Genomic DNA, 72,089 nt, shown 5'->3' with positions numbered 1-72,089 from the left:
GCTTTTCTAGTTTTTAAAATAGAATGTTTATCTCTTCTTTGTCAAAACAACTTGATATATCTATATGCGGTGGTCAAACTTTGCATCATTTATTAGTGACTATTGGTCATGGTTACACTCTTCGTTTTGGCTTGTTCTCATAGATGTCATGCGAACATCCAACTACGTTTGTGTGCCAATTTCAACTTTAACTCATGATATTCAGAGGAGTTGTCTCTTGCACTCTTATATATATATATTTCATTTTCATACTGCGTTGTTCTTGGAAACCCACCTTCGTTTTAACTTGCTCCTACGGGTGTCATACGAACATCCAACTACGAGCAGGCTCCTTTCACAACGAAACTCTTATCAGGTTGGGACTATTTTTTAGGTTTTCCCTTGCGCTGACATTGGAGTTTGGCATAAAAATTCTTCTCTTTTTTTTTTTTTTTTTTAAATGAATGCATTTTCTTAATGATTGCATATTCTTGATCTTATCTGCTCAGACCTTCCCCACCCCCAAATTTAAAGATGCGCAAGGTCCTCATTGCATTGTTTGGATAGACTAGACAAACACTTAGAATAAAAATTCAAAAAGAAGGTTTGAGCAGAACTTTGAAAGATAAAAGGTAAAGTACTACTAAACTAAGAATTAACTAAGTGTTAGTCAGAATTTACAAAGTATGGGAAATGTTTCTAAGTATAAACATATATTACATCATGGCAGCGCAATGAATAACGAAAAAATAAAAGATTAAGAATATTGAAAATATTGACAAAGGATGATAAAGAAAAAGGGTACAAGCAAAAAAGAGTGAATATATACTCAATTGAATTGAATATTAACAAAGTATACAAATAAGTATAAATTAACGCAATACAAAAATTGTTGCCTATACAAAGAATCAAAGTACTTTCCTTAACTTAGAAAAATAATGAAGTGAAATTATCTTTTGAATCTGATTCATACGGGTGCACGATTAAAAGTTAACACCGTGCTTCCATTAACGCAAATAAATTTTTGCTGAGGATGGGAAACAACACATGCATCCCTGCAACACACCTCTTAACTAAACACATTTCTGGAGGATCGAGTGTACGGTATTGCTACCAGCGCATCACTACCTCAACATAGTGCATTTAGCTAAGAACGGGCAAAGGATAAACACGCGCGCAACACACCCCTCGGCTCAACACAGTTGAGTTGGGTGAACACAAAGCGTATCTTATTGGTTCAAGATATGTCCATTATCGCCTTGCATACTGGTTGTTGATTGTTTCATTTATTTATTTTTTCATCAACGCAAGTTGCTATGACTTGCGACAATAAATTTTTCTTCATTTCTCATTCATTCACCAATTAAGAACTAACGCATTAATTACAGAAAAGTTAAAAGAATTAAAGAAGGTACAGAAATAAATGCAAGGGAAATAAATGAAGAATAAATTCATAAATTCATGAAATGAATTAAATGAAGAAGTAAAGACAAAATTCAGGAATTCAATAAGACAGAAATTTAAAGAAAGCATTTAAACATAGATGTGAGATATGGACCGGAAGATGCGTTTCTTTGAATGAGCGCAATCCACATCTCTGCAGGCGGTCCGGCTTCCTGCCCAATGTCCAAGGGACATTACTCCTTTCCTAGTCTCATCCCGCAATGTATACGGGAAGAAAGTTGATCTACTTCTTTCGAGAATCACACCAGTTATGGGGAATGCGTTGCACCTTGCATTCTTTGCAACCATAGTTCTTGAAGTTCCGATGCTTAATCTGGTCCGGATGTGCTCCTACGCAAAAAATACACCTAATCTCTGGGTCAGCTTAGAATTTCTGGATTGCTCCAGTACTCATAAGCCGTCATATTTCTCTTCACGATAAACAGCCAGTACAAAGAGATCTATCCTGTAAAATACCACAAACATATTCAAACAATAAACTGTTAACCAATCCCCGGCAACGGCGCCATAAACTTGTTGTGACATAAACTATACAATGACGTAAGCAAGGTTCAAGTCCATGTCTCCGTTACCAGTTCCCCGGCAACAACGCGATAAACTTGATGACATAATTTTTAATCTAAGCTACAAATCCATGCCATAAACTTGTAACGCAAATTTTATGCAATGATATGCGATACTACTTCTAGATATACGTTATTAATGAATGTTCTTTTAGTATGTTGTGTGTTGTCACAAGTTTCCTTGCATTGAAACCAAGTATAATTTCACCGCAAGTTTCTCGGTGTGATCCGAGGTCGAACATAGGGACTGTTTGAGGTTATTGCGTTATGTTTGTGATACATGCGACCAGGGGTTTTTCAATTTATAAAAGAGTTTTGGGTACAAGTAATTAAACATGCGATAAAGTAAAGTAAAGCGGTAAAGATGCGATAATAAGATAAATTGCGATAAAGTAAACCTAAGCTAAGATGATACAAGATACAGGTTTCATGATATAAGATACCGAGGTCAAGGCTGGTTGTAAAGATTATATAAAGGTCATGTAATGCGGTGGCAAGTCTTATGCGCGGAGCAGAAAGAGAAAAGATAACTAATATAAATAGCGCAAGTTTCTTAATTGCACTAAAGATATAAGTATTGTTCTGTTTATCCCTTGGCATACACCTCTCAGTGATCGGTCGCGTTCCCACATCTCTGTTGTGAAATAGGGAAGAACGTAATGAACGCAAGGTTACTTCCATCTCTAGAAGTACTACTCGCTTTAGTCAATGCATTCTTCTAACCTTCTTTTGACAGATCAGAATGGCATCTTCACTTCTACTCTCACAGGTGAAGATGACATCTAGCATGCCTTAGCTAAACGCATTTATCTCTTTAGCACAGATTAAGTTACTCGTTTAATCCAGATTAATTACTAAGGTATTAAGAAAACTTCATGGAGAAAACGATTAATGGAAGAACGGAAATAGATAGAAGAGTGGAAATGAAAGTGATCAAGACATTCAATAAAACTATTTAGCGTCTGATACATGATTTGTGAATGAAAAGAAAAGAGAATGAAATCAATTGATGAAATAGAGTTAGAAATGAATACAAATAAGCGTCAACGTCTTGGCGCCAATCTGGATGGAGATTTGCTTGCCGATGTGGATGGAGTGAACGGATGGATGAGCTTCCCTCTCAGGCTTTCTCAACCGGTAGCAGGGATCTAAGCACAGAGCTTCACGGTGGGGATTTGGCAGAATTGCACTAAGACTCACCTCTCGGCCTTAACTCTTCTCTTCTCGGATTTCTTCCGATCAGTTCTCAACTCAGCCTCTCTCTCAATAATCTAGCATTAATTAGCCCTCGTATCAAGTATATTCGTATCAAGTATATATGGGGGTATTTATAGGTGAAAAGCTTTGACTCTCTCTTGTGGGCCCCACTTATTGTTATGGAAATTCCGAAGATGGAGGAATAAATATTCTTTCTGTTATGCAATCAGACTGTCAAATACGTACAACAGTTAATTGTACACATGTCACAATCCTCCGCGTTTGCATTGCTCAGCTGCATCTTTCGATCGGGTGCTCGCATGCAGTGTTGTTTTTATTACCGCATGCGGTTGAAATTTAGCTCGGGATCGACTGTCGCATTGCACCGTCATTGCGTTGGTCGTCTCTTCACTGTGGTTTGACGGGTGCAATGTGATGGAGATACGTTATTCAATTTTTCGTTGAGCCTTGATCACAAGCGGTGACTTGGTTTCCTGCAAAACAGAATAGAAATATCTTCTTCTACCATCTTGATGATGTTAGTGGGTGTAATTGCGATAATTCATAAGTATTGTATTTTTGAGCTAATTTTCATACAATCGACGCATATTTACTCTCTTTTAGCCACAATATCTGAATAAGCACTACAAGAAATTTGGGCTTTAATGTTAGTTGGAAAAAGTGAAACCAGATGTATAATGTCAATTTTTTAAAAAAGGAAAAAATAGATCTTTAATGTCAGTTTTAAACCGACATTGTAGCCTGGCTACAATATCGGTTTAAAACCAAAATTAAAGATCTAAATTTATTTTTTTCTTACTTTATTAAAAAATATATCTTTCATTTTAACCAAACCTTCTCTCTCTTTTCACCCTCTCTTACAAAACCCTCTCTTCTCCTTGGCCATTCGAAACCCCAAAGTTTTCGTTGTTCCGATCGTTGTCGTCACCGGCGTTGTTAGGGTCTCTGTCGTCGTTGGTGGTTGGTCTCTGTCATCCGATCGTTGTTGTGGCCATTGTTCGATCGTTTCCGTGGGCGTTGACATGGGTCTCTGTCGTCTTCAACAACGTTGTCCAGTCGTTTTCGTGGTCTCTATCATCGAAATTGATTGGATCTATAAATTTGGGTCACCGGCGTTGGTGGATCGTCATCGGTGTAGTGGAGTTCGTCGTTCATTACAGAAGAAGTACGACATTAGTTGGATATGTAGATTTGGATCTGCAGATTTGGTTGGATCTATAGATTTGGATTGTTAAGAAGTAAAACATATCGTCACCGGGGTTCTACATTGGTTGGATCTGTAGATTTGGAGTATGCCGGCGTTCGATCTACTCGTGGGTCTTCCGATCCGGTTTTTCTTCTGTTGTAACTTGGCTTTTCGTTAGGTTGTTATCATTCATTTTAAGAATTACATTGCTAAGAATTGGTCCCCCGTTGACCCAGGTAATAGATATGTTTGTTGAATTGTTATTGGAATCATTGGCTAGTTTTGGTGGCTTAATTGTTCTTGTTGAAATGATGTAGATGAACAACAGAAGATTTCTGAGGGTGATAAAGATGCAGTCTGAAAGAACATTCTTCCATTCTTGTCACAGGTGCCATCTTTGTTAAGGTAAGTGTCTGTTGTCTATTTATGTATGATGTAAAATAGCGGTTGAAGACTACCTTTTTGAATATTTTGGGTATAATAGGAGATTGGGAAACTCATTGTTCTATGAACAATCTTTTTAAATTTGGTAACTTCCAAAAATAATTGACTATGACATGTGTGGATCTAAATTCTTTCTGTTGCTTCAACATCGTGCATATGTAGGGTACAGCTTTGGGAGTGCTTAAAGTATATCATTCATGTTGATTATCCGGAGTAATGGTCGTGTCTTCTTGATTAAGTGAAAGAAAATTTACAAGCTCCAAACGTTTATGGGGCTTTATTTGTGTTGTGAATTCTCACAAGAAAATATGAGAGAGTATATTATGTTTTTTAGTTGTGCGCTTTTTCGATCCAGTCGTCTACTTGTCTGATCTACTCATGGGTCTTCCAATTTGATTTTTCTTCTATGTAGTTTGAATTTTCTTTAGTTATGAAGCAGTAGCAATGTGAATAAGTTGAAATTTAAACAGACAATAGGTTCATTACAGATAGAGATATCTATCTTTCCATTTTCCTATGCTCTGTTGCTATCTTTAAAGTCATTCTTCTTTCTTTTAGGATAATTTCTCTTAAAGTGGCCTTCTTTATGATAGTGATAACACTTAATCACCGATTTTTTCCTATGAAATCTCTGCCCCTTTATAAACTTTTCTTTTTGAAATGATTATTCTTCCCCTTTGAAAATAAGGTCTCATCATTTCCAGAACTTTTAGATTCTGCCTTGAATTCCAGCTATTTACATCTGATGGTTGCATTTACTGCATCATGGAGATATTATCCCTTCCATACTTAAGTGCCATTTTTACATCTTTATAAGTATTTCGTAATTAATTAAGAAGAATGGTTGCTTCACTTTCTTTGCCTAGTTTCTCCTCTGTTTGATTTATTTCTGATGTTAGTCTTCTACAGTCATCTAGGTTCTCATCCATTGTTTTGCAGTATTCATCTTGCATGAGAACAACCTTTCCCTCAAGAAAATTTTATTTGACACATCCTTTTTCTCATATAAAGCTTCTAATTTATTCAAAACTTCATATGTTGTGCATTCATCAATTACTTGCCTTAGTATGTTGTCAGTTACACAATAATAGAGTTCTTCTATAGGCTATTTCTTCAATATTTTGTTTCTCTACTTGAATTAGGATTGTAGGTAATGTCTTAGGATCTTCTAATCCTTTTAAGGTCTTTTGATATGTCAATATCAGTTTAATCTTCTTTGACCACAATTTAAAATCATTATTTTCAGTGAACTTTTCAATTGTGTACTTCTCTACTGCCATTGATAAGTTCTTTTCCAAGTTTTGATACCAAATTGTAAAGAGAAAACAACTACACATGTCTCGCTGTAAAAGGTAATACAACAATTGAATATGATTGTCTTTCTTCTTTACTCTTCTGATGAACATGCAAATTCTCTCTAAAATTCTCTGTTCTTTCTATTCACTCACAAAAAATCAATGGAGACAAAATTTGAGTAAAGAACTAGATGAAGATTAAGGAAAGTAGAAGAGAAACACCTGATTTATAGTGGTTCGGTTTATTTATTCCTACATTCACTCCAGAAAACAGCCATTGACATCTTTATTCAAGATCAAAATCAAGAAGCAAACATTACAAAGCACAATCAGGTTCGATTCTTCACAAAGACTTCTTTTCCCTCTTACAGCCCTAATTACAAAGCTCAAATCTTTTGCATTGATTTAAACAATCAATAGGTTCATTACAGAAGAAGTACTCAATAGGTTCCTTTGAATTACTAAGCAAAATAGCTCCCATACAAGCACTTTCCCTTCTAAAAGTTGGTCCGTTCATTGACTATTGCCTTACTAGCAAATCTCTACTGAAATACAACTACACTTTTGGTGCATTCGTAAGTCGTTATTCCGATATCTCTCTTTTTTTTTAACCTTGTATTCATTTCGCTTTTACTTCCGAAGTTCAATCTATCCTTAATGAATGTTGCAGTGTTTCGTATTACTAGTTGTGTTCTGCAACATCAGTCAATAGTTGGGCAGTTGAAATTGAGAAAAAAGCATCATTCTAATATTCGATTTAAATTATTTGATCATTCGATAAGCATCACTACAAGAATTTTTCCTTGAATGTACTATTTATGCACATTCCCAATAAACACGGTTAGTTGAATATGAATTCTGATAACATTTTCACTTTTAATCCTTTGTCTTAAACCTTTTTTGTTTATGTATTTTTTAGGTGTTTGGAATGGGTGGGGAGGATATGGATTTCTTGCAATAGCAAGGGATTCAGGTGAAAATTGTTCCTGGTAAGTGTATTTTTGAATGCTTGCAGTTTTAAGCACAGTTTCTAAGTGTTTTCAAGTGACTCTAATGATATGAAAATTCCTGTTTGAGAAGTTATAGTGTGCTTATTTCTCTTTGGACCATATTGGATTAGAATGTGACACCCGTTTATGACTTATGGGTACTATTTATTTGTAGTTTAAAATTGATTCAAGGTGCTTGAGTTTGTGGGTTGCCCTATGGTAGTTTATGAGTTATCCATATTATGATATTAATGTGAAAGAGGCTTTGAATCGACTCCCCAGGGAGGTTGTTGATGCGGGCAATCAGCATTTGAAGCGGGCCATGGACCTTTCCATGAAACATCAGTACCTTCCTAATGATCTTCAAGTTTTTTCCTACTATAGATGTTTATCTCTTCCTTAGATCGCCCAATGACTAATACCTTAGTTTGGTAGTTTATGCTTTAACTTCAGGGAGCTTCAATTTCAACTCTACTTGATGTCAACCTATCTTATTCCGCCAAATTTCATCCGATGTCTTGCTAGACTGTTGGTATATAGCTTCTTTAGCATTTTCCCTTTGAACTTTAGGGTAAATGACTTCGTTTAGTAATTAAACAATCTCATTTAGTATTGATCTTTGTTGATATTTATCTTTATTAAACTGGAGAAAGCTGAATAAATGAAGCTAAAGGTAATTTTTTTTCCCGCTTTGGGTATGTTTTGCAGGTGAGGAAGGAGAGAGCAGAACGTGAGGCATTGGGATAAATTCAGAAAATGCTTATAGTTATATTGAAGAAGGAGCTAGTCATGCCATTGTTACTTCAATAAGTTCTTTCCTTTTATCTATTTATGTATTCAACAATGGACAAATAGATCTTACAAGGCTTAAAGATCTTGTTCACATTGTTGGGAGACAGAGGCTTGTGTTGTATCTTAGTTGTAGAAAAAAGGTACTTCTTTTTGTGTTATTGTTGCTGAGTTTAGAAGCTGTCATGATTGATTAACATCCTAAGTTATGGTTAACCCTTTAGATGTAAAAAGTCATCCAAAGTCATCTGCATTGAAACGAACAAAACATCTTGCAGCTTGGGGCTTCACTAACATTTGTCTATGCTCATGCATTGATTAACATTTAGTTTCGATTTAGGAAGGTAAAATGCAATTGTGACAGATAGATGGCAGAAGTTCAGTGATGTATTTATGTGTTGTATTTGCTTTTAGTTACATACAATTTGAATCTAATTCATCTTTGGAATCTTGTTTAGATAATCTAAGATTGACCCTCGATAGCATCTTTTAGTTGGATATGTTTTTTGTGGTTTCATTTGATTGAAGTCTTGTATCCATTGGTGTGCTTTTTAAATGCTTGAAGTTTTGGTGTTGCTTTAGGGGGCTTTTTACTTTTTAGTTATATGGATAATGTAAAACTTTTTAGTTGAATATGCTAGCCTCGTACGTAAATTATTTATTTTTTATATAGTACTAGCTTTAATTTAATAAATGGATGTAAACTTATGTTGAATTTATCTTCTTCTTTTTTCCTGTTTGTAGTTCAATACAAAAGATGCATATACGCAAGGAAAGATCGATGTAATTCGAACCCAATGGGCAAGTTTTGTTGGCCGATTTGTGTAAGGATGTAATTCTTGTTTTTTGTCTCAATAGAATGTAAATGCTAGCTTGGAATGAATGTAAGTATAATGGATTGGAAGGAAAATATTGATGGAATTGCCATGCAAATATTCTGGTTCTGGTATTGTTTTGCAAATTTTGGTGGATAAATTCATAGGTGGAAGACAAATATTGATGAGTATATGTAATGGATTGGAAATATTGATTCTTGTTTGTGGATAAATTCATAGGTGGAAGAAAAATATTGATGGGCTCACCATGCAAAATTTTCTATACTTTTTAATATAAAACACGGACATTTCCTGACCCAACACGAGACATATAATGCCGTTTTTAACTTATTTGACCAAAAAAAACTGGATTCGGCAATGAAATTTAAAAAAAAACGGACAGATTTGGGCTTCAATGTCAGTTAAGAATTAAAAAAAAAAAGTCTTTAATGTCAGTTGCAACCGACATTAAAGACCTGCAACCGACATTGAAGGCTGTGTTATTGGTGTTATTGAAGCCATTAAAGGCAACCGACATTAAAGGGCTTTAATAACACTATCTTTAATGTCTGTTGCTAACTGACATTAAAGCCCGGATTTCTTCTAGTGAAGGCAGCATAAATAACTTGTATTTCTACAAGTTATCAGTAGGCATTGAGGAAGAGCCCATGCACGAAGTCCACGACCTCATCAATATCAAAATCCTGAGGTTGCTCCTCAAAGACTCCCCACATTTCCTAAAGCTACCTTTAAAGAGGCCCGCAATCGATCTCAATTCATCGCAAGAACCCAGGCCAAAGAGACAGTGAAGAGATGATAAGGGAAAAGAAAAGGTCCAGAAATTACCATCGCAAGAGACATAACCTTTGGACCCTTTACCCTTAGTAATCCGCCCTCCAAGCCCTCCCGCACAACCTTATTCTTTCTCCCTTCCTGAGCACTTTACCAACCTTCTCCTTGCCCTAAATTCTCCAACAGCATATCCAGCAGCCCCATCCTCACCTTCAGTATCATCACTGCAACATTCCCTTCCACCGCCGCATATTGTGACCCACGCGATTTGGGTGAAGGTACCTCTGCCCAACCTCAAAACGTTGCTGGCGAGACATCGCAGGCACCACCCACTATCGCCTCCTTGACTGCTGAGTTAGCAGAAATGCGGTCCCTCTTCTCCCAACAACAACAACTCTTTGCTCAGCAACAAGCCTTCTTCAACCAGAGATTTGATGTGGTAATAGAGCAAGTCGACGATATACAGTGCAGTGCTGCTATGTCAAGGGAGGCGTTGATCAATATTCAGTGTAACATTTATAAGGTCCATCGGCACCAAAGACAGATAGCGGAGCGCAACCATGAGTACTTTAATTTTCTCACAGCATATCTTCATGGTCCCATGGTGCCTTCGTATCTCAGGCAGCACTTGATTTTTGAAGAAGCTCCTTCAGTACAACCTCAAAACCCTCCTCCAGACCCTCTTGCTCCTCAACAATAATCTTTACATTTTTATGCAGCCATTCTATATTTTTATTCAATTCATTATTTTTCTAAGTTAACGAAATTCTTTGATTCTTTGTATAGACCAACAATTTTTTTATTGTGTTAATTTTTAATTATTTGTATACTTAGTTAATATTCAATACAGCTAAGTAGCAATTCTCTTCTTTTTTTTTTTTTTTTTTTGCCTGTGCCTTTTTCTTTATCATCCTTTGTCAATATTTGCGATGTTCTTGATCTTTTACTTTTGTATTAGTCATTGTGTTGCCATGATGTATAATATGTTTACACTTAGAAACATTTCTCACACTTTGTAAATTCTAACTAACACTTAGTTAATTCATAGCTTAGCAATACTTTACCTTTTTTCCTTCAAAGTTCTACTCAAACCTTCTTTTTGAAATTTTTTATAAGTGTTTATCTATTCTGTCCAAACAACGCAATGAGGACCTTGTGCATCTCTAAATTTGGGGGTGGGGAAGGTCTGAGCAGATGAGATCAAGATTGTGCGGTCATGAAGAAAAATGTGTTCATTTACAAATATATATATATATATATATATATTCATACAAACTCTAATGTCAAGGCAAGGGAAAACTCAAAAACATTCCCAACCTGATATGAATAAGTTGTGAAAGGAACCTACTCGTAGTTGGATGTTCGCATGATACCCGTGGGAGCAAGCCAAAACAAAGGTGGGTTTCCAAGGACAACGCAATATAAAAAAGAAAAGAAAAATAAAATAATGCAAGAGACAACTCCTCTGAAATTCATGAGTTAAAGTTGAATTTGGCCCACAACCATGATTGGATGTTTGCATGACACCCATGGGAACAAGCCAAAACGAAGGGTGTAACCATGATCAACGGTCTCTAATAAATGACGCAAAAATTTGACTACTGCATACAGACGCATCAAGTTGTTTTGATAAAGAAGAGGTAAACACTCTTTTTGAAACTAGAAAAGAATTTTTTAGCAGAAATTTATAGTATAGAAGAATAAAGTAGGGCTTTGATACGACTTAGCAAGGATAGAAGAAAATGCGTTGTTAAGTTAATGTGCCTAAGTGGAGCATTCGGAGCAACCAATCGACGCAAAAATTTAGGATAAGAATTGAGCTTTATCGCCTTAGTCAAAGATATGCTTGAGGACAAGCATATATCTAAATTTGGGGGTGTGATAACTTGTAGAAATACAAGTTATTTATACTGCTTTATTTAGATATTACGGTTAAAAGAGAGGAAAGTTGCATCAATAGTATGAAAATTGGTTCAGAAATACAATAGTTATAAATTGTTGTCAATACACCCACTAACACCATTGAGATGGTAGAAAAGAATATTTCAAGTCTGTTTTGCAGGAAATCAAGTCACCGTATGCGTTCATGGCTCAAGAGAAAAAGAATAACACATCTACGTCGCATTGCATCCATCATTCAGGAATGAATAGACGATCAACGCAATGATGGTGCATGTGACAATCGATCCAGAGCTGAACTTCAACCGTATGCGGTAATAAAAACAACACCGCATGCGGGCACACGATCGAAAGATGCAAATGAGCAACGCAATCACGAAGGATTTTGACACGTGTACAGCTAACCGTTGTGCATTTTTGATGGATTGATTGCATAACAGAAGGAATATTTATTCCACCATTTTCAGAATTTCCATAACAATAAAGTGGGGACCACAAGTCAGAGAATCAAAGCTTTCATCTATAAATACCCTTAAAGAATTCATTGAAAGATATACTTGATACGGGGGATAATTGATACGAGGCTATTGAGAGAGAGGCTGATCTGAGTGCTGATCGGAGAAAATCCGGAAAGAAAAGAGACAAGGCCCGAGAGGTGAGTCTCAGGGCGAATCATTCCAAATCCCCGCCGTGAAGCTCTATACCTAGATCAACTCTACCGATTGAGCAAGCATGAGAGGGAAGCTCATCCTCTCGTTCACTCCATCTACGCCGGCAAGCAACCTCTCCATCCAGATCGGTGTCAAGACATTGGCACTCTTCTGTATCTGTTTCTAACTCTTATTCATCAATTGTACTTCATCTTCTTAATCTAAATCATTCACAACCATGTATCAGACGCTTGATTTTATAATTAATTGTCATGATCATTCTCATTTCACATTTCTATCTATTTTCGTTCCTCCATTTATCGCTCTCCACGATGTTTTCTTAATCCTTTGGTAATTAATATAAATTAAACAAGTAACTCAATCTGTGCTAAAGAAATAAAGATGTTTAGCTAAAGCATGCTAGACGGCATCTCCACCTGTGAGAGCAGAAGTGAAGATGCCATTATGATCTGTCGAGAGAAGGTTAGAAGAATGCGTTAACTAAAGCGAGAAGTACTTCCAGAGATGGAAGCAACCTTGCATTCACTTCGTTCGTCCCTGTTTCACCACAGAGATGTGGGAAACGCGATCGATCACCGAGAGGTGTACGCCAAGGGAAAGCAAAACCATACTTATATCTTTAACGCAATTAAGGAACTTGCGATGTTTATATTAATTATCCTTTCTATTTCTGCTTCGCACATAAGCCTTGCCACCGCATAACAGAATGTTTGTATATTCTTCACAGTCAGTCTCAACCTTGGTATCTTTTATCATGTAACCTGTATCTTGTATCATCATAGCTTAGGTTTATTTTATTGCACTTTACTTTTAATGCAATTTACTTTATTACCGCATTTTTATTGCTTATCTTTACTTTACTGCACAATTTACTTTATTGCATGTACAAACCACACTTTATTAAATTGAAAAACCCCTGGTCACATATATCACAAATATAATGCAATTAACCTAAAACAATCCCTATGTTCGACATCGGATCACACCGAGAAACTTGCGGTGGAATTATACTTGGTTCCAACATAAGAAAACTTGTGACAACGCATAGTATACTACAAGATTCTCATAAATAACGCATATCTAGAAGTAGTATCGCATAAATAAAGTGTGTCTGAATAAGCATAACACAACATCCACATTCCGTTTCCATTCCAAGCCATTGAGTTTATGGTAACATGAGCTTGTATGATCCATCATTCATCACAATCCATATGCATATTTAGAATCACCGCATCTTAAGCATTGTATGACATAAGAAGATAAAGTTTATGGCATCATCGCATTCTATTCTTGCATTGTATCTTAAGTCGTAACACATGCCTTCATTAGGTTCTACAAAAGATTATATAGTCACATACAAACAGTCATGAAATAGCATCTACAGGCAAAATATTTACAATTGGGCCCACACTTCACTAACAAAACCCTAATCCCCCTCAAAACATGTGTACGTAGACAGACCATCAACCTAAATTCTTCTTAACCAAGTCGGGCCTTTCAGTGGCAAGCAGCAGCAGGATCAACCTTGAGGAAACTGACCACTACCTGGAAAAGGAAAACATAGAAAATCAATGAGCTAGTAGCACAGTGAGTGACTATAGAATCGTATTACACCATGCATTACATCACTATAAACATGTAAATATATCGATGAACATCTCAAGTTACTTCCTCTAAACATAAACATTGATAACCATTCTTAAACATCATTAAGCATCATTATTCCTTAGTTGAGAATGAGCATACATCACTCTAGCTCCCAACGTCTGTTACCGGCAAAGAGACCCATACTTCGGCCTCTCTTTGCTGGTATATGGCCTAGGAGGACCCTACTTCGTCCTCTCATTTAGAACTACCTATGTGCACGTGGAGTTTTCTAAGTATCGTCAACACTTTAGGTACTATTACCCAGATACTTTCTCCGTGTTCTTCAGTACCGGGTTATTTTCTAGCATCAAATTAAGCTTTATTACATGCCATTTACACAAAGACTCATTCTATCATAGCCTTCCTCCAAAATGCATGCTTCAATATAGGAACTTAACTTTTGTAATGAATTCACAACATACCTTGGCATGCGTTAAAACATATACAAGTTGGAGAAGATACGCTATGCTATTCATTAAACATTCATTAAACATTTGTTGCTTGAGAAAGAATAAATTCATCATCAAGGCCCTAATGGCCCCGGCATTCCCCTACGTCCCCTGCGACCTGGCTATGTCATCCTCCCTTGCCTTAAATGCTTAGAAGTGAAAGTTGTCCCCATAAACCAACACAGGTTCTTTCAACATGCTTTGTCCTCACTCACATGCATCCTAGGAAAATTCCTAGGAGGTCACCCAACATAGGATTGCTCCAAGCTAAACATGCTTAACTTTCGAGTTCTTATGATTAAGCCACCGAAAAGGAAGGTGCACCCTTTCTTAACCATACTTTCATGTCCTTAGGATCCCTCTCATTCGGATGTGATACCGATCCATTCATGTACCCCTTCTGAACTCGGGTCGTTACATGCCCACTAGCTTCCGTTTGGTTCGTCCTCCGACTACATCTTACTGGGAGAGGTTTCGCTCTGATACCATCTATAACACCCCAGGCCTAGGATTCGGAATCCAGATTCGGCCCCTAATGACCTCGACATTCCCCTATGTCCCCTGCGACCTGGCTATGTCATCCTCCCTTGCCTTAAATGCTTTAGAAGTGAAAGTTGTCCCCATAAACCAACATGGGGTCCTTTCAGCATGCTTTGTCCTCACTCACATGAATCCTAGGAAAATTCCCAGGAGGTCACCCAACATAGAATTGCTCCAAGCTAAGCATACTTAACTTTGAAGTTCTTATGATTAAGCCACCAAAAAGGAAGGTACACCTTGTTGGTATAGGTAGTAACTTTCAATTCTTTTAAGCCTTTCTTAACCATACTTTCATGTCCTTAGGATCCCTCTCATTTGGATGTGATACCAATTCATTCATGAACCCCTTCTGAATTTGGGTCGTTATAGTTGGTATCAGGACCCAAGTGGATGAAAAGGCAATGGAAGCCCGAATTAGTGAAGTTGTTGCAACCGCTCTGATGGGGAAGCTGTAGGAACTAATCCGTAGCACGATGGTAGGACAGCCTGCCCAGACTCAGGCTTAGGAGGACCGGTGCCACCCGAGCCGTTATGAGAAACTCGTCCGTAGGACAAGGACACCCAAATCCTGTCTCTTGAGGCCAAACATTTAAGGGATTTTTGGAAGTATGACCCTCGCCCCTTTGATGGATCATTAGGAGACCCCACCAAGGTAGAACTGTGGTTGTCATCCATTGAGACAATTTTTCGTTTTATGAGGTGCCCAGAAGAGCACAAACTACAATGTGCAGTTTTCATGCTGACTGGTAACGCAGCAATATGGTGGCATTCGGCAGAAAAAATGATCGATATTGGAGGTGACCTTGCAACCTGGGAACAGTTCAAGGAACGTTTTTATGAGAAGTACTTTTCGGCCAACACCCGTTACAATAAGCAGGCAGAATTCTTGAACCTGAAGCAGAGCATTATGTCAATGGAGGAGTACGAGCAAGAATTCGATAAGCTGTTTCAGTTTGCTCCTGAGCTAGTGGCCACCGAGGCAGCGAGGACCGAGAGATTTATCCAGGGCCTGAGAAGCGGGTTGTGAGGGATGGTGCATGCCTTGGATCACAAGACGTATGCTGCAGCACTGCGAGCCGCTGTGAGGATTGATGCAGACTCCTAGGGGGGAGAGGAATACAGGAGGTCACTCGGGATTGGGACCTCCGCAGGGCAGAAAAGGAAGGTTGAGCACAAGACTCTTGAACATCAGCAGAGGGGTCAGAACACAGTGCATGCTCCATGTCAGTGGGGACAACAGAGTACATAGGCTGGGAATGGCAGGAAGGGGAAGTTAAGTCCGAGATTCATTGGAACTTTCGAGGTCTTGGAGAGAGTTGGCCCCATAACTTACCGTTTGACACTACCCCCAGCACTGTCTTCAGTTCATAATGTCTTCTATGTTTTGATACTAAGAACGTATGTGACAGACCCGTCGCATGTAGTTGACTACGAGCCTTTATAGTTGAATGACAACTTGAGCTACGAGGAGAAGCCTATAGAGATCCTCGCCAGAGAGGTAAAGATATTGTGTCACCGGGAAATTTCATTCGTGAAGGTCCTGTGGCAGAATCACCAGTTTAGGGCGGCTACCTGGGAGCGAGAGGACGAGATGAAGGCCCAGTATCCAGAACTTTTTCAGGATTGAACTTTCGAGGACGAAAGTTCTTTGAGGAGGGAAGAATGTAACACCCCCCCAAATATTTTTTTTATATTTTTATGTAATTTCAGTATTTCCTTTTATTGTTGAGGACATTTGTGGAATTTTGGAAGTCAAGTGTAGTTGCGGAATTTAATTGTTGGCGTGAAATTTTCAATTTGGAAATTAATGGCAAGACTTAATTTTCTTTTGAAAAGAAAAGGAATTTAATAGTATAAAGTGGAATAAGGAAAAAGAATAAAGTATAATTATACTTATTTCCTTTTTTAGTTATTATTATTATTATTATTTATAAAAAAAAAAAAAAAAAAATCAAACCCCCCTTTTTTCCTCACGCATCCAGCACCCCCCCTCCCCCCCCCCAATTTCTTTTTCCTCTAGCCGCCATCGACGCCTTACCGCACCGCGTCACTCCCGCCGCCGACCTTGACCAGCAGCCGATCTCCTCAACCCTTTGCCCAAACGTTGTCAGTCCGACCCTAGCCGCTTGCCCCCAAGGTTTTGCCCAGCTGATGCCTACCATTCGACGAGGCCCGACCGCATTCAAAGCCCCGCCCTCCGGATCCGTACGTCTGCCGCTCGATCTATTTGCCCAGCCCTTACACCAGGTCACCCGTTGAGTGGAGTCATCAGGTCGTCGCTTAACATCATCCAGCGACGCGCCTCACTCTCGTCTCAGCCTCCGTAAGGCCATTCGACACCCCAGCTAGCCGTCCACATTCAGCCATTAAAGTTTTTGTCGCCGTTGAAGCCTCAACCATCGCTTGAGTTCACTCGCCGCCATTGCGTGATCTCAAGGGAATCTTGGATTTGGGTAAGATCATTTCTTGTTGGGTTGGGTTTCTTAAAGGATTTTTGGATGCCTAATGAGAGTTAACCTTGGTTGCATTATTTGACTTTAGATTGGAGTTGAAAATTGTTGAAGCGACCATCCACCAGATTCAAGGTTGTTCGACAGGTGTTTTATATAAGGTTTTCGATTCTTGTGGTTACTCTTGAATACCAATCATTTTGGGGATGGTTAGATTAAATTTTATATGTTTTGGTTTTGGGTTAAAATTGTTAACATTTCCTTGGTTTGGATTTTAGATTCAAGACTTGAGACGTTTAGGGTGTCGCTCATCAAAGTAAAGGCCAATTATCTTTTGAAGTTTGGTAAGTTTGGAGTAAGTTGTTGGGTGGTTATTTTGAATTAAGATTAATTGTGGAGAATTAAGTTATTAATTTTGAACTTTGTGTATGTTTAGGTAACCAACAGAAGTAGGTTTTGGAATTAAGTTTAGACCGAGCTATAGTTTAGGTGAAGTAAAATTGGAGGCCTTTGAATAATTTGGTTAATTGGAGTTAGACCCAAAATATTGATTTAAATATTGGATTTATCTTAGGTGTTGCTTGTCTTGAAAAGGATAAGCTTGCTTGGGCTTCTTTGGATTTAATTTCGAGGTAAGTAATCTTATCACTGGAACTGCCCACGGGCCAGGCTCTAGTTGTATGCTAGCATGATAAGCGTATGTTATGGTAAATGTTAGCATGTTGATTGACAGTATGACTTGAATCAAAGTATGTTCTGGCACAAATTCTGATTTGTTTACATACACACTTAAGTGCTTGATCGTTAGTATGTGATAGTATGTGTTTTCATATGTCGATGTCTGATCTGCTAGCGTTGAGGCATACTTGTATGTTGTGGATTTATGATATAAGTTATACATGGATGATGTATAATATGTTGTTAAGAATTATGGGTATGTGATGCAGCCATGGTATTAAGGATTTGTATGTATGCTTTAGAACCGTACAATGTTGAATCTTAGCACGTTAAGACTGTGTGAATATCCTCATTGATTAGTTAGATGCTCACCAGTTTGTGTTTCCGGATTCACCAGTTTGTGTTTCCTTCGGGATTCACCAGTTTTGTGGGCATACTTAACTATAATAGGATAGGACTCAGTCTCTTATATGTTACATGTATTTATGTGCCATAGGCGGGTCTCTAGAGGACATAGATGCCTACCCTGACCCTAGTGGTGGGGTTACTTACTGAGTATTTCATATTCATTCTTTCTTATGTTGATGTTTCAGGTAAGGGTAGAGATGCACTAGGACTAGTTTTTACGCTTCCGCATCATGAGATTTAGAGTCTTTTCATGTTTCCCTTAATGTTTAGTTTTGATGTTTAAAACTTATTATTAAGGATTTTTTTTTTTATATGTATTTATTAACCTTTATGATTTATGGGTACCCTATTATTGTTTTTAATAATTGTATTTAATAAATGTCTTTTGAACTTCTCGTGTTTTTAATTAGCATTTATTTCAAATAATTGAGCGTCGTTTTAAATTCTTTGCATGTATTTATTTTAGTAACGGCCTTACCTAGGTCCTAGGGGGTCGGGTCATTACACATTAAGTTCAATTTAGTCACTCACAGCTCGTCGAGGCTCTTAGCGGATTATATGCCTCTCCTAGCTTCTCTTGGCTTGAAAAGACATTATTCCCGGTTAGATTCCTTAGAATTCTCAGCAAAATGCATCAGATAGTTCGCTTACTAATGAAACTTTCATCAATAAAATCAGCATTACTAGCAAGATGATCATCATGAGCGAGATCACCCTCGTGAGCGAGATCATCCTTATGAGGAAGATCATCCTCATGAGCGAGATTTACCACTTCTAGCGAAATTTGTCACTTTCCAGCGAGATTTGCGACTTTTCAGCGAGATTTGCCACTTTCCAGCAAGATTCAACGCAAAACCAACGAGATTTTCATCCTTAGCAAGATCCACCTCTTCCTTATCTCGCTCTCGCTCACTATGGTGAGCTGCTTGCTTAATCTTCCCAAGCAGCTGCCTGTTTACGCACCAATTTCCTATTTCAACTTAAAAAATTCATAACTCAAAATTCAGAACTCTTTTTAAGAAACTTCCTTCTATAAACTTTTTTGAATTGAGTTAACTTTCTTAACTTAAAATCTCAGCCCCAAATTCCTTGTAATTTGGCATGAAGCTTCCAATCTTCACCCCGAGCCTTGATTAATCCGAAAATCTACCCCTTCTGCAAATTCTTCACTTTTTGTTCTTCTCCTTGTGAGTTCGAAAAGAGTTGGCAAACGGAATATGCGATGAGTATATGGTGAATGGGTTGAGAAGGGTTTCGGCTAACACTTCCTAGGATGCATTCATGCTTTACGATCATGCAACCCACATACAATAGTAAACCATTTCTCGATGCGAATGCTACGGCTTCTAATGCTAGAACGCATGCGATATATGCGATAAGTCTATAGGACCAACACATAAACCTCTATTCTTATTTATGCGATGACGAAATGACACTCACACAAATAAGGCGACCACATAATATCATAACTATCTCTAGGGTGCATACGATGTAAGTTGGCAAACAGAGCTTATCTCTAAGTCCTTATCTCTTGTTTATGCAGTTCTAATCTTGCTCTCTCGAGTCTAGATTCTAACCTAGCTCTCTCAAATCTTAGGTTCTTTCTTTAGACTCTCTCTCGAGTAGCTTTAAAGGGATGTTTAGCATAGCATAAAACAAGATAATCACAAGCAATGAAAATCCTAGGTCATGTTAGTTTAGTTCTTCTCAACCCATTCAACTAGTTTAGCTACTCATGCATGCTAAGAGAGTGAAAAAATGTAGAATAAGAACTTACATTGTATAAATATAAAGATGAAGTACAAAACAACAATGCAATAATAGAATAAAAAGCCTAGTAGCAATCTCTTGCTTCCCAGGCTTTTACACTATCTTTTCTACTCGTGTTCAAAAGATAATCTAGCTCTCGCGAGAGTCAACCCGCTCTCTACTTCTAGGCCTCTGGGTTCTCTCTTGATTTGCCCTGAGCGATCTTACGGCGTCTCTACTCTTCCCTTACTCCATCTTAAAAATAAAAGAAAACTATGAACAAAGACGTGTTGAGCTAACTGAACCGAAATTCGGAACTTTTGAAACCCTTTTCTGAATGATGCCTTTGGTATTTATAGAGTCTCGAGGTGAAGGGCAGCTTCTCTTTTATGATTGCACAGATGGGATGACTTTAATTCCCTGACTGATGCGCCGAATATTTGTCACTGAAAAGCTGAATGTACTTGTTATCGTTAACAGCTATCAACTTAATTCGGATTCGATCGTCATCAGCTTTCTGTCCCATCGTGATTACTTATGCCTTTCAGCCAGATGCGCCCACCAAGTTGCACCGACTCTATGCGAAAATTCTTCTTGAGCAGATGTTTGCGAACACAATCACCACAAAGCCTTGCAGTAATGCTGCGTTCGACTAATGATTTCTTGTGATCGCTCTTTTCGCCTTGTGTCAATGCATATTCTGCATAAAAATACAAAAATCAACTGTTTCTATGCGATGAATGCATGCGACCGCAATGTTATAAACTTAATGCTTTTTGGATGCAATCTAACACATTTTGTCAATGCAAGCCAACATTGTTTAAAAACTTAGCACTATGATAACGTGCATTTCAGTCCGTTATCATCCTCGAAATTTACCTGATATATCACCAGAAAAGTTGAGGATATCTCTTTCTCATTTTCTCTTCAGGTTCTTAGGTTGCTTCTTCGATTCCATGATTACACCATAGTACCTTCACCAACGGAATCGTCTTATTTCTGAGTACCTGGTCTTTCCTATCTAAAATCTTGATGGCCTCTTCCTCGTAAGATAAATCTTCTTTGAGTTGTATTGGTTGTGCTGCTAGTATGTGCATAGGATCAAGTACATACTTCCTTAACATTGACACATGAAATACGTCGTGAATACGAGTTAGCCCATAGGTAACTGCAGCTTATATGCTGCTGGACCAACTCGTTCCACAACTTCATATGATCCAATGTATCGCGGACTTAACTTTCCTTTCCTCCCAAACTGGAGAATTCCTTTCCATGGGGACAATCGAAGAAATACTCGATCTTCGACTTCAAATTTTAGTTCTCTTCTTCACTTATCAGCATAGCTCTTCTGTCTATCGTAAGCCGCCTTAAGATTATCCCTGATAAGCTTCACATTCTCAGTTGTTTGTTGAACTAATTTTGGACCCAATAATTGTCGTTCTCCGACTTCGTTCCAACATACTGGGGTCCTGCAAGGTCTCCGTACAATGCTTTATAGGGAGCCATTCCAATACTAGAATGGTAACTATTGTTGTACGCAAATTCGATCAACGACAATTGCGTATCCCAACTTCCTTTGAATTGTAACACGCAAGCTCTTGACATATCTTCCAGTGTCTGTATAGTTCTTTCTGACTGTCCATCTATTTGTGGATGAAAAGCTATACTAAAATGCAGTTTAGTGTCCATAGCCTTCTGTAGACTAGGCCAGAATTTTGAAGTAAACCTCAAGTCTCGATCTAACACTATCGACACTGGGGCTCCATATTGACTGATTATCCTATCCACATAAATCTTAGCTAGACGGTCTAGTGAAAAAGTAACTTTTACTGGTACAAACTTGACCATCTTGGTTAGTCTATCGACTATCACCCAAATGCCATCGTATCCTGAGGGCGTCCTAGGCAATCCAAACAGAAAGTCCATTGTCATATGCTCCCACTTCCACTCAAGCACTGGGAGTGGGTTTAGTAATCTTGCTGGTCTTTGTCTCTCAGGTTTTACCTGTTGATAGACTAAACATCGATCCACATATTCTACTATGTCTTTCTTCATCCCAGGCCACTAGTAAGATCTCTTCAAAGTTCTATACATCTTGGTGCTTTCTGGATGCATAGCATAAGCAGAACTGTGTGCTTCTTCCAGAATGGCTTGCTTCAGTCGTAGCTTATTAGGCACACACATTCTTCCCTCCTTTTCTAGTACATTATCTGCTCTCAGTTGAAAGTCAAATCTGATTCCCTTACTTACATCATCAACAATTTTCTGAAGATTAGGGTCTTTCAACTGATCCTGCTTAAGGTCTTCTACTAAGGTAGGCCTTACCTGGAATGTAGCTATCAATCCTCCTGACTATCCCACTGATAAGGCGGTTCTAGAATTCCTGAATTCTGCAATAGCATTCCTCTCATTGAGCCAATAATGGCCTTGGATCCTGAGAATTTCGTACTTAGCTCATCCACTACAACATTAGCTTTTCTAGGGTGGTACTCGATGGAATAGTCATAATCTTTGATCACCTCAATCCATCTTCTCTGTCTCATATTCAACTTTTTTTTTATCAAAAATATATTTTAAGCTCTTATGATCTGTGAATATCCTGCAATGCTCTCCAAATAAATAATGTCTCCACAACTTCAGAGCCAAAACAATCGCTGCCAGTTCTAGATCATGCATAGGATAAATGCTCTCGTTCTTCTTAAGTTGACGAGATACATATGTAATCACTTTCCCATCCTGGATCAACACACATCCCAATCCTTGTCGGGACGCGTCACAATAAATCTCAAATTCCTTACCTGGAACAGGTAAGGTAAGCACTGGCGCTGATACTAGCCTCTGTTTCAGCTCCTAAAAACTATGCTCACACTTCGACGACCAATCAAACCTCACGTCTTTCCTGGTCTGGTCCGTCAATGGAAGGGCTATCTTAGAAAAACCCTCCACAAACCTCCTATAATAACCTGCCAAACCTAGGAAACTGCGTATCTCTGAAACAGTTATGGGTCATGAACTTCCATTGTATAAATATAAAGATGAAGTACAAAACAACAATGCAAGAATAGAATAAAGGTCTGGTAGAAATCTCTTGCTTCCCAAGCTTTTACACTGTCTTTTCTACTCATGTTCAAAAGATAATCTCGCTCTCACGAGAGTCAGCCCGCTCCCTGCTTCTAGGCCTCTGGGTTCTCTCTCGAGTTTCCCTAAGCGATCTTCTGACATCTCTACTCTTCCCTTGCTCCGCCTTAAAAATAAAAGAAAACTATGGGCAAAGACGTGTTGAGCTAACTAAACCGATCTTTGAAACTTTTAAACCCCTTTTCTGAAGGATTCCTTTGGTATTTATAGAGTCTCGGGGTGAAGGGCGGCTTCTCTCTTATGATTGCACAGATGGGGTGGATTTAATTCCCTGACTGATGTGCCGAATATTTGTCATCAAAAAGCTGGATGTACTTATTATCGTTAGCGTCTGTCAACTTAATTCGGATTGGACCGCCATCAGCTTTCTGTCCCATCGTGATTAATTATGTCTTTCACCCAGATGCGCCCATCAAGTTGTGCCGACTCTATGCGGCAATCCTTCTTGAGCAGATGTTTGCGATCACAATCACCTCAAATCCTTGCGTTAATGTTGGGCTCAACCAATGATTTCTTGTGATCACTCTTTTCGATGCATATTCTGCATAAAAATACAAAAATCAACTGTTTCTATGCGATGAACGCATGCGACCGCAATGTTATAAACTCAATCTAACACATTTTTTCAATGCAAGCTAGCATTGTTTAAGAACTTAGCACTATGATAACATACATTTCTGCTCGTTATCACACCCCCAAATTTAAACAATGCTTGTCCTCAAACATAAGCTAAAGATTTCCTTTAGCAAGTCGACCGCAATTCTCTTTTCCTAAATTTCTCAAGGATACTTCATTCAACTCCTATACACCAAAGTTTCCTTAAGTCTTATTCAAGTCTCTTCTTAAAATATTTCTTAGACCTAGGGATCGCAAGCTTAACTTTGAAAAGAACTTTACTCGATTCCGGGACATCGTATGATTTATTTCAAAAAGAAAACTTTTCCACTGGGGTGTCAAATGATTCTTATCCTTGCATATTTCTTGACATTATTTTTTTTTTTTTTTTGACCTTGCGCTGATCCAAGGGTCTTGCCTTCGTTTTGGCTTACCCCCACGTGTGTCATGCGGACATCCAACTATGAGCAATGCATTCTTTCTCAGACTAAACTCATACCTATTTGGCAGCAAAGTTGCGATCATTACATTTATGCGTTGATCCTGGTAACTTACTTTCGTTTTGGCTTGCCCCCACGTGTGTCATGCAGACATCCAACTATGGGCATGTGCCATTCACAACTTAACTCTTATCAACATGGGCTTCCCCATTGCGTTGATAGGGGAGTTGTTATTCTAAAAAAAAAATTTTGTTTTTTAGAATAGCAAGGTCGAAAATAATTACCTCACCCCCAAATTTAAAATGCGACAATGTCCTCATTGCCAAAAGATTGAAAGAAGTCATGCAATGTTCTTAGAAAGCTTCGTAAAAAGAGTTTGAAAGAAAGCTAGCAGATCCCTAACTTCTAGAAATATTTCATGAGGTAACTATATTAAAATTAAGTTGACTCTAGTATATAGAAAAAGATAGGAGTATGTTTTTCATCATTAAAATCATAATTGGCAAAGAGACAGCATACGGTAGCAACTAAATTTATCCATGTCAAATGATTGCGGTAATCAAAGAGGATGCGGTGATAAAACTTTTAAAACTAAAAGGTGATGCGATAGTGCAAAATTTTAGATAAAGTTAAGGAAGAATACAACCCCCAAATTTGCATTGTTGCCCGTATTGTGTATTGATGCATCCTTCTTTGTGGCGATCTATCTTCTTTGGATTACTTCTTCGTGTAACACTTCTGCAATCCAGCGCCTCGATCGTTGCAAGAAAAACAGAGAGAGGGTCAAGTAATTTAAACAAAACAAAATTGTTTTATCGCAATCTCCATTTTTTTTTAAATAAGCTTAGATAAAGATATAGAGGAATGAAAATTCAGAGTCGTAGAGAAAAGTTTGAAGATTCCATGATTCCCAAAACTTGCATCCCTGGTGAATTTCGATCGTATGATAACGCAGGGACCACCTACTTCCTTCTTTATTCAAAGTTTCTCAGTTCCACAGACTCGACTTGGCGATGCTAACCTTCTCCATGATATGATTTTACTCGCTGCCCATTAACTTTGAATACGTTGGTTCCGTCATCATTTGATAATTCAACCACGCCATGCAGAAATACCTGTCTAACTATGAATGGTTCGGACCAACAGGACTTTAATTTTCCAGGGAAGAGCCATAGTCGTGAGTTGAATAGTAAGACCTTCTGCCTGACTTGGAGGTTCTTACCACATATGTGTTTGTCATGCCAGCGCTTTGTGCACTCCTTGTAAATTTTTGCGTTCTCATATGCGTTGATCCTCCATTCTTCTAGCTCGACCAGTTGAAGTTTTCTCGCTTCTCCTGTTTTCTTCAAATCAAAATTTAGTTTCTTCACCACCTACAATGCCTTGTATTCCAGCTTCAAAGGAAAATGACACGCCTTACCGAATACCAACGCATACGGGGACATATCTATGGGTGTTTTAAATGCAGTTCGGTATGCCCACAATGCATCATCGAGCTTTATTGCCCAATCCTTCTGCGAAGGCTTTACTACCTTTTCAAGTATCAGCTTGATTTCGTGATTGGACACATCAGCCTGAACATTCGTCTGTGGGTGATATGTGGTGGCCACTTTGTGGAGAATTTTATATTTGCGCAGCAGCTCCTTGACAGTATGATTGACAAAGTGAGACCCTTCACCACTTATTATGGCACGTGGAGTGCCAAAAACGAGTGAAAATGTTTTTCTTCAGGAATTGAGAGACTTATCGCTGCATCGCTTGCGGCGCATGCCACTGCCTTCACCCACTTGGATAAATAGTCGACGGCCAATAAGATATAATGTTTACAATTCGAGAGGGAATGGTCCCATGAAGTTGATACCCTATACGTCGAACAACTCAAGTTCCAAGATGATGTTCATTGGTATTGCATGTTTCCATGAAATCTTACCTGCACGTTGGCACCCATCACACTTCATCACGTAGTCAGCTGCATCCTTAAACAGTGTTGGTTAGAAGAATCCACTCTGTAAAACCTTAGCTACGGTGTGCTGTCCTCCAAAGTGCCCACTATATGGTGAGTCATGGCATTGCAATAATATGCGTTGTTGAGCAGCATTTGGTACACATAGTCGCAGAATCTGGTCTGCCCCCCTTTTGTATAGATTCGGCACATCCCAGAAATATGATCTACATTCATGCTTGAGCCTTCTCTTCTGGTGGTCAGTGTATTCCTCAAGAAATTACTCGTAAACCAGATAGTTGACTATGTCAGCAGCCAAGGCAATTCTTCAATATGGAACAGCTGCTCATCTGGGAACACCGCATTCACCCCTAACTCGTTACGGTCAACCTCAGAGTTTTCCAATCTAGACAAGTGATCTGCAACTTGGTTCTCCGTCCCCTTTCAATCAATTATTTCTATGTCAAATTCTTGAAGGAGGAGAACCCATCTGATCAACTTCGGCTTTGCATCCTTCTTTTTCATTAAGTACTTTATCGCCGAATGATCCGTATGGATGAGTACCTTTGTTCCCAGCAGGTATGCTCTAAATTTTTCCAACACAAAAATTACCGCCAGAAGCTCTTTCTCTGTGGTGGTGTAATTGGTCTGAGCAGGATTTAATGTCTTACTCGCATATGGATGGGATGTAAGATTGTTTTTCTCTTTTGTGCTAAAGCTGCTCCCATCGTATACCCACTTGCATTGCACATTAATTCAAAAGGAAGTGTCTAATCAGGTGCAATTAACACGGTTGCGGTAATCAGTGCATTCTTCAGAATTCTAAATACGTTGAGGCAATTGTCGTCAAAATCAAATTTTCTATCAGCCTTCAACAACACACTCAGTGGTCGTGCTAATTTTGAAAAGTCTTTAACAAAGCGTCTATAGAATCCAGCATGCCCCAAGAAACTTCGTACGGCCTTCATGCTTGTTAGAGGTGCAATTCAATTTTTGCTTTATCCACCTCTAACCCGTCCCGAGAAACCTGTCCCAACACGGTGCCCTCCTTTACCGTAAAATGGCATTTTTCCTAGTTAAAAACCAGATTCGTCTCCTCACATCTCTTCAGTATCTTCTCCAGGTTGGCTAGACAAACTTCATAGGTGTGCCCATAGACAGAGAAGTCGTCCATGAAGATTTCAACAGAGTCCTCAAGATAGTCTGAAAAGATGGCCATCATGCACCTTTGGAACGTGCTTGGCGCATTGCAGAGGCCAAACGGCATGCAGCGAAAAGCAAAGGTCCCATATGGGTAGGTGAATGTGGTCTTGTCGTGGTCTTCTGGAGCAATCATAATCTGGTTGTACCCGGCATAGCCATCCAGAAAGTAGTAGAAGTCATTTCCAGCTAGACGGTCTAGCATTTGGTCAATAAACGATAGAGGGAAATGATCTTTCTTTGTTGCCGCATTCAACTTGCGGTAGTCCATGCAAATACCACCCGATGACGGTCCTTTGCGGTATTAGTTCATTATTTTCGTTCAGGACTACCGTCATGCCACCCTTTTTTCAGCTCACACTACACAGAGCTAACCCACGTGCTGTATACTATAGGATAGATAATGCCCGCATCTAAACATTTAATGATCTTCTTTTTAATAACCTCTTTCATCGCAGGGTTGAGTCTGCACTGACGTTCGATTGTTGCCTTATGGTTTTCTTCAAGACAAATTTGGTACATACAGTACGCTGGGCTAATTCCTCTAATGTTGGCGAACGTCCAACCTATTGCTTGCACATGCTTCCTCAAGATGCTCATCAACGCATTCTCCTAGTTTTCATTAAAGTCTGAGGAAATTATCACTGACAGCTTCTCATTCTGCCCCAAGAATGCGTACTTTAAGTGGTTCGGCAAGGTCTTTAATGCCATTTTTAGTGGTTCTATTAGGGATGATTGCGTTGTTTTTCTTTCTTCTTTTTCTGTTGGCTCTTCTTCTTGATTTGCGATCATCTCTTCTTCCTTGCTTATTTTTGTTATGATCACATTACAGGCAGTAATGGATGCGCTTGCATCCTCTTCTTCATTTTCTTCGTCAAACTTTTCTTCTTCAATCAAATTCTGGTCGTCGTCTGAGTCATGTAGGTCTTCTTCGTCAAGAAACTTCATGGCACGGATGATGTTGAACTTGAGCTTCTGTCCATTGATGCTCAAAGTGATCTCCTCTTTATGCACATCGATCTGGGTAATACCTGTTGATAAAAACGGTTGCCCCAGGATGATGGGCACATCTTTGTCGGCCTCGTAATCCAAGATGATGATGTCGGCTGGTAGGATAAATTTGTCGATGGTGATCAGCACGTCCTTCACCTTCCCCTCTGGATGCACCAGAAATCTATCTGCAAGTTGGAGAGTCACAGTCATAGGCGCAAGTTACCCCACATTCAGCTGCTTAAAGATCGACAGAGGCATCAAATTGATGATGGCTCCAAGGTCACACAAGGTTTGCCCTATGTACAGTCCTTCTATGGAGCAAGGTATAGTAAAGCTCCCAAGATCGCTCATCTTCGGTGGAATTATTTCTTTTGAACTCTGTATTAACGCAACCGTGGCAAACTTACCAGTGCCCCTCTTCTTGGTTACCATCTCCTTCAGAAACTTCGCGTATGCAGGCATCTTCTCAATTGCTTCATTGAATGGAATATTAATATGTAATTGTTTTAACATAGACAGGAAGTGTTAGTAGTGTACCTCTTCATTCTTTTTCCACTTCCAATGTCACGACTTGATATTGTTCTTTACTTAATCCCCATGGGTTGCATGGGAGTTTTGTTGAACTTGGCAGAGCCCTTTGCGGTCTGTTCTTTAGCTCATTTGCAATCTGGCCCATCTGTAATTCTAGATTGCAGATGAACATAGCCTAACTTTGAAGCACAGTTTCGTTTTTCTCTATGTACTGCTTCAACAAGCTCTCCAAGGTGTGGCAATTGCGAGCTACTAGCTTGATTGCTTTTTGACCGTTGTTGTGCGGGAAGAATCCAGGTGGCTCTTCTTTCTGCGCCACAGATTGGAAATTCTATTCCTGATTCTTCCATGCAAAATTGGGGTGGTTTCTCTACCCGAGGTTGTAGGTATTCGAAAATGGATTATTTTTCACGAAGTAAATAGACTGTGGATTTTGTGGGCATTCTTCCATTGTGTGCCCATCACCGTAAGTCATACACCTTGCGGTGTTTTGACTAATTGTGTTTACTTATCCATTTTGCAATGTTGGGCTGTTGATCGCAATTCCCTGAATTAAGTTCATCATTCCGGTCATCTAATTCTGTAGTGAAGCAATAGCACCATTACTTGCATTATTATCCTTGATTCTCAGTCTCTGATCACTCTCTCTCCAATCCTCGTGGTTTTTAGAGATGCAATCCAAGATGTTCTTAGGCTCGTCATACGTTTTGTCAAGCAGACCACCAGCAGCTGCCGCATTGGCAGTAGTCTGTGAAGTGGGATTTAAACCATGATAAAAAATTTCCATATGAAGACAGTCTGGTAATCCATTGTGTGGACAGTCCCGGACCAACCTCTTCAACCTCGCCCAGGTATCACTAAGCGATTCGCCCATGTCTTGTTCAAAATTGGTTATTAGTTTCCTTCGTCTAGCATTCTCAGTAAATGGAAAATATTTCTTCTTAAATTTCTCTACGACCTATTCCCAAGAAGTGATCTCTCCCGGCTCGAGGGAATACGCCCATTTTCTTGCCTGATCATAGAAAGAAAATGGAAACAAAGTTAGTCGAACTTCTTCGGCGGAAATGTTTGGGAACACAAAAGTATTGCAGATTTTTATAAAGCTACGGAGGTGGGCATGCGGGTCCTCGCCACGCCGTTCTACAAATTGTCCTGCAGTCTGGATCATCTGCAGCATCACCGGTTTCATTTCGAATCTGCTTCAATCGAGGGCAGGCCTCATGATTCCCAAAGAGAAATCATAGAGGTTTGGTGATGCATAGTCCTTAATGGGTCTATTGCGATCGTTAGCCAGCAGGATTGGATTCGCCATGACGTTGTTGTCGTTTGGTGCTCCGTTTCCAGGTTGCTCCACCATATCTTCTTTATCTGACTGTTGTTGTTGGCGGTCTCTTAATCTCCTTTTGAATGTCCTCTCAATCTCTGGGTCATAATTCGCCAAAGATTGAGAGTCTGCAAAGAAATCAGAAAAATTACCGTTAGCACACTGTTTTGACGAAGTCCCCGACAACGGTGCCAAAAACTTGTTGCTTTATTTGATGAAATGCGATGGTGAAAATGCGTTGAGCACTCAAGTTTTCTCAGTAGAATCCAAGTGTAAACCCCACTAAGTTTCCTAGTAAGTCTAAGGTCGAACTCAAGGACTTGGAAAAACAATATGCGGTGGTAATTTTCTGAAAACTTTGCGGTAACCAAATAAATTAAGTAGTTGTTAAGAATGTTGTTTGTGGTAATAAAAATAAATAAATGCGGCAGAGTTCGAAAAGAGTTGACACACAGAAGATGCGATGAGTATGCGGTGAACGGGTTGAGAAGGGTTTCGGCTAACACTTTCTAGGATGCATTCATGCTTTACGATCATGCAACACACATACAATAGTAAACCATTTCTCGATGCAAATGCTACGGCTTCTAATGCTAGAACGCATGCGATATATGCGATAAGTCTATAGGACCAACACATAAACCTCTATTCTTATTTATGCGATGACGAAATGACACTCACACAAATAAGGCGACCACATAATATCGTACCTATCTCTAGGATGCATGCAATGTAGGTAGGCAAACAGAGCTTATCTCTAAGTCCTTATCTCTTGTTTATGCAGTTCTAATCTTGCTCTCTCGAGTCTAGATTCTAACCTAGCTCTCTCAAATCTTAGGTTCTTTCTTTAGACTCTCTCTCGAATAGCTCTAAAGGGATGTTTGGCATAGCATAAAACAAGATAATCACAAGCAATGAAAATCCTAGGTCATGTTAGCTTAGTTTTTCTCAACCCATTCGACTAGTTTAGCTACTCATGCGTGCTAAGAGGGTGAGCAGATGTAGAATAAGAATTTTCATTTTATAAATATAAAGATGAAGTACAAAACAACAATGCAAGAATAGAATAAAGAGCCTGGTAGCAATCTCTTGTTTCCCAGGCTTTTACACTATCTTTTCTACTCATGTTCAAAAGATAATCTCGCTCTCGCGAGAGTCGGCCCGCTCTCTGCTTCTACGCCTCTGGGTTCTCTCTCGAGTTGCCTTGAGCGATTCTCTACTCTTCCCTTGCTCCGCCTTGACAATAAAAGAAAACTATGGACAAAGACGTGCTGAGCTAACTAAACTGAACTTCGGAACTTTCGAGCCTCTTTCCTAAAGGATGCCTTTGGTATTTTTAGAGTCTCGGGGTGAGAGTGGCTTCTCTCTTATGATTGCACAGATAGGATGACTTTAATTCCCTGACTAATATGCTGAATATTTGTCATCGAAAAGCTGAATGTACTTATTATCGTTAGCGGCTGTCAACTTAATTCGAATTCGACCATCATCCGCTTTATGTCCCATCATGATTAATTATACCTTTCACCCAGATGCGCCCACAAATTTGCGCCGACTCTATGCGGCAATCCTTCTTGAACAGATGTTTTCAAACACAATCACCGCAAAGCTTTGCAGTAATGCTACGCTCGATCAATGATTTCTTGTGATCACACTTTTCACCTTGTGTCAACGCATATTCTGCATAAAAATATAAAAATCAACTGTTTCTATGCGATGAACGCATGCGGCCGCAATGTTATAAACTTAATGCTTTTTGGACGCAATCTAACACATTTTGTCAATGCAAGCCAGCATTGTTTAAGAACTTAGCACTATGACAACGTCCATTTCTGCCCGTTATCATCCTCGAAATTTACCTGATATATCATTAGAAAAGTTGAGGATATCTCTTTCTCATTTTCTCTTCAGGTTCCCAGATTGCTTCCTCGATTCCATGATTACACCATAGTACCTTCACCAAAGGAATCGTCTTATTTCTGAGTACCTGGTCTTTCCTATCTAAAATCTCGATGGCCTCTTCCTCGTAAGATAAATCTTCTTTGAGTTGTACTGGTTGTGCTGCTAGTATGTGCATAGGATCAGGCACATATTTCCTTAACATTGACACATGAAATATGTCGTGAATACGAGTTAGCCCATAGGTAACTAGAAATTCATAATGTCCATATCTTGTTCTAAATGCAGTTTTAGGAATGTCAGCTTCCTTCACCTTCAATTGATGATAACCCGATCTCAGGTCTATCTTTGAAAACATCGTGGCTCCTCTTAGCTGATCAAAAAAATCATCAATACGTGGTAACAGATATTTATTCTTAATCATTACCTTATTCAACTACCTATAGTCGATACACAATCTAAGTGTACCATCTTTCTTCCTTACAAATAACACCGGAGCTCCCCAAGCGATACATGATAAGGGGCAGAAATGCACGTTATCATAGTGCTAAGTTCTTAAACATCTCGATCGAAGGGAAAGGAACTCTCAGGCAAAAACAGTTACTCCTCAATCAGACCGGGCGGCAGACAATGTTGGATTGCGTTGATGAAATATAATAAATTGCTTCCATTAAGCATAAAATCTATAATATTGCGGTCGCTTGCGTCCAACGCATTAGAATAGTTGATCTTTATATTTTTGTGCAAAATATGCGTTAATACAATGCAACGATTGTGATCATAGGAATTCATTGGTCGAGCATAACTTCACCGCAAGGCTTTGCGTTGATCTTGCTCACAAACATTCGCCCAAGAAGAATCACCGCAACTTGGTCAGCGCAACATGGTGGGCGCATCCGGGTGAAAGGATAATTAAGAGCGATGGGACAGAAAACTGATGACAGTCGAATCCAAATTAAGTTGATAGCCGATAACGGTCACGAAGTACATTCAGCTTTATCGGTAATAATTATTCGGCACATCAATCAAGAATTAAAGTTCTCCCATCTGTACAACTAAGAGAGAGAAGCCACCTTTCACCATGGAAGCTCTATAAATACCAAGTGCATTCTTCAGAGAAGGGGTTAAGCAGTCAATTAATTCACCACTTTACAAGTTCACGCCTCTGTCCATAGTTTCTTTCATTTTAAGGCGGACACGAGGAAGAAAGTGTGCCGATAGATTGTTTCGGTAAGCTTGGGAAAGCTCCGAAAGCTCCAAGACAGAGAGAGGGCCAACGCCAGCGAAAGTGGGAACATCTTTAGTTCATAATAGAGATTCAGTGTAAAAAGCCTCGGTAAGCAAGGAATTGCTACCAAGCTCTCTACCTTTACTTTCCACTGTCATTTTGTATTTAACTTATTTATAAGAATGGAATTTCTTTCTCTATATTTGTTCACTCTCTATTGTTCACGCATGAGTAGCTAAATTAGTTTAATGGGTTGAGAAGCAATTAGCTAACATAACGAGGGAATCTTCATTCTTGCGATTGTCTTGTTTATGAATACTTCATTCGTCTATTAGAGATACTTGGGAGGGTAGTCTAAGGACAGGATCTAGACTTGGGAAGGTCAGGTCAGAATCTAGGTTTGGAAGAACCATATTAGAACACATAAACGAGAGATAGGCACTTAGGAATGAGCACTATTTGTTATTAACGCATCGTATGCATCTTAGTGATAAGATATGATTGTATGCGGTCACCTTGCTTTCATGCATTTTGCATCAACGCATAGGACAAGAGTAAAGACTTAGGGATAAGCTCTATGGACATTTTGCATTCAAAATATGCGTCCTAGACTTAGGAGCATCGCATTTACATTGGGAAATGACTTGTTGTGCATGGTTATAGCATGATCGCATAGTCTGACGCATTCCCGAGTAACACTAGCTAAAGATCTTCTCAACCTGTTCATCATATACTCATTGCATCTATCAACGCAACTATCTTTCTCAACTCCGCCGCCTTTATTTACTCCTTTTTCATTAATGCAACAACAACACACCCAACACTTTATTTATTTACTTGGTTACCACAAAGTTTTCATAAACATTACCAACGCATCTATTTTCACAAGTCCATGTGTTCAACTCTGGACTTACCAAGAAACTCAGGGGAATTTACACTTGAATTCTGCTGGGGAAAGTTGAGTGCATAACGAAATCTATCAACGCATATCATCCGTATTTTCATCCAATAAAATAACATATCAAGTTTTTAGCGCCGTTGTCGGGGACTTCACTAAAATAGTTTGTTAACGGTAATTTTTGTGATTTCTTTGCAGAACTCTCAATCTCTGGCGAACTACGACCCAGAGATTGAGAGAACGTTTCGAAGGAGTCTACGAGACTGCCAACAGCAACCACAATCAGACAAAGAAGAGGTGGCAGAGCAGCCTAGAGGCGGAGCACCAAATGATAAGAATGTCATGGTGAATCTGATTCTGTTGGCAAACAATCGCAATAGACCCATTAGGGACTATGCATCGCCAAACCTCTATGATTTCTCTCCAGGAATCATGAGGCCTGCTCTCGACGGAAGTAGATTCGAGATGAAACCGATGATGCTATAGATGATCTAGACTACAGGTCAATTCGGAGGAAGGCATGGCGAGGATCCGCACGCTCACCTCCGAAGTTTTATTGAAATCTGAATACTTTTATGTTCCCAAACATCTCTGCTGAATAAGTTCGACTAACGTTGTCCCCATTTTCTCTCTGTGATCAAGCTAAGAAATGGGCTTATTCGCTCGAACCAGGAGAGATTACTTCTTGGGAGCAGGTAGTGGAGAAATTCATGAAAAAGTATTTTCCACCTACCGAGAAACGCAAGACGAAGGAAGCTTATTATATATTTTGAACAAGACATGGACGAATCACTCAGCGATGCTTGGGCGAGGTTTAAAAGGCTAGTCCGGGATTGTCCGCATAATGGGCTACCAAACTGCCTTCAAATGGAAATTTTCTATCACGGTTTGAATCCCGCTTCACAAGACGCTGCCAATGCGGCAGCCGCTGCTGGTCTACTTTACAAAACTTACGATGAGGCAAAGAATATCCTGGACCACATCTCCAAGAACCATGAAGACTGGAGGGAGAGTGACCAGAGATTGAGATTTAAAGATTCTGAAGCAAACAATAGTGCTATTGTTTCATTACAAAACCAAATGACCGCAATGATGAATTTGATTCAAGGAATGGCGACCAGCAGTCCAACACCGCAAGGTGGGCAAAACAACGCAATAAGTCAAAACACCGTAAGGTGTACGACTTGCAATGATGGGCATGCAATGGAAGATTGCTCGTAAAATCCACAGTCTATATACTTTGTAAAGAATAATCCCTTTTCAAACACTTACAACCCCGGGTGGAGAAACCGCCCCAATTTTTCCTGGAAGAATCAACAACAAAATTTTCAATCTGTGGCACAAAAAGAAGGGCCACCAGGATTCTTCCAATGCAACAGCAGTCAACAAAGCAATCAAGCAAGTAGCTCACATCAACCACCGCAATCCTCTTCTCTAGAGAGCATATTGAAGCAGTATATATAGAAAAACGAGACAGTGCTTCAAAGACAGGTTATGTCCATCCGCAACCTAGAATTGCAAATGGGCCAGATTGCGAGTGAGCTGAAAAGTAGACCGCAAGGGGCATTGCCAAGTTCTACCGAACTTCCACGTAACCCAGGGGGATCAGGTAAGGAGCAATGTCAAGTTGTGACATTGCACAATGGAAAGATTGTGGAGGGGGAAAAGAAGGAGCATAGTAGAACAACGTCCATCGCAATGGAGCCTGAGATTGCAGTAACGAGAAAATGAAGAAGTGGAACCTGAGGTTGCTTCGACCTCAAAGTCAAATGAAACGAGAACCGTGAAAGTTTAGTTACCACATTTCCCTTAGAGGCTAAGGAAGAAGAAAAACAAAGAGGTATAGTACCAACGCTTCTTATCTACGTTAAAGCAATTACATGTTAACATTCCTTTCAATGAAGCGATTGAGGAAATGTCTGCCTATGCCAAGTTTCTGAAGGACATGGTAACTAAGAAAAGAGGCACTGGAAAATTTGCCACGGTACCATTAACGCAAAGTTCCAAATCCATCTTCTGTGTTCATCTTCTTTAATCCCTCATTCACAAACATGTATCAAACACTTGATTTTAGAATTAAATGTTATCATCGTCATCGTTATCATCTCTCTGTCTCTTTCCATACACTTATCATCCATTTTTTCCATGATGTGTTCTTAATCCCTGAGGTAAATTGCGAGAATTAAGCGAGTGAGTCAATCTGTGTCAAGGAATCAATTAAGTTTAGCTAAAGAATGCTCGACGGCATCTTCACCTGTGAGAGCAGAAGTGAAGATGTTATTCCGCCTATCAAAGAAGGTTGAAAGAATGCGTTAACTAAAGCGAGAAGTATTTCTAGAGATGGCAACAACCTTGTGTTCACACGTTCATCTTTGTTTCACCATAGACGTATGGGAACGTGGCCGATCACTGAAAGGTGTATGCCAAGGGAAAGCGAACCTTAGTTGCATCCTTAACACGATTGACGAACTTGCAATGTTTTTACTTTTTACTCATTCTATTTATGCTTCATTCATAAGACTTGCCATCACATTCATCGATTCTTTTGTACAACTCACAGCCAGTCCTCGACCCCTGTATCATATATCATAGTAGTTTAGGAATTTACTTTATCAATGCATTTTTACTTTTAGCGCAATTTATATTTCTGTACAAACCAAAATTCTTTATTCATTATTATAATCGGTCGCATGTATCACATAAGTATTGTATTTAACGACAATAATCCCCATGTTCGACCTCGGATCATTCTGAGAAACTTGCGTTGGAATTATACTTGGTTTCAGTGCAAGGAAACTTGTGATACACAATACTTCATCGCATACTACGAGCATATCACTATCAACGCATACACTTAGAACGTAGTATCGCATAAAATTATCCTTATCGTATATCATTGTGCGCATGATTAAAATGGAAACATTATTTTTATAGTCAACAAGTTTATGGCAATATGAGCGTGTATGATTCATATTCACATTGTCCATATGCTTTAAAGAACATATTAAATTTCCTGTCACCAAGTTTATGGCGCCGTTGCCGGGGATGGATAACGGTTAGTGTTGAATACTTTTGTGGTATTTTGCAGGACAAATCTCGGTTGTACTGTCTGTTTATCGCGAAAAACAGGCTAACGATTTATGAGTACTAGAACTGATCCAGAATTCGAAGCTGACCCAGAGATCGAACGTACTTTTCGCGCAAGGGCACGCCCGAATAGAATTAGGCGAAGAAGAGTAAACATGGCAAACAACAACGAGAGGCCCAAAGGAGATCAGGGGGCGAATCAGCCAGCGCAAGATCCTGTCTTTCTTGCTACTGACCACAATATCCCCATGAGAAACTATGTGGCGCTGAATCTTTACGACTTCTTGCCCAATGGTTGAGGATAATGCATGATATGAAATAAATTGGGTCATGCTCCAGATGATACAAAATGTGGGGAAATTCGGAGGTCTACAAGGTGAAGATCCGCATGCCCATCTGACCAGCTTTGTGAAGATGTGCAACACTTTCTCCATCCCTGACGTAACCCCTGAAGGAATTAGACTTTACCTCTTCCCATACACACTGAGGGATGAGGCAAAGAGGTGGGCTTATTCGTTGGAGCCAAATGAAATCACGTCATGGGACCAGTTGGTAGAGCGGTTCATGAAGAAATTCTTCCCTCCAGCCGTTAACGTAAGGAGACGAAAGGATGTGCCGAATTTCGAGCAAATGGATAACGAGACTCTAATCACCGCTTGGGTGCGTTTCAGAAGATTGGTGAAGAATTTTCCGCATATCGGGATTCCCGATTGCGTTCTGATGGAAACTTTTTATAACGGCCTGAATCGATCAACGCAAGTCATTGCTGACGCCTCTGCAGCAGGAGGATTTATGGATAAGACCTACATGGAAGCCAAGGTCATCCTTGATCGCATTTCACAAAACACGGATGATTGGATGGATGACGGGTATGGGGGAAGAGGCCCTGAGAGAGGAAGAACTGAAAACACCATTGTACCAGCAGATACAATGACAACCTTGGCCGCACAAATGGCCGCGGTGACCTCTTTCCTCCAAACGATGGTAATTAATCATGGTGCCCTCTCTCAAAGTTCAGCACAACCCAATGCGCCGGCGTAAGTGGCCGCAATAAGTTGCGTCCAATGCGGAAGGGGCCATGCTGCAGAGATGTGCCCATCGAACTCGCAGTCAGTGTTTGCTATCCAAAACAACCCTTACAGCAACACTTACAATCCAGGTTGGAAAAATCACCTTAACTTCAGTTGAGGAGGGAATCACAACCAGAGGGGCCAAATTAATCATCAGAACAACAATACAGGGAATCGAGGAAATCCTCCATCTTTTCACCAGAATTAGAACCAGAGTCATCAAAGGCAACCACATAACCAACCGTCCTCATCAAACACCTCTGTAAATTCGTCATCATTGGAGTCCTTGCTCAAATAATACATTGAGAAAAATGATGCAGTCATGCAATCATGCGTCTTCAATAAGGAACTTGGAGATCCAAGTCGGGCAATTGGTAGCCGAGCTTCACAACAAAACACCGGGAACGCTGCCAAGTAACTCAAAAGTCCCAAGATCTCATGGGAAGGAACAATGTCCTTGATGTCATTGCGCAGGCAAGCTTAACCGCCTGCAGGGGTGTGGATTGCAGTAATTGTGAGAAAACTTCTTTCAATCAGCATCCCTACATCTATGTTTAAATGCTTTCTTTACAGCTTTCCTTTACTGCTTTCTGCATTGCGTTATTTACTGCTTTCTTAAAATAGCCTTTACTGCTTTATGAATTCACTTTCAATTTAATTCAATTGTGTTATTTCCATGCCTTGTTCAATTTATTTACTTTTCTGCATTAGTTGCGTTGTTCTTAAAATCTCTGTGAATGACTGATCAAAAAGAAAATGAACATCGTAGTCTTATCGACTTGCGTTATTGATAAAAATAAATAAATAAATAAATAATAAACTTTAATAAACATCTGGTATGCATTGCGATGATGGGTGCATCTTGCGCTGATAAGATACACTTTGCGTCCATCTTCCTCAAATGCATTGCGCTGAGGGGTGTGTTGCGCGCGTATGTATTCTACGCTCGTCCTTAGCTAAAACACACTATGTCGAGATAGTGTTGCGCCAATAGAAATACCGTGCACCCATCTTCCAGAAATGCGTTGAGTTGAAGGGTGTGTTGCGCTAATGCATGCGTTGTTGCCCGTCCTTTGCAAATATGCATTTGCGGTAACGGATGCATTGCGTTAATCTTTAACCTTGCGCCCGTCTGAATAAAATACAAAAGATAAATTCCTTTTGTGAGAGAGTAGTCCAATCGCTTAGGCTTCCTAGGAAATGATGACTTGGCAGATGAAAGGACGTCCTTTTCTACTAATTCATAAATGCGAGGAGCACGGCGGACAGGCTTTTTGAGTACCTCGAAGCCTGCCACGCAGAATTTGCATTGGGCCCATCAAGGTCCAACCTATAAATTCCCTCCTTCTTCGTCTGAGGAAGTCTGAATCTTTTGCGAAAAAGAAAACCCTAAGCAAATCCTCTACATACCCAATCTTTGAACTTTCTTCCTAAGACCCAAAGAATTTTTCCAACTCTATCACTCACCGGAAGCATGGCCAAGCAGTCCTCACATTCATCTTCCCTACCTTCATCACCTTCCCCAACCCAAGTCACCGCAAAGGAGGCAGCATTCCTCGCAACAAGCCGTCGCCTCACCGCCCAGCCAAAGCCCATCCAAAGAATTGCCGGAAAACCTCAGCGAAAACCTTTTGTATCCAAACCACTCCAAATCTGAGAGGGGCCGAGCACGGAGAGTACCCCACTCCCAGCACTGTCATCGGAAAGTGAGAAGAAAAGAAGAGATGACAAATAAGTGTTTGGGAGCATCCTAAGCAACATGGAGAAGGAGGGAGAGCTGAAGCCAGAGTTGTTAATCAGCCCTTGCCTTCGGAGGAGGAGATGGCAGAAGCTTCGCGGAGAAGTGCCTTGGCCGTTGCAGATCCTAAGGAAATTGTTCAAATAGATCCTATGAAGTACCCATCAAGGTCGCTTTGGAGGAGGTGGAAGCGAAGAAGCAGCCTGAAACGATTGAAGGGAAGAAAAAAAGAAAAAGCAAAGGCAAACGGGCAGAAGGAGATGAAGAGGCCCAGCAAAAGAAGGAGAAGAAAGAAAAGAAGTCGAGTGAGAAGAAGAAGCACAAGCGAGAAGAGAAGCACCTGAAAAAGGAAGAAAAGAAGAAGAGGGCGGAAAGCCCGAATGTTGACGAAGAATCCACCACTGCAAGGGTGGAAAAGGGGATGTCAATGCAAGAAAAAGAATCAGCGCAACCTCAAGAGGCATCAACGCATATCAGAACGGTTGCGAATGAAGACCGAGAGGATCCAGACATCACCCCTCTAATGCGACGTCGCAAGGAGAATGCGCCGCAAGGGTCAACAAGCGACCCACAATTTTGCCAAAGTCTAGTAGAAGAGAAGGAAAGGAGAAAAAGAGGAAAAGAGGAAAAACAAGAAAAGATGTTACGAGCGCAACAAATCATCATAGCGGGCAATTTCAAAAGAAAACTCCAAGATGAGGAAGTATGCCGTAACAATGAAATTTCAGCAGAAGAAGAAAGAAAAAGGCTCGAGGATGAACAGTGCATATGTTGGCCTCGGAGAAATTTGAAAAAGAAATGAAAGAAGAAGAAGAGGAAGAAAAGAAGAAGAAGGAAGAGAAGGAGAAATAGTGCAAAGCAAATATGCAACGCATTAGAGAGACTACAAGAAAAGAAGTTGCAGAGTGGAGAAGGGAAGAAGAAGATCAACACAAAGAACGGGAATGGAAACAAAGACAAAGGTCCCACCTTGGCACAAGATAAGGGCAAAGCGAAAGTTGAAAGCAGTAAGCCTGCGTTGACCAAAGGGCGCCCATCAAAGAAGGAAAATGATGACATGATGATGGAAATGGGGTTCTTTCCTGCGTCAATGCCACTACCGAATTTAATTACAAGTGTTATGCTGGAGCATGGGTGGGAGACATTCTGCCAGTGCCCATCCATCATAATTCCAACTGTAGTAAGAGCTTTTTACAATGGACGACTTCATGGCACCAAAGATGCGGTGATCATGAAAGGGTGTACAGTGCCATTCAGCACAAGGGACATCAACGAGTTATATAAGATGAAGGATATCCCGGATGCGCCAAGTAACAAAATTATTGATGATCCCCAAGAAGAACAAATGGAGAATGCGTTGAGAATATTAACACAACCGGGTACTTAGTGGTCGGTATCTTTGATAGGCATTAAAACCTTTGCGTCTAACAAACTACTTCCGAAAGCGCGTCTTTGGGTTTACTTGGTGAAAAGGCGACTCATCCCTACATCGCATGACAAAACAATTTCAAGGGATCGAGTAATGGCCGCATATTGCATAGCGCGCGGTATTTCAATCGATGTGGGCCAACTGATTGCAAAAAAAAATTTGAGGTTTTATGGGGCGTGTGAGAGGCCAGTATTTCTTTCCTTGGACAGTTTCGAGCTTATGCCTCTCTATGGGTGTAGGTATTGAAGAAGAGCCAATGCCGGAAGTCCATGGTCTCATCAACACAAAGATCTTGAGAATGCTTCTCAAGGATTCTCCTCACTGCCCCAAGCTTCCATTTAAACGACCCCTTATCGATTTGAATGCACCACAGCAACCCAAGTCGAAGAAATAGTGCAAAGATGACAAAGGCAAAGGAAAAGTCCAAGAGCAATCAACGCAAGACCAAATACCCTTGGACCCCTTACCTTTAGTTATTTACCCTCCAAGCCCACCTACGGAACCCCTTTCCCCACTCCTGGAACACTTTATAAATCTCCTCCTTGCTTCCGATTCACCCAATGCATTCCCAGCAGCATCTTCCTCCCCTCCATCTCCACTGAATTTTTCTCCTCCATCGCCACATGTTAACGACCCACACGGTTTAGGTGAAGGCACTTCTGCTCAACCCCAAACCGTTGATGGTGAAACATCGCAAGCGCATCCTACCACTGCAACCCTTGCTGCTGACCTAGCAGAGATGCATTCTCTTCTCTATCATTAACAAGAATTCTTCTGCCAAAGAATAACGGAGTTACAAGAGAGCCACACGGAGGTGCAACACAGTATTACGATGACGCGGCAGGTGTTGATTAATATTCAATGCAATATTTTCACGATCCACCTGAACCAGAGACAAATGGCGAAGTGCAACCATGAATACTTTAACTTTTTAACAAACTATTTACATGGTCCCATGGTGCCTCCGCATATACAGCTACCTCTGCATTTTGAAGAAGTTCCTCGAGTTCCTTCGTAAAATCCTCCACCAGAGCCCCTGCCACAACTCTAAATTTGGAGGTGTGCCACCTTCTCAATAAATCTACAATTTTTCATTGCGGCCATTCTTTTATTTCATTCATTATTATTTTTTTATGTATAGAAGCTATACCTTGATTTTTTATACGTGCTTAAATTTTGTGTTGCAATGATTGTAATTCTTTGTATACTTAGTTAATTTTAATACAACTGAGTAACTATTCTTTCCATATGCATTAGTCTCTTTACTTATCATCCTTTGTCAATTATTGTGATATTCCTTGTCTTTTATTTTGCGTTATTAATTGGGCTACCATGATGAGTAGTATGCATACCCTTAGCAACATTTCTTATACTTTGCACTTTTTAACTAACACTTAGATAATTCATAGCAATAGCACTGCTTTACCTTTTCTATTTCAAGGCTCTGCTCAAACCTTCTTTTCAAAATTTTGACTAAGTGTTTTGTCTTTTCTGTCCAAAACAACACAATGAGGACCTTGCGCATCACTAAATTTGGGGGTGGGGAAGGTCTGATGCAATCAAGCGAATGCAGTCATTATCAGGAAAATGCATTCATTATATAAAAAAAAAATCATAAAAACTCCAATGTCAGCGCAAGGGAAAATCCCAACCTGATAAGAGTTAAATTGTGAAAGGAATCTACTCGTAGTTGGATGTTTGCATGTCACCCATGGGAGCAAGTCAAAACGAAGGTAGGTTTCCAAGATCAACGCAATATAAAAGAAAAAAAAAAAGAAAATAAGAATACAATAGACAACTTCTCTAGCCAGCAAAAGCAAAACTTAGCTGAAAATCAAGAGTTGAAGTTGAGATTGGTACACAACCGTAGTTAGATGTCGCATGACACCCGTGGGAGCAAGCCAAAACGAAGGGTGCAACTATGATCAACAGTCTCTAATAAAATGACGCAAAACAGACCATCGCATAAAGACGCACCTAATTGTTTTTGCAAAAAGAGGTAAACATTCTTCTCAAAACAAGAAGGAGATTTTTAAGTAGAGGTTTGTTGTAGAAAAGAATAAAGTAGACCATGTTTATGAACTATTAAAGGATAGAAGGAAATTGCGTTGTTAAGTAATGTTGTAGAGATAAAGCATTTGGAGCAGCCAATCGACACAAATTGAGTGAAATTGCCTGAGTTGAAGATAAACTTAAGGATAAGCATATATCTAAATTTAGGGGTGTGATAACTTGTAGAAATACAAGTTATTTATGCTGTTTTATTTAGATATTGCGGCAAAAAGAGAGAAAAGTTGCGTCGATAGTATAAGAATTGGCTAAGAAATATGAAAATTATGAAATTTCGTAAAGGCATCCACTAACACCATTGCGATGGCAAAATAGAATGTTTCAGTCTCTGTTTTATAGGAAATAGATCACCGCATGCGTTAATGGCTCGAAGGCAAAATGTTCAATGCATCTACATCGCATGCGCCAATCGATCAAGAAAAAAGAGATGATCAATGAAATGATGTTGCAAGCGACGATTGATCATGAGCTTTAGCGATCAACGCATTTCAACCGCATGCGGTAATCAAAAACAACACCGCATGTGGCGATAGATCGAAGATGTGAAGAGCAACGCATTCGCGGACGATTCTGACAAGTGTGCAGCTTTTTGTTATGCAATTCTGACAAATTGATCGCAGAATAAAAAGGAATTTTCCATTACGCCATTGTAGGAATTACTATAATTATACAGTGGGGACCACAAATTCAAAAAGTCAAGATCTTGTCTATAAATAGCTTCCTCAAATTCTCTAAAAAATATACTGAAACGGGGAGAGAGAGGCTGGTCTGAAGAGACTTTATAGAGTAAATCCAGGAGAACTACGAGACAAGGCTGAAAGGTGAGTCTCCGAGTAAACAATTCTTCCAATTCCTGAAGCTAAAGCTCTGTGCAAAAGGTCAATTCTACCGGGAAAGCAAGCCTGAAAGGGAAGCTTTCCTCTCCACTCCACCACATTCATACGTCGGCAAGCACAAGTCTCCGATCAGGATCTATGTCAAGACGTTGACACTCTTTCCGTATTTGTTTCTATTCTCTAATTCATCTTCTTTAATCCCTCATTCACAAACATGTATCAAACGCTTAATTTTAGAATTAAATGTTATCATCATCATCGTTATCATCTGTATGTCTCTTTCCATAGATTTATCATCTATTTTCTCCATGATGTGTTCTTAATCCCCAGGGTAAATAGCGAGAATTAAGCGAGTGAGTCAATCTGTGTCGAGGAATCAATTAAGTTTAGCTAAAGCATGCTTGACGATGTTATTCTGCCTATCAGAGAAGGTTAGAAGAATGCGTTAACTAAAGCGAGAAGTATTTCTAGAGATGGAAACAACCTTACGTTCATCACGTTCATCTCTGTTTCACCATAGATGTATGGGAACGTGGCCGATCACTGAAAGGTGTATGCCAAGGGAAAGCAGAACTTTAATTGCGTCCTTAACACGATTGATGAACTTGCGATGTTTTTACTTTTTACTCATTCTATTTATGCTTCATTCATAAGACTTGCCATCACATTCATCGATTCTTTTGTACAACTTCACAGCCAGTCCTCGACCCCTGCATCATGTATCATAGTAGTTTAGGAATTTACTTTATCAACCCATTTTTACTTTCAGCGCAATTTATATTTCTGTACAAACCAAAATTCTTTATTCATTATTATAACCGATCGCATGTATCACATAAGTATCGCATCTAACGACAACAATCCCCGTGTTCAACCTCGGATTATTCTGAGAAACTTGCATTAGAATTATACTTGGTTTCAGCACAAGGAAACTTGTGACATGCACTACTTCATCGCATACTACAAGCATATATCAAAGCATACACTTAGAACGTAGTATCACATAAAATTATCTTTATCGTATATCATTGTGTGCATGCTTAAAATGGAAACATTATTTTTACAGTCAACAAGTTTATGGTTGTAACACCCCGCACATTTTTTATATAATAATATAATTTCAGTAACGTTATTATTTGGTAATTCAATAATTGCTTAGTCAAAGAGCTTTTTGAAATTTTGGATCTCAAATATAAATGTGGGAGTTTACGTTTCGCGAAAAATTATTCAATTTTGAATTTCAATGTGAAAGTTATGGCAGAAATTAATTTTCCTTTCAAAATGGAAAGAATTTATTATAATTATACCTTCCTTTAGTTATTACATTTATTATTTTTTTTTTTTTTTAAACCCCCACCGACCCTTCTCCTTCTTCTTCCTCGCACCGCGCGGCAACACCACCATCCCCAATTTTTCTTTCTTCTTTCCTCCCAACCGCACGCCGCCTCCGTCCAAACCCACGAACGTCGCGCCTTCCCTCTTCCAACCGCGAGCATTTGTTCAGCGGCGTGCCTCCTAAGTCGACTCGACTCCCTTCAGTCGTCTAGGTCGCGAAGCAGTCATTGCCACTCGATTCACGAGATCAACCACGTCTCTAATCGTCGAACCCCGACTGCCAGGTCGCTCGTCGTTAGTCACACAAGGGTGCTTCGAATCTGTCGTTTCTCGTCGTTTGTGCTGCCAACAGTAAGGGTCGTTAAGATTGTGCCATTTTTTTTCTTCAATCTATTGATACATATTTGTTTGGGCTTTAAAAATCAAGTTTGGAGAAGCCTTGAAGTTAAAACTATGCTGTCAAGAGGATTTGGTTGTGGTTTTGACAAGCTTTTGGGTAAGATTATTGGGAATTATTTGGTTAATTTGGGTATTGGAACTAAGCTCTTTTATTAATTGCAATTTGGATTATGTTTAGGACTAATTCAAGATCCATCTAAGCTAGAAGGAAGATTAATTTGCTTGTCGCTTAGACATAATTTTGACTTCGAGGTAAGTAATCTTACCACTGGAACTGCCCACGGGCCAGGCTTTAGTTGTATGCTAGCATGGTGAGTGTATGTTATGGTAAATTGTTAGCATGTTGATTGATAGTATGACCTGAATCAAAGTACGTTCTGGCACAAGTTCTGAATTGTTTAAATACATACCTAAGCACTTGATTGTTAGTATGTGATGTATGTGTCTTCATACGTCAACGTCTGATCTGCTGGTGTAGAGGCATACTTGTATGTTGTAAAATTATGATGTAAGGTTTACATGAAGGTTGTATAATATGTTGTTAAGGATTATGTGTATGTGATAGAGCCATGGTACCAAGGATTTCATGTATGTTTTAGAATTGTACGGTGTTGATTCTTTGAACGTTGAGACCGTGTGAATATCTTCATTGATTAGTTAGATATTCACCAGTTTTATGTTTCCTTTGGGATTCACCAGTTTTTTGTTTCCTTTGGGATTCACCAGTTTTGTGTTTCCTTCGGGATTCACCAGTTTTGTGTTTCCTTCGGAATTCACCAGTTTTGTGTTTCCTTAAGGATTCACCAGTTTTGTGTTTCCTTCGGGATTCACTAGTTTCTTGTTTCCTTCGGGATTCACTAGTTTTTGTTTCCTCCGGGATTCACCAGTTTTGTATTTCCTTCGGGATTCACCAGTTTTGTGGGCATACTTAACTACAATAGGATAGGACTCGGTCTCTTATCTATTTCATGTGTTTATGTGCCATAGGTGGGTATCTAAAGGATATAGATGCCTAGCCTGACCTCAGTGGTGGGGTTACTTACTGAGTATTTCATACTCATCCTTTCTTATATTGATGTTTCAAGAAAAGGTAAAGATGCACCGGAGATGGCGCAACGGAATTCGTGATCGTGTCACTGAGACTAGACTTTTTCTCTTTCGCACCTTGAAATTTGAGTCCTTATTTTCCTCTTAATATTTAGTTTTACTGTTTAAAATTTATACTAAGAATTATTTCTTTTATATACTTTTGTTGGTCTTTAAGAATTTTGGATACCCTATTATTTGTTTTAACAATTGCATTTAATAAATGTCTTTTGAACTTCTCTTGTTTAATTAGCATTTATTTCAAATAACTGAGCGTCGTTTTAAATTCTATGCATGCATTTATTTTAGTAACGGCCTTACCTAAGTCCTAGGGGGTCGGATCGTTACAATGGCAACATGAGCTTGTATGATTCATATTCACATTGTCTAAATGTTTTAAAGAACATATTAAATTTCCTGTCACCACCAGCTACTTCCTCTCTAATCCTTTCTTTCTTTCTTTTTTTTCCTTCATTTGTAATTTTCCTATAACTACACCGTAAACTTTTCACTTATCAAATAATTAATATAATATCCTCAACTAAACATACTTATATAGGAAATGTAAAATCTGGGGTTTACAGAATTTCTCTCCACAAAACTCTAGACCATTGTCAGTTCTTAAGTGTTTAATATGTTTAGAGGTTTGCTTTTCAATTAAGGTCTTCCATTCTTTGAATCTACTAAATACTTCATCTTTGGTTTTTAGAAAGTAAACCAAACTATTCCTTGATTAATCATCTACAAAGGAAAGAAAGTACCTTGCTCCACTTAGAGATGGAGAGTGAGCTGGCCTCATAAGTCTGAATGTACATATTCAAGAATCTCTTTGGAGGTATGTTGTTCTTTAGGGAAGTCTTGCCTTATTGCTTTCCCTAGTATGCAATGTTCACAAAACTTTAAGCCATCTCCAACACCCTTAGGAATAGTCCTCTGTTTTGAGAGTACTTGCAACCCCCTCACACTGATATGAGAAAGCCTTTTATGCCATAACTCATCTTCTGTGGGTTCTTCATCAGTTGCCATCAAGGTCAGTACCATGCAGCTACTCCCTCGAAACACACCTACAAATTGCCAATACCTTGCAACTGCTCCCTCGGAACACACCTATGATCGATTTGTGTACCGTTGCAATACACATGACTGATGCATGTTCCTTGGAGATCATGTTTATGACCGATATTTGTCCATTCGGGATTACTACACTTGATATGATATAGGTGTACATTGATATCTAGATAGACTAGTTAAGAGATTATCTAGAGAGCCTAATAGAGGGTCACTTACTGGATATTGTTATACTCATTCTTTCTTTTATGTTTTTCAGGAAATGACATAAATGAATTGACGAGATAGATGGGACTATGATAAAGCCATATGGGAACACTAGAAAACACTTCTGCGTAGTTCATTTTTTTTTTTTTACTTAATTGTTTTGAGATTTGAGTTTGTTGTCAGACAGAACAATTTACGATTTTTTTTTAACATTATCTTTGTAAATGTTTTTTTGGATCCAATTACATGTTTTGTCTACTTTATTTATTTGTCAATTTAATATTTTTGGTTTGGTTTGAAATAATCTTTCCTGTCACTAAACTCGTGCTATGTCAGTAAAATATTTTGAATGAAAATGTGTATTTAAGATTAATGGCCATGTCAGAGTATTCGATTGGTCGGGTCGTTACAAGAAGAAATTTGGTAGTTATCTCCTCCTTTTTATACAATTTATTTCACACATATTTCTAGAAGAAAAAATAAATTAGTTGATCTAGTAGCTAGGAATGTTAGATTACTAGGCATTAATGATATTTGGATGAATGTTTATCCTTTATGGATTCAAAATCTAACTGTAATGGATATTGACTCAAACCTTGCCCTTGAGGCTTAATAAAGTTTCTCTTCCTCCAAAAAAAACACTGCGTCAATTTTGGTTCCTAAATTTTAAAAAGATAAAGCAAAAGACAATGTCCTTTCTTTACTCTTGCTTCTTTAACCCATCTCTTGTTCTAGTTGTTGTCACTTTTGCTATCCACTATCATGGTAATCAAATGGTGAGTGGAAATAACAGTGATGGTATGACTCACCTAGACTTGGATGAGGCTATGATCCCTTGTAATAGTGATGACATGTACTGAACGTTGTTACCAACATACATGTGCATGCATTAATCAACCATCTATGGTCTATTAGACCAAATTGATACCATCAATTAATCGTTTCAAAACAATTTAGCTATATATATTCTTCTGTTTTGATTTAATGGGTTAAACTAAGCTAAACCAAACCGAACCCAACATGGCATTTGTACGTTGACTGCCTTAGGCCTTGTCCAACATGCCTATTCATGTGTTAACCCAACAACATAACACCAAACTTAATTGACTAAACCATCAATTAATTAGCTCAAGGAGATTTAGTAATATACATGTAGCAATTTGATTCAATGACTCATGTGAAATCGAGCAGATAACATAACCATAGATCTACTTGAAACTATAAATAAAGTTGATTTGTTGTTGCCAAGTTGTAGAAGAAGGATGCTTAGATAATCACGCCAACTTGCACAAGAGGACACATGCATGTGAATTCCATATGCTCAATATATTTATAACATGTCTATGCTAGTTATTTACACCCATTTGTATCCTAGCAAAATTAGCAAGCCATACTTTTTCTTTGGTATACGTGAGCATTAAATTGTAAGATTCCATGACAATAACTTGTGAACACCTACCAAAAGTTTTTCCTTCTCTCTCTCTCTCTCTTTTTTAAATATTTTTTAGAATTTATTTATTTAAATTAAATTTTTATTAAACCAACTTCTAATCACCATCAATATCCTCACTTAAGATAGTACAGATTTAAAGTGACATCCTACCAGAGATTAAATATTTAAAACTAGGGACACATCCACCATACCCCTGAATTGATTTGGATTAATTTTTTTTATTACAATAATTATGAGATGAGAGATTGAACCTCGGACTTCTTAGACCGGAGCTCATGCCAATTCTGCTGAGTTAAACTCACTTTGACAATTTAGATTAGTTATCAGTATAACATTATTCAACTTAAATATCATAAAATTCTTTTGATCCTACGACTTTTGGTCAATCAATAATATATAGTGTCCCTGCGTGGCTGCGTCTAGAGTTCGATTCCTATCAAGTGTAAGTTTTTTTTCGAAAATACGAGTAAATTTTGTTATTGCCAATTTTTTTCAAGGACTATATATATGTACAAAATTTAGAAAGATATAGGTTAAATTTATAATCTTAGATGAAATCGTATCTCTCTAATACTTTTAGATCTACTAAGAGATTAAAAGTTTGAAACTCTTACTCTACATGTTATTAAACTTTAAAAACAAAAGACCAATTATACATAAATTGAAAATTAGAAATACTAAAACCATCTTTAAAAACGCATAAAGTCTAAATAAATGTAATTGAAAGTAAACGTTTAGGTTACGTTAGATTTTCTTCTTCTTCTCTTTTTTTTTTCCCCCTTTATTTATTTTTTTTCCCCCTTTATTTATTTTAATAAAAAGTAGACCATTAGTAACTTCATCGAATTTTAATATTTTAATTTTATTGATCAATACCAAGAGTTTGAAAATTCAAAGAAAGGATGTCAACGAAGAATAATGCAATGGCCCAAGGCAGCCCGCTCCATTGGCGCCCTTATCTCATTTGAGATCGTAGCCCACACACACCGGAAAAATCTCTGCGGGCCGGATGACGGTGGATTTCGGATTCCAGTTCGCAGAATCATCTTCATCTTCATCACCGCTTATTGCATATTATTCTAGTTTTTTATTCGAGCGCTAAAATCCGCAATCCGAACGCAGTTCAGGTATCATTTGGATTCAAAGAACTGCAAATCCTGGATTTCATGGACTGACGCTGAGAGTAGAGAAGATGCCTTTTCTTTTCATGAACTGAACACGATCGGGTACGTCTCTTTCTTTGATTGTGTTGCGTTTGTGGCTGATTTATCTTTGAATTTCAAATCAATTTTAGACTTGAATTGGTTTCTTTTTTATCTCGATTTTTACTCTTCTGAGTCTCCGTTGCCGAGTTCTCGTCCATTTCTTGGCGGTCTGCAGTAATCAGTATCGCCCAGGAATGTCTTGGAGTCAACTTGCGATAAATGTTTATGGTTTATATGAACATGCATCCGAGTCGACTGCGATTCAAGCGAAGACCAAGTGCAAACGTGTCGTGTACCACCACTACACCTCGGCTTCATCCCTTTCAAGAATTTCTCCCTCGATTTTAGTATTTATCGTCATTGAATCTAACGAAGAAATTAGTATTTTCTAACTCTGCAACGACGAAGAAGTTTGCTGTCAATTTCTTCTGTCACAACTTGTTTACGTAATTTGCAGCTGAAGTTGAAAGAAAACGCAGCAGATTTGGAGAAGAATGGCTTCGGAGGAGAGAATTCTTGTTGAAATCTTGGAAGAGAACATTCCAATAGACATGGCCAAATACATCACGTTCGTTAGTGCTCCCCAGGCCGGCGCTATCTCTACATTTTCAGGTACTACACGAGACAATTTTGAAGGCAAGACGGTGGTGGAATTGCGGTACGAAGCTTATGTACCAATGGCTATTCGGAGCATCAAATCCATCTGTTCATCTGCTAGATCATCTTGGAACCTCCATTCGATTGCAGTTGTGCACCGCCTAGGTCCTGTTCCTGTGGGGGAGATCAGCGTTTTCATTGCTGTTTCAGCTGTTCATCGTGCTGATGCAATGGATTGTTGCCGTTTTGTGATTGATGAACTTAAGGCTTGTGTGCCAATATGGAAAAAGGAGGTTTATGATAATGGAGAGGTTTGGAAGGAGAATTCTGAGTTCATGGACAGAAGATTGGAGCTTGTGAAGAAGCAAGGAGATCAAAATGAAAATGAAACTGAACTTGTAAGGCATAGTAGGAAAAGCTGCTGTGGCTCAAAGGTTAAGGTGATGAATGAAGAATCGTCTAGCTGCATTAGTTCAGATCATGAAGAAGGCAACCGCCATCACAATGTTGAGAAGGAAAATGAGGAAGCTCAAGTTCAAAGGAATGGCAGGAAAAGCTGCTGTGGCTCAAAGGTTAAGCTGAATGAAGAGGAATCTAGACAGACGATGCATTAGCTGCTGTGGGGTTCTCTCGTTCATTAGTAAGAGAATTTCTTTTCTCTCAATGCATTTTTTTCTTTTCTGAGTCAAAAGTTTATTGTTATCCATACATTTTAAGGGCCACAAAGGGGAGGGGGGGAAAGAGAGGAGAGAACCCAAAAACCAAACCAATCTTTGTTTTGAAGAAGGTTCAAAACTTCTCTCTTTCTCTCTCAATGTTACATTTTGAATAAATTTGGAGGAGTATTTAAGTATGAACAACATCCAAAAGAACAAAATATATTTAGTGAAATCCTGATCTCTTCTTAAAATGTATGAACAACATCCAAAAGTTTATTGTTATCCATACATTTTAAGGGCCACAAAGGGGAGGGGAAAGAGAGGAGAGAACCCAAACCAAACCAATCTTTGTTTTGAAGAAGGTTCAAAGCTTCTCCCTTTCTCTCTCAATGTTACATTTTGAATAAATTTGGAGTATTTAAGTATGAACAACATCCAAAGGACAAAATAATATATTTAGTGAAATCCTGATCTCTTCTTCACATAAAATGTAAGAAAATGTTCGAGGATATAGAGTAAAAAAAAAATTAAGAAGCTCTAATAAGACAACAGAGAGCTATAGCCAAAAGAGATCATTAACAGCAAAATGATCTCCCATACAAAAGAATAGAAAAAGAACCCCAAACTACACTACACTTCTTCATACTTCTGGACTACAATCAGGAGTTAAACTTTTAGCTGGAGGTAGAAGAGAAACGGCACGCCGATCAGGACTTGTATATTTTCTATATACAGCCTTTAGTTTGGAATCTAGAGCTCCACGGTGCAAGTTCACAAGGAGTTCTGCACATTCCCTGTCATAGAAATTTACAAATAGATTCATATTTTGAAGTTACTTGGACAGGAAAAAAAAAAAAAAAAAAAGGAACTTTCAGGGAAGTTATTAACATAAAGAACTTTCAGGGAACTTTAACATACTTCAACTCTTCTTCAACATAGCCTGTATGGTGATGCAAAGTTGCTGTCCAGATAGGGCTCTTTTCAAGTGTGCATCGTGCGGCATAAACAGCCGCTGAAGCTATCATTGAAGGGCTGTATGATATTGCTATTGGATAGTTCATCAGACCAAGCTCGGCCAGAAAAAAGACCATATTCTCCATCTGCATTGGGAAATTTTTCATTTAGTTTTGTGGAAGAGAGAAGAAAACAAAAAGTTCAAGAATCCCACAACTTACCTCATCATCCGATGGCTCAGAAGCCTTGACATATCGAACAAGAAAAACATAAGGTGTAGGAACTGTTAGAAGCCATTCCAGCCTACCCAAGATAACTTTCTCCATCACCAAAATCTGTTCTCTTTGATAAGTATTTGCAGATATACTTACAAAGTCATTGACCTGCATTTTCAAAGTCCAACTATTAGGTAGAAGTAGACAAACCCAGTAGGGTCATGGCTATTTTAAGATTCTAATCATTCATATCAAAGAAAGAAAAAAAAATTTACCTCTGGGGCCCAAATCTCTTCATATTTGCATGCTATCAGCATAGAGCTGATACCTACCAATTGAAGTTCCTTCCTTGGTACAGTCTTCAAGGAAAGGAATCGGTCGACGATGTTTACAGCAAGATAAAGGGTTTCTGGCATCAGTTCGAACTTGCGATGAACTTCTATCAACCAATCAATGAGAATGGATCTCATCTTAGCATTCAAATCTGGCTGTGCTCCCATGTAATCTGATACTTTGATCTCATCCTGCACCCGAAAAGAAGCTTCAAATGTTACGGAGAAGGAAGGAGGCAAAACACAAAAAAAATGAGAGAGAGCAAGAAGTAGCCTACTTCTGCAAGCTTGTAAAACTTATACATTTCGTCGATGTATTCTACAACGGCCAATTCATTGTTGGCATCTGCTTCATCAATATTAGCTACTGAAGAATCTAGTGGTTTATTGGTGAGTCCACAAGCAGCCTTTAGAATCAAATTTTGATGGACCTTAGAAACTTAGCATAATATTAACCAGCAATATCATAAAGAACTATTGGATTGGGTTTAGAAAAAGGACATTACCTTGCTTCTGGCAGTAAGGGTTGAACTCAGAGATCTCTTATTCTTGTCCCTTGATTTAGTATCTTTGATGTTGATTATATGTCTCTCGTCAACGGAGCTTAGTACAATCTTCGGTTGCTCCGTTACTGCAGCCTTCGTTACATTGCCCCCCTTTCCTACTCCCACATTCACCTTTTGTGGGATTACTCTCTGCAAATGAAGTTTTCTCGAGGATTTTAACCGAATTGTTCTTTTGTTTTTATTTTTTCCTTGAACACAGAATAATGTGACAGACATTACTAAAGTTACCTTATTCTTCTCTGTTGGTTGAGGTCCGGGCTTCCCTTCTACAGCGCGATCAGGCACTAGGTTGCCTATATCTTTAAGAATTCGTCTTGTTCTTCCTTCAGCCGCTACCACCTTCGGCTTACCTTCATCTTTACAAAGCCAAATAGTAAAATAATAAGTGACGAATTCAAAGAAATTTCAAAATCAGTTATAAAAACTCAGGAATCAAAAACAAAACCCTAACAATTAGAAAAGATTAGACAACTAGAAGCAAGGTAAGTCCTCCAAATTAATACTTTATTAAACCAAGATTAAGAAAATAGAAGTTCACAGAAAACCATTGAAAACAAGAAATGTTGAATCGAAATTGAAGAGAAAAAGCAAAGATTAGGACAAGAAACACACCTCTGATTCGTAGTTGTCGCTGAGGAACAACAGCTCGAGTCGCCATTAATTCTTCCTTACTGCCGAAAACTCCTTCAAGACTTGGAAACAGAGAGAAAAGAAAAAGTTGGAGACGACTGTTGAGCGTCTCTCCTTCAGTGTTTCTTGTCGCCACTTCGTAGATCACATACACTCTTCTTCTTCTCCTTCTTTTTTCTTTCTTTTCACGATCGTTTTCGTTTTGTTTTGCTCTGAGAACTGTTCTGTTTTTCTCTGCGTTTCTGGATCGATTACTCTCTCTATGGCTTTGTTGTTTCTTCTTTAAAGCTGCGAGCGGAGCCGATGCCCTTCCCAACGGTCTAATTTCTGTGAATTGATGATCGTTGGATGGACATCGTATCCAACGGCCAGATTTCCATCTGATTGTAATTTGGAATTTTGTAGCCGTTAGGAGCCTGAATAGGTACTTCGAGGACAGGTTGGAGTTCTGAACGCTCCAGTTTATTTAGTTTGGGCCTACTCACTCTTTTTTTTTATTGGGCTGGTTTGGGTTTTTAGTATGGGCCAGCCGATGTGGTCCGACCTCCTCGTTTTTTGTTTTTTGTTTTTTTTTTTTTTAAAACGAATATGTGATTTAAAAATATTTTAAACTATTATTATTATTTCTTTTTTTGTTATTATAATTTTATTATTACCCCCTTTCTATTTTTCTATTTAGATTTTCCAAGTATCTTTTGCTAATGTAGTTTTGGTGCTATTGTTAAAACTCGTGTTGGATGAACTTAATATCAATTGAAATACAAGTGGAACTCGAATATAGTTTATTTAGATCTCATTGGATAACATTTTTGAAAAATCAAACCTATAAATACTACTTCCACTTCCATCCATAAGTTTTTCATTGGTATGTTGTCAAAAACCAACCAAGTTTTACAAACTAAAAAAATGCGTCCTATTTGGTAACTATTTGGGTTTTTTTATTTTTTATTTTTTTTATTTTTTTGAAAATTAAGTCTACTTCCTCTTAATTTCTTGGGATGATTTTTCCCATTTTTAAGTAAAAGAGTTTGACTTTTTAACTTTTTGTTTTAAACTACTTTTTTAGTTTTCAAGAAATTAAGTGGAAGATAGATAAGAAAGCAAGAAATTTAAAGATGAAATGTGTTCATAAACTTTAATTTTAAAAAATAAAAAACAAAAATTCAAATTACTACTAAATGAGGCTATAGTTTTAAAAACCTATGTTTTCATAATTTTACTAAAATTTCAAGTGTTTCTTAAAATTTAAAGGAAAAAAAAAAAAGGTGAAACCCATACATAAAATTTTGGGTAGAAACCAACATAAATTTAAAAGAAAGAAAAAGAAAAAGAAAAAGAAAAACTAAAATTGAAATAGTTAGCCTAGCCAAGGGAGCTTTAAAAGCAAATTTAAAGTGAAAATAAGAGGTATTGTCACTTTTTTATTTCATAGAAACTACAAGCATGTGCTTCATTCATTATCTAAGAGGCTTGGGCAAGTTTTCAAATTCAAAGACATATAGTAGATCAAGTATTAGGGTTTTTTTTCTCTCTCTTTTTGATAAAAAATCAACTATTAGGTTTTCAAATTGATACTATTTTATATTAAATTGTTAATAAAAAAAATTAACAAGAATTATTCAAATAATTACTTCTGTAAAAGTTATGAACTAAAACAAAACATTTTAAAACTAAAGCTAAACACAATCTAAAAAAGTTTTAAATCAATGTGAAATAGCTATGAAAGCAAAAAGTTTATGGTACCGCCAATTTGGGCAATTAAAAGCAAAAAGTTTCATAAAAATAATTCAATTAGTAAAAAGTATTTCATATAAAAAAAAATTAACTACACAAAGAATAATATGAAGCCTCAAAAGAAAAAAATAATAATAAATCTAACCTAAAAAGAAAAAAATTGATGAGAAAAAAAAAAGAAAAAAAATGTCCCCACCAAGTCTTTTGTGCACTAAAAGGATCAGGCAATCATAATTTATGGTACCGCCAATTTGGGCGTCGGCGTAACTCACCGGCCTCTGATTGATCCGGCGGCCTTGGTTTCACCACCACCATGATGATGGATTCAACACTGTAAGGCTTCAAATATACGCACGTATATTTCAACTCATCAAGATACACATTTACAGTTATATCTTTCGCCGGAACAACCACTGCGCCGCCGCTTTTAAGAACACGGTCAACAAGTCCAGCTCCGAATTGCCCTACCGTGAACACAATATCAAACGATTCGTTCTCAAACGAACCTCCTGACAAAAAATTGTTCTCTATTACTACATCGGCTCCCATTCTTCTCAGAAAATCTGCATAATGATTCGGAGCTTCGGTATTTAAATTCGATCGTGGAATTAACACAAGGCTCCTTTTACCTTCTGTGAGAATTTCGGCGGTTTTCAACTCGTCGATTAAGTCATAGAATTCTAGTTTGGTTATGGAGTAAGGGTTTGTTGAATCGAAGGAGAAGAATTTTCCTTGGTCGTTCTCGTTGAATACAGGACCAATGTGAGGAATTAAGAGGAGAATCACAGCGAAGAACAGTGATCGAGATATTACTCTTGCGATTCTTGATTGAGGAGCTGCGTTTAGGTTAAATCTTCCTCCATGTAAGTTTCTTCTTTCGTTTTCGCTTTGAGTTCGATCAAAATCCATGGATGATTCAAATAAAAGCTTCCCCTGAGGTTTTTTCTTTTTTACAGATGAACACAACTTTTGTTGAATAGCTAATAATTGGACGAACTTTTAGGAAGCTTGAACTTGAAGGTGGAATCACACCGTAAGACTAACTAAGCAGAGTAATTTGGGACCTTAACCAAAAATTTATATAAGTCTCTTTTTAAAAAAAAAGTTTATATTTTCTATAAATCTTTTATTATAGTTTAATCTTGATCTGCTTTTATCTTTTTTAGGTTATATGTTATTTAAATTTTAACTTTATAATTTAGATTTGTTCAATTTTAGTCTTAATTCATTACAAATGTTTAAATTTATATATACTCTCAATGAATATCAACTTTAGTCCCGACGAATATCAAATTTAATCCGAAGAAAATACACTAGGTAAGTATGTTCCAAAAATTTATTTTGAAAATATTAATGGATAACAGTTTTTTTCCTTCTTTAATAAGGATTTTCCTTTTACATCAAATCAGACTATCTGTTTATAATATTTTTCTTATTTGGATTTATATTATATTTATCTAATTTGAGCTATATTACAGGAAAAGAAATATCCAAATTTTTCTTTTTTTTTTTTTTAGAAATTAAATTTGTTTTTTTCAAAAGTTTACAAAAGTATGTTCCAACTGGTTAAAATTTAGAACAATTAGGTCCCGAAATTTTATGGGCCCCAAGTCTCAATTTTTTTTATTTTTTATATTTAACTTTTTAATGTGAATGGAAAAAATAGATTTTAAATAAATAAATAACATATACGGAATCAATAGATTTTTTTTGTCAAATCAAATAGTCAACTTCGATGACTCTTGTTAATTCAATTTTGGAAATACTTTCTATAAAAATTCATAAGTTTTGTTGATTGCACGTACAATAAAATATTATACCTTAATGGGACAAACTCACATCACATGTGCATATAGGCACTGAAACGACCGATTTTTATATAAAAAATTTGGAAAATAAACCGATATATATATTGCTTTTTTTAATTTTTTTAATTTTTTTAATTTTTATTTTAAAAAATAAATATACTACCATCAACCCAAGTTCAAGTCTATTTTTTTATTTAAATTTTAAAAAGTTACAAATTATGTTAACCTAACAATAATACTTCGTCAAATCAATTACCTTATATTGGTTGATAAAAAAATAAATAAATAAATAAAAATAAAAAAAACTAACAGTCTGGGCGGATTTCACACTATATTTAGTCAGTTTGGAGTCAATTTTCTCCCTTGATGCACACCCCTACTTCTGAAGTCACATGTTATTTTATTTTGAAAATATATTATTTTACAAAAATATGGTCCAATTATTAAAGTACATTCAGTATAATTCAATAATTAACCTATCAGTAATATTTCAATCACTCTACGCTACAATATATTCCATGGAAAGAAAATCAATAACCAACGTCACGTCATGAGTATCTCCCTCCTACTCAATGCATTAACTTCTTCTAATCATTTGATTAAAGATGTAATATAGTACATTATTAATTGGTCAGTTTGGAGTCAATTTTCTCCCTAATGCACCCCCTACTTCTGGAGTAACATGTTATTTCATTTTGAAAATATATTATTTCACCAACACAAAAGTATAGTCCAATTATTAAAGTACACTAAGTATTATTCAATAATTAACCTATCAATAATATTTCAATTACTTCACGCTACAATATATTCCATGAAAACGAAATCAATAACCAATCGTCACGTCATGAGTATCTCCCTCCTACTCAATGCATTAATTTCCTCTAATCATTTGATTAAAGATGTAATATAGTACATTATTAATTGGTCGGTTTGGAGCCAATTTTCTCCCTAACTGATGCATACCCCTACTTCTGGAATCGCATGTTATTTCATTTTGAAAATATATTATTTCACCAACACAAAAATATGGTCCAATTATTAAAGTACACTAAGTATAATTCAATAATTAACCTATCAGTAATATTTTCAATAACCAACCATCACGTCATGAGTATCTCCCTCCTACCCAATGCATTAACTTCCTCTAATCATTTGATTAAAGATGTAATATAGTACATTATTAGTTTATTAGTTTAATTCCCTTTTTTTTTTTCTTTTTTACAAATTATAATAACAAATTCTATTACAAGAGAAAGCTATCACTTACATATACGTTATTAAGTATATCCAATAGTAATAACAAATCTATTAAGTCATCCAATAATGATAACATTTATAGTTCATCTACATAGTGCAGGTTTGGAAGTGAGCTTGAAATATTTAAAGCTTGTATTTATGGATGTCTCTTAGCAATTACCATATAACATAGCCCATTACAGTAACAAAATCCCATATATTTAATAAATCCTCCAAGTTACTATAATTTTGATTCCAAGGAACTTGAGACTTCTGTATTGAAACAAAACCAAGGCAGGTGAGTGCTACTGACAATATATACATTGATAATATCCCATTGTGGAGAGAAAATGTAGTCCATGAAACCATAGCATAATCAAATAGTTTATAAATAAACTAGAGTCTAAAACTATGAGAAATCTATGGTCTTACAAGAAAATTATATGGGCAAGGATCTGGTAGTAAATGTCACAGGGGGACGCTCAACATAACAAGAAGAAAGACGATCTTCTTCAAAACAAGAAACAGAATAATCCTTGAGATTGAGCCGTGGACCGTCAAACCGGGAAGTCTTGGTATTACCAGATCTTTACTTGAACGAGTTGAAGAAACTTACCGTGTCGTTTAGAGCCTGGATAAAGTAGTCCACATCCTCTTTTGTGTTGTACAAGTAAAGACTAACTCGCGCACTTGAGCTGACACCGAGAGCCCGATGGAGGGGCTGTGCACAGTGATGTCCCGATCTAATGGCTACACCATGCTGCATTTAAATATTTTAAGGATCCATAAAAGGTAAATGATTCACTCTAGTTATATAATCTCATGATATTGGCCCAAATCCTTGGGACTGAAAAGGGTTAAGGAAAGGATTTAAATGAAATTCTATTTTAGTTCTAAACTTTAATCATTATTTGAATTTGGTTCCTTAGCATTTAAATTAAAAATTATGTTTTAAATTAAATTCTATTTTAATTCTAAACTTTAATCATTATTTGAATTTGGTTCCTTAGCATTTAAATTAAAAATTATGTTTAAATCTTCCAATTTTACATCAAAACTATTCAGTCATTGACGTGTTTCAAAACAACTCAACACACCGCCTATTGTAAATACTTGTCCTAAATAGTAATCAAGTAAAAGGAAAAAAAATTATATATAAAAGAAGATCATGATTAAAGATCAAAATAGGATTTAAGCCCAGAAAAACCTTCCATAGGGACCAAACTCGAGCACGTTTACATAAAGAAGAGCCAAATCTGAGACATACCTGTTGATCAAGAAAGGTTGCAATGTCCGTTGGATGAATGTCTCCAATATTGAAAGAACACAGCGCAGCACGTTGAACATGAGCTGTGGGAGCTGGGCCATATATGCGGATGTTCGGGACCACACGAAGATTTTCATATAGATAATTTGCCAATTCTTCCTGTTAGCAGACAGCACCTCCTTGTGTTAGACTTAAGTATCCTAACTCGTAAACATATTTATCATCTCATCCTAAATTTTCAGAGTACCAGGTAACCTAGTAATAACATCTAAATCCCTTGATTAAAGAAAAAATTCCATTACTATGCAGGTATTTAGTTGACACCCTGATTTGCTTGCTTCGCACATTCACTACTTTTTCACCCCAAAAAAAAAATCCTCAAAGAAAGGGATAGATATGCCAAATTTCAATCGACTCACTTCATAACTATGAATCTTTTGCATTCCGATTCCAGACAAATAATCAATAGCAGCTCCCAAGCCAATTGCTTCTCCAATTGCTGGTGTCCCAGCCTCAAATCTAATGAAGAGGGAAGTTATTAATAGGGAATTAAGGACAGAAAATTATCCACCAAAATAACTTTTTAATACAAATATCAAAATGCAACTGGAAATCAAGAGATCACATAGAAGACAAAATGATATGTAAAATGGCATCAATTAATGAATACTAAAAAGTCATCACAAAATTTTAGCACCATTCAAGAAGTCAGTTGTTTAGAACTCATGAAGACTCCACAGATGATTTATCAACTATGAAATTAAGCCAACTGTATGAGAACAAAAGATGAGCAAACAAATAATACTGAATCAAAGCACACAAAACAGCAGCCAACATAGGAACTTATGGGTACTAAAGTTCGTGCCATAATTTTGTGTATTCAGCCCTATGTATTGTATTGGACGTTCTAACTTTTCCATATCATTTAAAATAAATACCTGGAGAAAATTTTCATGTTAAAATAAAAAGACAAAAGACAAAATTGCACCCCGCAGTTCACCAACCTGGAAGGAGGTTGTGCAAATGTAGAATGGTCAAGAAATACATCTGAGATCATCTCTCCACCACCTAGAGCCATGTAGGACCAAATATGAAAATTAAATAATGACTTTCCATTAACAAGTTGATGCAAGTTAATTTATATATATATTTATTTTCATAGCTTATTTTCTCAAAGAACATACCTAAGAATGGAGGCATTGCAGACAGCAGATCAATCTTTCCATATAAAAATCCGATGCCTGTAGGCCCACACATCTGAAGCATGTTTATTCCTTAACCTCATATGCACAAATGTAAGGCCAATGATTTCGTTAATAAGAAAATAGCCTAACCTTGTGTGAAGAAGCAACAAGAAAGTCAGCACCAATCGCCTGGACGTCAACGACCATATGTGGAACACTCTGGCATGCATCTACTAGCACTTTTGCCCCAAAACGATGTGCCAAGCCAACTATTTCTTCAATTGGATGAACAGACGCTGTAGAAAAAAATCAAATCTTACTGAAGTCCACTATGTACATAGAGTTACTATCAGAAAGACATCAACCGTAAGGGACATATATCATGAGGAGGAAGGATGTCCAGCAGTTCTTTTCCTTCCTTTACTCGTTGAATTTTATTATGTCTATTCAGCCTAAAAAGTTTCCACTTGACGTGTAATAACTGAAGTAATATGATCACATTTCAGTTTGAAATATTCACCTACTACTTGTTTCACTTGAGCAATGTTTACAAATTGAATGAAAAGAAAAGGAAACAGATTATAATGATGCTAAATATAAAATAGAAGGGTGTACCTAGTACATTTGAGACATGATGGGTAACCACAAGCTTCGTTTTTGTTGAAAACATCTCCTTTAACTCTTTTAAGTTTGGGACATCATTTTCACCTAAATTCACAAACTTCAGGACAGCACCAGTCCTTTCAGCTACAAGTTGCCAAGGAACAATGGCACTATGATGTTCAGCAACCGTAAGTATGATCTGCGCTGAAAGAAAAGATCATTAAGTTGAAGTTAATGCAGTATCAGGCTATACACACTTACAAAATAATGGATGCAACTTTATGATCTTGATGTAGAAATCAAAAGCACTATTATTCAAACACATAATCCTAAAGCCTCCACCTTAGACAATCGACAAGAATACAAACAAGTATACCATTGAAATTTACAGATTTGAAATGAGAAAGAGACAATGAGTATACAAATTACTCAAAAGAGCTCATGTAACTATGAATTGAACAGCCTGTTTTTCTGCATAATAATTAGTAACAAACTGTATTTCAGTTTAAATATCCCATGTGGAGAACAACATGCACTTACTGAATCAGAGCTTATAAGTGCATTAAACAGAACATATTTAGAAGAAAATCACTTGCCCTAAACTACTAATATTGATGCAGTAGCCTAACATGCTACGCACCTCATCTTCTGATTTTAAATTTGCTAGGCCCCAAGAATAAGCCACTAGATTGATAGCTTCAGTTGCATTCCTAGTAAAAACGATCTCTTTAGCTTCTCCAGCATTGATAAAAGACGCAACTTTCTTTCTTGCCCGCTCATACTCATCAGTTGCTTTCGCACTACATTTACAAATGGTTTTAGTTCAGAAAGACATCGTTTTAATTCACATTTCAAGCCAAGTATAAACAGTCTACCTCAAGGAGTGTATGCCACGATGAACATTTGAATTGTAAGCCTCATAATAATTCTGCAAAGCTTTCAACACAGCAATAGGTTTCTGAGAGGTGGCAGCGTTGTCCAAGTATACAAGCTTGGAGCCATTTACATCCTGCAAATAGCAACATTGCCACTAACACCACCGCATAAAGTGCCAATAGAGTACAATAACAATCTCTTGAGACTAAATAGCGATAGTCAGTATAACGAGATTCACAACCTTGAAGGAACTAACAACCAAATAGACGATAAATGGCTTTAGTGATCATGCAAACATAGGAATCGGGCAAATTACCAAAGAAAAACACAGATAATAAAAAAATCAAACATGAACCTGATGGAGGATGGGGAAATCAGGACGGGTTGTGTGGCCAAGCGAAAGAGAGTTGATATGGAAGTCGTCGGGTTCCTTGGCGGTGGAAGCAGAAGCAGAAACTGAGAAGGGAGAGGAAAATCTGCGGTTGCGGAAGCGGAGAAAAGGAGAAGATGAAATGCAACGATTAGGGTTTATGAATTGGAACTGGAATTGGAAATGGAAGTATGGGAGCTTCAGAACCATACCTTCCATCATCCTCTCTCGTTCCCAAATTTGAGAATCGAAAAGGCGCTGATGGATGGATGGATGGTATCGGTGGTGCTAATAATTTGTTTTCACACTGCTGCGTATAAATACATTGCACATTTTTATATATACATACGCTCGTTAAATTTTCAAAATCTAAATTTCAACAGAGACGAGTGAGGCTAACCTCAACTTAGCTCATCTGTAATTGGTTTGACATTCTTTCTTAAAAATTGAGGAATCCATCTTTATGTTAAAAAAATAAAGAGGTGAAAGAGAACTTTTCTAATACCTTTTAAATTAAAGTTTAAGATGTCAGATCAATATTCAAAACAATAATAAAAGAATAAAATATAGGTATCTTTTAAACTTACTAGTTTGCGGTGCTTATGAAATTTATATTTTATATTTATAGTTTAAATCACACCTATACATGAAATATATCATTTCAACCTGAATAGTTATAATATAGCAAATGATGTAATTTTCTGTTCAAACATATATCCACGGTTATATCGTGATTTTTCATATATATGTCTTCATCAAACCCATATACGAAAAGATATACTACTTTGACCTAAATAATTATAAATGGGAAATAACGTGATTATCGGTTCAAACATGTATCTATTATTATATCATGATGTTCCATATTTTTTATGACACTCATACATAAAGAAAATACACCACTTCACATGTAAACACCTCGACCTAAATAATTGTAATATAGGGAAAAATATAAATTATGAAAAGATGTAAGGGCATAACATGGATGTAAGGACTCTTCCTTTATAACCCATTTTATATATAATATAAATGTCTTTAAGACGAAAAGGCTAAATTGAACATGGGTAATTGATAAAAATAACTCTTTTCAAGTTTTAGTTTTGAGTTTTGGACCCTTTTTAAAAAACTTTTTTTTTACCCCACAATTTTGAAAATTAAGTAAACTTACCCTGATACCATTCACATTTTAAAAGTTACTCAAACCCTCCAAACCCTCACTCTCACTATTTTCCTTTCCATTTTCGGTCATCCCCTACCATTTCCTCAGTCTCACTCCATTTATCTTCATTTCCTTTGCCATTCTCCTTTTAATTGAAGATTATTTGGGATTTTTCACTTAAGGTATGGATTTTCATTTTTTTTTTCACTCAATGATAGTTTATGTCAGCTGTTCTTACGTGAATATTTGAAATCTATGTTTAATGTTATTTTTTTTCTAAAAAATCATGTTCGACGTTTTTCTGAATAAGTTTGAGCCTAAAAATGAGTTTCTGGAAATCGGTCTTACTCGGTCGGGCTTCATACCATGATGACCAAGTATGTGACCAGGCGGAGAAGTTTAAGAAAGATTTGGGGAAGATTGCGTCCGATGGTAGACCGATAGGGTCCCATGTGTATTTCGACCGAGTATGGACGGGAAAGAGAGGAAAGGACGAGAGGAAAGGGGGCAAAACTGGGTAGGTGTAGGTGGCGCTGAGAAGAGAGGAAAGTTTGGAATGTGACCTAAAAAGCATTAAGAAGTACTTGCGACGATTATCAAAAGTAAGGATATACCATTATGATCCTTCTTGTATGTTCTCTTCATAACTAAGCATGCAGGGAAAAGGCGTTGACTGCAGTAGAGGTGGGGACCATGGAGGTACGAGTGATCATGTTGTGGCCAATGATGGTGATAAGGATGATCATTCTCCTGGTGTTGTAGGTGTTGTAGGTGGTGATATTGTACATGTGGCGGTTCCAAGTGACGATGTTATAGATGAAGGGTCCAGCATTAATGGATGGAAGGACGAGGTATGACCTCGTTGAGAAGTTAACGACCAAAACTGTTGATGTAATATTATCGTTCAGAAGTTAAGATATATCGTCATGATTCTTGTTGTCTGTTCTTATCGTTTATGTCTTTCTATTTAGTATGAAATTTGGAATAATGATTGTTTTTCCTATTTAGTCTGTTCTTATCGTCTTTGTCCTCCTATTGTTGTAATTATGAATAATAATTGAAATTTTAATATTTATTTGATTGAATAACTCTATAATTGACATAGAAGTAGTCATCATTATGTAGGTTGATCAAACAACACTATTCTTATAAGCTCACTACAAATTTTATTGTGTAGGTTGTCAATATAAGTTCACAAGACACGGAAAATGTAAATGTAATAGAAGGTCGTGGTGGCGGAATGAGAAAAATTTCTTGGAAATTAACTACACCATGGAAGGACACAAGTAAGTAAAGGAAGAGGCAAAAAATGCAACAGAAGTAAGATCCCCTCGTTGACATACCTAAATATCTTAACATTAAATTTCAAATGTGGATGAATAACGTAGACCCTGCTGCGATGATTTGGAGGAATGCATATGCTCAAATGGATAAAAATGGTTTAATAGTCTATTAACACTGTCCAAATGGATGAATGACGAGGTATATAACCTTTAATGAAGATTCTCATGTGTGTATATGTGTCCCTATTTAATTAAATACTCTTATCATGCAGGTAATAGACACATTATTTATGTTCATAAAAACAAAAATGCAAGCCCAACCAAACTTGTGTCGTAAAAAATTTTCTATAACTGACATTATAGTTACGGTACGTTATCTGACATTGTAGTTACACTATATATTAGTCTATAGGTGCATGCACTCAACGTTGTCTGATTTTCTCGTTGTTTTAGAACTTCCTATGACACAATCGTCATACTATCGATTGGATTAATACGACAAATGTATTAAAGTACGTTCATGATAAACACACTGACTACGATGTACCTTGGAGCAACGTCGATGTTGTTTACATGCCTTTCAACCTCTCTGGGATGCACTGGGTGCTTGTTTGTGCGAACTTCCAGGTTAGAGAATTAATCATGTTCGATTCATTGATCACATTACATTTGAATGCAGACTTGGAACGTGAAATGAGATCAGTGTGCGAAAACTTTCCCGATCTACTTATTGTTGGTGTGGTAATAGAGTCTCATAATCTTCTAATTGATCGTTGGACTCTACGCCGAGATACTTTCGTGCCTCAACAACATAAGAATGGTGACTGTGGTATGTTCACATGCAAATTTTTTGAATATGATGTAAAAGGGTCCAAAATGGACACCTTAACACAAGGTAGAATGCAATATTTTCGTAGACAATATGTCATTCAGATTTGGGCAAATAGAGAATTGTTTTATAACTTTATAAATTTTTTTGTAACTAATGGTTGAAGTAATGAATGAAAATTTATAGTTGGGAATGGTTTGCTAGTTAAAATTCATCAAAGTACATCAAGTCCGAGCCGGGTGCATGCAATTGGAGCATTCTTTTAGACAATATGTCATTCTCGGTCAGGCGCATGCAAAAAACTACAAATATATACCAAGTCTGGGTCGGGCACATGCAAAAAAAAACAAATATATACCAGTGATTGCAAAATATCATCCAATTTCACAAAAATATCGTGCAAAAAAAAAAAAAAAATCCATACATCACTCGACAATATTAAAAGGTCTGTCATTTGATTGTACCTTCTATTACATTGGTACACCCTAGCCCACCGCTCAACCAATATCTTCTAGGTATTTGTATGCACCTAGATACCCTGCAAATTGACTCCAATGGTAGTTGAACACAGACTCTCGACTTGCCTTGGCTGCTTTATCGAAAATATCCAAAATATCTTTATTCTTAAAATTAACTAATAAATTAGCTTTCGAGTGATGGATGTAGATACCATGAAATGCTTCTGGGAAGACCGTGATAATTGCCTTTTTTATGCTAGGGTATCTATCTGATACGATAACCAAATCATAAACTTGCCCAATTGCACATCTTAATTATTGAAGGAACCACACCCAAGATTCATCAGTTTCTCCACCATATATACCGAATGCGATTGGGTATATTTGATTATTTCCATCGACCCCAGTCGCAAGCAGAAGTTTACCACTATATTTACCCCTTAAATGTGTTCCATCTACAATTAAAACAGGGCGAATACAGTTCAAAAACCCCCTAATGGAAGCACCAAGAGTCATAAAGACATGCTTGAAATATTTATCTTCCTGCAGATCATATTTAAATGTTGAACCGAGATTTTTAATTTGTAAGGCTTCATCAAATTTAGGTAACTTCTTGTACGATTCTTCTGGTGACCCTCAAACAGGCACTAACGCTTCTTCCCTTGCCCTCCATGCCTTGTCATAACTTAAACTCACAGCATAATCTTGTTTTATATCCTTCACAATGCCCTTCAATTTATATGAACGACTAACATCTTCAAACTTCGACGAAATTAAATGTCTGAGAACCAAACTAGAAGCTTGTCTATGATCTTTAGTCAATATTTCATTTCTATATGTGTGAACATTGTCATACTTAGAGATCTTAAATATTTCACAATTTTTCAATTTAACGGCTCGAAGTCTTCATTTGCATTCTTCAATTAAGCATATAACTTTGTATAATGTTGTGGTTGACTTTTTCACCCTAAACTAAAAGTTACCTCTAATTGCTGATAACCGCATCTTTAAATCCTTCTTAGATATAAATATGTCACCAACTTGCACATCTTCAGAAGAATAAGAATGACCTGGCATGGTGATTGTGCTACTAGAAGGATGTGACAAATCACGACTCGTTGCATGTGACAAGCCTCTGTAGTCTTCGATTGTACATTTTTTTCCATGAGGTGTATGGTGGGTATTAATCTTGGGTTCCTCTCCATCATCCTTCTCCCTCCAAGACCAATCATTGAAATACTGACATTGGTTTCCATCATCCTTCTTCCTCCAAGACCAATCATTGAAATATTGACCTTGGTCTACATCATCCCCTAAGTTATGAGTCGCCAAATTACTAGGCGACGAAGTAAGTGATGGGTTAAAATATGTGGGGGAAAATTGACTATCCAACTCCATCTTCCAATGTACTAGCCTAGATGTTGAAGGGATTTCTTCAGTTCATCGGACATATGAATTTTTTGGATGAAATCCTTGATTTGTTGAACACTTTGGATGCGTAGATACGTAAAGAGGTATTACTGAGACCTCTTCCCGTGTAAGGAATATGTGTAGATCTTCATCATTCCGAATTACAAATGCAGGGGTGTTCGATCTTAATTGAAGTATACATCTTATAACAAGATTATACTCATTTGATATTATACCACTTATCCTATAAACTTTGGTCAAGAATTTATTATAGGTCGTGCCCAACTCAATGTCCTCCATCATAATCCTTTTCCCTTTCATTCCAAATGTCACCGAAACAAATCCAAACATGAGGCATTTTCCTACATTTTATATAAAAGATGTATATATAATGTAGTTAAATAAAAAAAAAACTAAAACAAAAAAAAACAAATATGATTCTTTTTTGGCCCGGTGGTCCACCCGACCGAGTCGACCACCGGGCCAAAAAACAGAATCATGTTTTTTTATGTGTGCCTGGTCGAGTTAGGATCGACTCTACAGGACTCAGACCCGAGGAAAACCCGGTGAAGCCCAATCGGGTCACCTGGTGAGGGGTCACTCAGCCACAGTTGGCTTCCTTAAGAGCCCAACTAACCTAAAAAAGTAAGGCCAATGCCCATTGCTCACCTCTAACGCCCATCACAAGCTCCACTCATGGCTACACACTAACAACACTTAGCCAATATCTAGCATCACCCGAGAGTCAAGCTTCCAAACTTAAATATTTCTTCCAACTCTTCACCCACGTCCCTACAATTAGACATTAGTTCTCTCATTAACTTATTCACCATACTGGTCTCAATAGTAGACATACACAAGTAGGGAAATTAGGGTTCAGGGTTTACATAAATGCTACTAAATGTCAAATAAGACATCTCATAATTCAACCGGGAATCAAACTTATTCCAACATTTATTTTACTCCCGATAAAGCCCGACCGAGTAATTTGAACTCATTTGTTTCCTACCCGGTAAATACCCGGTGGAGCCCAACCGGATATCAAATTTATTCCAACATTTATTTTGTTCTAGGTGAAGCCCAGCAAGGTAATTTGAACTCATTTGCTTCCTACCCGATGCAGCCCAACCGGGTATAAAAAAAATTCCTATTTTTTTTAATTTTTTTAATAAATTTATAAATAAATATCAAATGCAGGGTATTATTAAAAAAAATAATAATAATAAACGATCAACATAAATCAAACTCCAAAAATTTATAAATAAATATCAAATGCAGTGATTGTCAATTTTCCTAGAAATTAGTGAGCTATTGAAATACATACAAAAATGAAATACATACCTTCTTATGACGGAGTGTACAAATTTACAGCTTCGTGAAATACAAGTTTTGGACTTGACGAATTTCGTTCTAGAAACAATTTGATGAAGAGAACTTTTTGTAGGGTTGTAAAGATATCAAGGTGAGAATTTTTGGTGAGAATAATTTTTTGTTAATGGTTTTTGAATAAACTAATTTTAGGTGGAGAATGTGAATTATTTAGTAGGTTGGTTGTTGAAATTGAAAGTGGAAATTTAATAAGGGACATAAGAGTAATTATACAATCAACAAATTTGGTGGAGAATTTTTTGTGTTAATAATTTTTTGTTAATGGTTTTTGGATAAATTAATTTTAGGTGGAAAATATGAATTGATTTGGTAGGTTAGTGGTAATAGGCATAAGAGTAATTATACAACCATGTTTACATCATTTTCATCATTACGGGGTAAAAAAAAGCTTGTTTTCAAAAAAATAGGTTAAAAACAAAATAGAACTTCTAATGGGTCATTTTGCCCAATTTTCCTATAAACATCTATTTCTAAAAATTTGGGTATAGAAAAGGTAACCTTCCCTATAAAATAAATTTTTTAATCTTCGTGATGAAATCCTCCTTGAAGAAAAAATACCAATAACCTGACTTTCAAAAGGTCCAAAATGGTTTTTGGCTCCTTAATCTTTTTCATCTTATTCCTTTTCCCGGTTTTCTTCTTTCTCTATTTTTATTTTTTTTTCCAGTTCTTTTTGCATATTGGTCGTCGATCATGAGTTCTTTTTGCATATTGGTCGTCGATCATGATTTCATCGGAGAGTCATGAGCTTGTTGGAAAGGGATATGAGAGGTTATTGGAACATGGGTTTGTTGGGCCAATCAATTTTTCCATAGGTCAAATTTATGGTTTTTTTTCTTTTACTTGAAAGTGGTGTCAGAGCGAGAGTGAAGGAGTGAGTTTAGGGCATCATATCTAAAGTTTTCCAAGGAATGTTCAAATGACTTATAATCCGAACAATATAGACCAACCAACTCAAAATATAAAGGTTGGATTGGATTAGTTTTGTTCTTGATTTTGATTGGGTTGAATTTTTTCTTTTTATCGGTTTAGATTGGGGTGGGGATTGACTAAAAAAATTTTGGTTAATCCAACCCAACTCGAATTACATACATACATACATATATGTATGTATGTACGTATGTATTATTTCTCTTTATTTAAAATTTGATTACTTTAGATCGATTAATTTGTGAACTTTTAGTGTTATAAATTAAGAATTATTATGATGTTTGCCTTTGTTTAAAGTTTGTAATAAATATCATAAATATTTGGTATTCAACATTTGAATTTTATGCAATTTTAGTTATTAGTGATGTGTTGTAGATAAAT

The 72,089-nt window shown here is 37.6% G+C and overlaps 3 protein-coding genes across 4 annotated transcripts; 1 reads left to right on the top strand and 2 right to left on the bottom strand.

The window, feature by feature from the left end:
- The first annotated feature begins 50,733 nt into the window (after positions 1–50,733).
- Positions 50,734–52,704, top strand: LOC120088002 (molybdopterin biosynthesis MoaE family protein). Its single transcript, XM_039045028.2, has 2 exons — positions 50,734–51,237; positions 51,674–52,704. Exon 2 carries the CDS (start codon positions 51,711–51,713, stop codon positions 52,425–52,427), a length of 717 nt encoding a protein of 238 aa, XP_038900956.1. The 5' UTR covers positions 50,734–51,237; positions 51,674–51,710; the 3' UTR covers positions 52,428–52,704.
- Positions 52,705–52,897: 193 nt separating this feature from the next.
- Positions 52,898–57,088, bottom strand: CYCB1;4 (Cyclin B1;4). Of its 2 annotated transcripts, XM_039045026.2 has the most exons (8): positions 55,152–57,088; positions 54,768–54,895; positions 54,480–54,668; positions 54,252–54,380; positions 53,917–54,165; positions 53,648–53,809; positions 53,391–53,572; positions 52,898–53,266 (listed from the first exon to the last, which is right to left on the bottom strand). In XM_039045026.2, the coding sequence occupies exons 1-8, from the start codon at positions 55,195–55,197 to the stop codon at positions 53,113–53,115; spliced, it is 1,239 nt and encodes a 412-aa protein (XP_038900954.1). In that variant the 5' UTR covers positions 55,198–57,088; the 3' UTR covers positions 52,898–53,112. The 2 variants fall into 2 exon arrangements, with proteins under 2 accessions (XP_038900954.1, XP_090162063.1); XM_090305937.1 differs by lacking the exon at positions 54,252–54,380 and having other exon boundaries at positions 55,152–55,416.
- Positions 57,089–60,197: 3,109 nt separating this feature from the next.
- CPNIFS (chloroplastic NIFS-like cysteine desulfurase) lies at positions 60,198–64,673 on the bottom strand. Its single transcript, XM_039046970.2, has 10 exons — positions 64,236–64,673; positions 63,880–64,013; positions 63,645–63,804; positions 63,017–63,203; positions 62,552–62,697; positions 62,402–62,474; positions 62,222–62,285; positions 61,637–61,736; positions 61,218–61,376; positions 60,198–60,710 (listed from the first exon to the last, which is right to left on the bottom strand). Exons 1-10 carry the CDS (start codon positions 64,470–64,472, stop codon positions 60,540–60,542), a joined length of 1,431 nt encoding a protein of 476 aa, XP_038902898.1. The 5' UTR covers positions 64,473–64,673; the 3' UTR covers positions 60,198–60,539.
- Positions 64,674–72,089: the final 7,416 nt, after the last annotated feature.

This window comes from Benincasa hispida, chromosome 10 (assembly GCF_027475165.1).
Source record: "Benincasa hispida cultivar pf3 chromosome 10, pf3_genome.v1.1, whole genome shotgun sequence".
NCBI lineage: Eukaryota > Viridiplantae > Streptophyta > Magnoliopsida > Cucurbitales > Cucurbitaceae > Benincasa > Benincasa hispida.
Note: the sequence above shows the minus strand (reverse complement) of the source record. Positions and strands in the feature narration are given on the sequence as shown.

Coding starts and splice junctions, on each gene's coding strand:
- CPNIFS (XM_039046970.2), bottom strand. CDS start 64,472: ATGATGGAAGGTATGGTTCTGAAGCTCCCATACTTCCATTTCCAATTC. Junction 62,286..62,401: donor TGCAATGCCTCCATTCTTAG/GTATGTTCTTTG, acceptor ACATGGCTCTAG/GTGGTGGAGAGATGATCTCA. Junction 60,711..61,217: donor CAACCTTTCTTGATCAACAG/GTATGTCTCAGA, acceptor ATTTAAATGCAG/CATGGTGTAGCCATTAGATC.
- LOC120088002 (XM_039045028.2), top strand. CDS start 51,711: ATGGCTTCGGAGGAGAGAATTCTTGTTGAAATCTTGGAAGAGAACATT.